Here is a 72,089-nt window from a genome sequence, read left to right on the forward strand (position 1 = left end):
CACTGGGGTACAATTCAGAACCAACACTACAAACCTGGGGTCTGAAACCACAGCACATGGGACAAACTTGGCCCATATTTTCTAAATTTAACTGAATGTAGAGGATGGCCTGATCAGATACAAAAGAATATAATTATCATCTTTTATCTTTGTACCACACCTTGAAAGTAGAAACAGAAATTTCTATTGTCGGACTGGGTTTCAGTTCAACCAAAGAGAAAATCAAACCACTTCTGTGTAAAGGAGACTCAATCAAGACTTTATATACTTTATAAATATCTTGGGTAACCAGTAAACTCTGTGTGTGTGTGTGCGTGGTGGTGGTGGTGGTGGTGGGAAGGGGGAGTGGTATTTAAAATATTCAAGGAGGCATTTATAAAATTTATCTAATATTCCTATTTAGTCTCTGTAGCTGGCTAGTGAGTGACTAAGGAGCCATTTTAGGAAATTATGAAACAGCAGCTTTATTTGTAATAACCCCAAGCTGGAAACCACCCAAATATCCTTCAATAGGCACATGGTTAAGCAAAGTGGTACACAAATACCATGGAGTACAACTTAGCAATAAAAAGGAATAAACTACAGATATGAATCTGACAACTTGGACAGATCTCAAGGGTATTATGATGAGTGTTAGGTCACATACTGTATAATTCAATTTCTACAACATTCTCATAATGACAAAATTACAGAGGTGGAGAACAGATTAGTGGTTGCCAGGGGTTAGAGAAGGTGGGGGTGGCACTTTTATGATTACAAAGGGTTAGTATGAGGGAAATCTTCATGATGATGATAGTTCTGCACCTTGATTGCAGTGATGGTTGCACAAACCTACATGTGAGAAAATGGCACAGAGCTATTCACACATACTGTACCAATGTCAATATCCTGGTTTGGATACTGTACTATAATTAACATAAGAAAAAAAAATTGGGGAAAACTAGTTTTAGCCTACAGGGAACTTCTCTGTACTATTTTTGCAACTATCTGTGAATCTATAATTATTCCAAAATAAAGTTAAAAAAACACACACGTGTATACATACACAAGGAAGTTCACAAAATAATGAAACAGCAAATTTTATTCAAATTCTCCAAATTTTATACTTAATATGTTCATTGTTTTGCAAATGTATGGCACCCTTTATATAATGGTTTTATTATTTCATCTTTCTTTTATAGTTTTTTTCATCTGTTCTTTACAGTTCTTCAGTAGAAGCCAGAGTCTTGAGTTGCCCAATTAGGAGCCTAAAATACAAAGACAGGGTGAAAAGACAGTACTTTCTGAAAAAACAGAAGTGATACTAGCATTTCCTTTTAGCATTACTCCTACCAAACCATTCTCTAAGATTTTAACAACCTCTATAATTACTAAATGCCAGATGTCCCACTTAGAACGAAATAAACACATTAAAATATCATCCAATATAGTTTTTGACCAATTACAAAGTATAACAATGACACTATTACCAATATTATAACAAAAATCAATACAAATGGACCCTAAAGCATACAAAAAACCCATTAGAAGTTATTTTTCAGGCTCAGTTATTCCAGACTTGGTTGGAAAAGGCATTGACAATAATTTCCTAATTCTTCCTTCTCTTTTAAAATTGAAGGACTATTCTAAGGACACAAACCTGTTGCTAAAACTTCAAATAAGGTCCTTGAATATTCCACAACTGCTGTCTAAAACTTTCCTGTCCTCCAGTTACACATAAACATAATGACTAAAAAGCATTAAAGGTAGTTTGGGATTCCAAAATACAGTCATTCAACTTCTTTTAATATTTAATACACAGAATCTCTATCAAAAAGGTTTTTTTTTGTTTTGTTTTTGACTTAGTTATATATGAATATTAGAACACAAATTTCAAGCACTTGAAAAGTCTACACATATATCGTTGGTCAGTATCAAAATGGTATGTTGACAACCATGAGGAAATGAGTTTTATGAAGTCACACAGAAAGAGTAAAAGGAAAAGAAAAACAGGTATAATAAACTAAGAACACTTAATTTTTTTCAGTTCCCTTAACTAATACATACAATACATCTGAGAAAAATTATTTTCTTAAACAAATGTTCATTCCCCCAACGAATACAAAATCAGATACAATCGATATTAACATGTTCTCAAATTAGGTCCATGTAACATTTATGTTACTTTATTGCTAAATCCCATACAGAATAGAAAATGTGTGGTTCTTACCTCTGACCTACTATTCTGATTAAGTTTCTTCTCAATATTCATTGCCAACATCTGACTTCTAAATGAAAGGCTTTTGGTCTTTTCAATCACTTGCTGATAGGGTGAGACTGCATTGTTACCCATAACCACGTGACCCTAAAATGAGACAGAGGGAAATTGATCTTGTAATGTGAATGACTAAGTTTCTCAGGTAAGTCATGAGTATGATATAACACTACATGACTGATGCATGTATTTTTATGCGCAGTAGAAAGATGACAACATTTATCCAGCAACAAAAAAATAGGAGGTTGCTACTGCCTTCAAAGACAAAACAAATTCTTAATAGAATAAAATGATCTAATGAAAACTTTACCCCCAAAGCATAAAATAAACAGTAACTGACCTCTTGTATGTAGGATAACTAACAGAATACTCACTAATTTAGAATCAATCTTGGCATCCAGTCGTGCATTTCTAATCAAATTTACAATCCACCTTTCAGCTTCTTCTGGAGTCATGTTCAGCTTATCTGCCAACATGCTAATGAAAAAAGTAAAAACAACATTAACTGAGTCTAAAAACTTACTTTTGAGTATACAGTCTTTGACCCATACGTTGCAGAGAGACTTTTAGGTTATTTATGGGTCACTTTCTCTTAAATACTGTGAGTCTTAATAGCTTCATAGTCCCATGTTTTGCTATTATACTATTGTCTTATACTACCCCATTTCACCAACCAGACTGTAGAATCCTTAAGGGCAGGACACCATATTCTGCATCTACAGAAATCTTTCTGGCTTCCAGTAAAGTACCTTCTACTTAGCAGGTGCTCAAGTAGTAATGATCTAAGGGAGAAAATATTTTATAATGTGCGATAACTATACAAATTAAACCCAATACAAGGAGCATCAGTAATGAGTATAATATAATTTAAAAACATAACTAAAATTCAGGGCTGCTATATATGTCCATACTGTAAACTCTGAAGGCATTCCCTGAAATTGTACACTATATAACCTAAATGATCACTGAATTTAAGAGAAAAGAGGGGCACGCATACACATACACACACACTGACAGGGAGGGAGGTGACAGACACCAAGATCCTAATCTAAAGTCTCTGATATCAACGAATCTGCATTTTATTTTTCGTTTATGATCAGGTTGAAAAAGAGGCGATGCAAGGCTCAATTTAACAAGACTAAAGGCAAGCACCAGCCTGGGAGGTAGGCAAGTCCATCAATCAGTCAGCTGATGGAAAAGTGTCAATGTTTGAACTATAGATTTTAAGGGCATATATTATAGTACATGGTGTTTATGTTGCTGTTTAAACACATTTTTTCACCTGTCTTCACTGAAGATAACGCGATAATGCACACTTGCCAGGCCTTCCAATATTATCACTGGTTTGAAGAAAAGAACTAGAGTATCGATAACAAAATCAATCTTTAGACTAAACTAAAATTCCTGATCTGACAGCATTCCCAATTTTAAAATATAAATGTTTAAGACACTGGCAATGATATAATTTTTTATGTAATCCCAGAGCTCCCAACCCAATGTAACCATCCTAATTAATAAAAATACCTTTATGGGACTAATATAATCTGTGCTACCCCTATTTTATGTTTATTGCAAAGAGTTAATAAATTTCATTCAAAATGTCAAAATTAAGTTAGGCTATCAATAAAATTATTACAAATGAAATTACAAACTAAATCTATGAAGACACACTCATTTAAAATGTACCCTTGAAATATGCTTGGAGTTAAAAACATCGCAAGTGTAAGCCAACTCAACCAGAAAACTTCCTGGATTTATGTGTCAAAATTTTGTTCTGTGTTTTTATGACTAATTTTGCTGTAATTTTTACATTGTAAAAGAGCATAAAAAACAATTAATTCTTATTAATGACTATTACTTCAAATGGACAGATTTCATTTTATTTTCTTTATCACTGTTCTCTAAACCTCATTTTCTTAAGCTACTAAAAATAGGGAAGCGCATCATTTTCCTTAAATAAGCAGCGTTTTCTGACTAGGAAAAATTCCTACAGCTGTTTCCTGTGGCTTCCGAATAAACTCCTCGTGTCTCCTACTGGTGCATGACTCATTTTAGAGGCATATAAATTTCATTCTCTTCTTCATTGCTCAAGTAAGCCAATGTCTCATACTTTCATCCGAAGCTGCTACTCTAAAGGTAAAGAATAGATTTTCTGAAACATACTCATTATTGTATTATCTCCTATATTAATTCATCATTTGCATGCCTCCTGCATCTCCTAAAATACAACTCTTTAAAGTGAGACCAGGCCATTTTACTCTGAAAAGCACTAATGAAATAATCTGCACTAAATATATCAAAACTCCAATTTTCAAGATCTCTATAGTTTGCTTTTAAAAATCAGAAACATTATTTCCAGTAAGCCACTGATTATGTATAGTTGGTATTATGAAGATTTTTAAAAAATGATTAAGGCTGTTTAAATAACTAAAATTATAATGCAACACTCAGTCTTGAAGCCTAGGTTATCAGATTCCACTTCTTGCTGTCCATATCCAACCGAGAAGTCCTACGAATTATCTCTTTATCCATTGTGTCTTCTCTAATGTCCTTACCAATCTACTCTCATCTTCAAAGACTCTCCTCTTCACCAGCCACACTACACCTGACTGTTCATTAGACATACCGTGTTTTTAACCACGTCAGGGCCTTTGCACATGCGGTACCTTCTGCCTTCCTCTACCTCTGTCTTCACTTAGCTGTTACATAGGTTTCAGCTAAAACAGCACCCTCATAAGCCTTCCAAGACACCTCTCCTAACCGTGACGTATCTGTCTGGTACTTTCATAGTCCTCTATTTCTTTTCATAGCATTCATAACTGCTGTAATTGTTCTGTTGAATATCTGCTTTTATGACAGACTACATATGTAACCCAAAAGCATGCATTATAGCTTCCTTGTCCACTGCTATACATCCAGCAATTAGCACAATGCCCAGTTACTCTTTGGTTCCTACCCTAGTTCAGACTCCATTACTGTTTACTAGTTCTCAAGCTAACCTACCTCAAGTCTCTCCTTAATCTATTTTACATAGCTGCCAGGTTAGCTGAAACCCAACTAACCAGTTTATTCCCAGGTTCCTTTCAAAACTTGAATAGAGCTCTTCTACCAACACAATAAAATTTCAAAATTCTAAGTGTCTCATTCATGGTTTTCTGCAATTTAGCTACAATCAAACTTTTCAACCTCCCGTTATTCTCCCTCCTGAATACCACATGCCAGCCAAACCAAACCAATTCTCTACCTTCCCTGTCATTCATTCGACAAAATATGAACTGTTTTTGATACTGGTGACAAAATAGTCTGTTCCCCACCTTTATAAAGTTTAAGCTGGGGGTTGGAGTAAGGGACAATCACCTAATCCACAAAATATATAAACTATTATGAGTGTCATGATGAAAAACTGGACGGAAATATGTTCACGAGTTCTAGTCTGGAGATTTAGGGACAACTTACCTAAGAAAGCACTTGTGTGAGATTTTAAGATAAAAAGAAAATTCTATTCTATATAACGCCACCTAGAACTCCATCCGTTCTCCTCCTTTACACCCATATTCTAAATCTCATATTCCGACATGGCTGGGGAAATTTGCCAACATGCATCAAGACACATAAACGTCTGCATCCACTTTGGGGATTTAGTGTTTTGCATGTGCTTCTTGATCCTTTACTTATTAAATCAAGTCAAAGAAAAACTTAAAATAAGGTCCAAGAAGTATTAATAAATTATTGATGGCATCTCAGGTTATGGAGGCTACCAATCACTCAGAATGAATTAAAGAATTGGCAACAGTCCAGTTTCTTTTAAGTAACAGAAAAATACACACAGTAAAAGAAATTAAATAATTAATAGAAAAAAATACTCAAGTTCTTTTACATTCTACTGATTTTATGCAAAAAAGTAAAGATTTCAAAACAATGTAATTTTCTATTAAAGCTTAAAATACAAAGTTGCTTTACGTTATTCTATACCACGCTTACCTTGTATTATTTAAAATAATTCTGTTTATCAATAAGATAAGACAAAATGTATTAAAATGTAGAATTTCTGAGAAAAATATTTAATTCAACTTAGATTTTAAACACAAAAAATAATTTCCAGATTATTTAGATAATGTTGAAAATCTCACCCTTGTCTGTAGGCAGTTTAAAGTAGACATTTAAATATTTTGTGTAAATCCCTTATACACATCTTTTAGTTCATAGCTTTTCTGCTCAAGTGACACAACATGATAGTGAATATGTTAAATAAGAAATATATATGGCACCACAAAAGTCCCCAAATAGCCAAAGCAATCTTGAGAAAGATGAAAAAAGCTGGAGACATCACGCTTCCTGCTTTCAAACTATATTAAAAGCTATAGTAATCAAGTATGGTACTGGCATTAAAAACAGACAATAGAGAGAACAGAATTGAGAGCTTCCGCTGCAAAGGAAACCATTAATTTAAAAACTTGATTTAAAAATGGGCAGAGGCTCTGAACAAACATTTTTCCAAAGACATACAGATGGAATAACAGGTACATGAAAAGATGGTCAACATCACTAATCATCAGGGAAATGCAAAGCAAAACTACAATGAGATACCACCTCACACCTGTCAGAATGGCTATTACCAACAAGACAAGTAGTAACAAGTGTTGTAGAGGCTGTGTAGGGAAAAGAACCCTCATACACTGCTGGTGGGAATGTAAATGGTGCAGCCACTATGGAAGGCAGTATGGAGGTTCCTCAAAAAATTAAAAATTGAACTACCATGTGGTCCAGCAATTCTGCTTCTGCATATTTACCTGAAGGAAACAAAACCACTAACTTGAAAAGACATATGCATGCCCATGTTCACTGTAGCATTATTTACAATAGCCAAGACATGGATGCAACCTAAGTGCTCACAGATAAACGAAAGGATAAAGAAAATATTATTTACACTTACACACACACACACATATACACACACATACACACACACAAATATTATTCAGCCATAAAAAAAGAATGGAACCTTTCCATTTGTGACAACATGGATGGATCTTGAGGGCATTATGCTACGTGAAATAAGTCAGACAGAAAAAGAAACAAATACTGTATGATCACTAAAATAAACAAAAATCAAGCTCACATATACACAGAACAGATGGTGGTTGCCAGAGGTGAGGTTTGAGGTTTGGGGGAAAAGGGTGAGAGGTTTTAAAAGGCACAAACTTCCAGTTATAAAATAAATAAGTCATGGGATGTAATGTACAGCATGATGACTATAGTTAAAAATACTGTATTATATATTTGAAAATTGCCAAGAGTGTAACTGGGTGGTGACGCACTTTAGCTACTTACTGTGGTAATTATTTCTTAATACATACAAATATCAAGTCATATTGTACACTTGAAACTAATATAATGTTGCATGTCAATTATATCTCAATAAAAACTAAAACAAAAGTTATTATTAATATCCTCAAAAATTAAAATGATTATGATATTGCATCCATAAAACAGTTGGAAGAAGATGCTGAGAAAATCTGAGTATAGAGCAAAAAAACCAAAGAGATGGAAAATAGGAGAAAAAATAAAAATATATTAGAAGCCTGGTCCAGGATGTCCAATGCCCAAAATAGAAGTTCCAGAAAGAATAAACGGTGAACAGAAAAGAGAAGACCTTTAAAGAAATAATTCAAGAAAACTTCCCAGAACTGGAGAGCGTGAGTTTCCAAACTAAAAGGGTCCAGTATGAAAAATTAAAATAGACTTATACTACAGCATACCACTGTGAAATTTCAAAGCAATGGGACTAAGAAAAAAAATTCTCCAAATTTCTAGAGAGAGGAAAACAAAAGACCCTTATAAAAGATTAGGGGTAAAAATAGCTTCTGACTTCTGTAACAGGAATCAAAAAAGCAACAGAACAATGTCTTCAAAATTCTGGAATAAAGTAGTTTTCAACCCAAAGTACCATGCTTTGCAATACATTATTGAAATATGAGAGTAAAACAGACATTTCTAGATGTGAAAAAGTTTACCTTAAAGCACTCTTTCCTATAAAGTAATTGAAGGATATGCTTTACCAAAATATAATAGCAAACCAAGAAAAAGGAAGACACATTGTCTAGGAAATTGAAGCTTTATAACAAGATACAGGCTAAGTGAATCCCCATGACAAAGGGAGACAAATATGCACCAGGCACAGAGATCAACAAAGTCCAGATTTTTTTCAGGGAGATATAACTGATAAAATAATCTTGAGAAGAGATTTATAAACTGGCAAAGAGTTTGAAGTGGAATTAATAATAGACATTAAAAACAAAAATGGAGAGAAAAAAGTGGCAGTTATCAACTCCAGTGAAAACAATGAATAGTAAAACACATTACAAATCTATTTGAAACAATTTGGTGTCAGTTAAAGAATCAAACGACAATGATAACAGACTAAAGAGTTGAAAAAGGTCCTATATACAAATGATATGGGTGGCATTTCAAAACAGTGGGGTAAAAGAGAGTTTTTCAATAAATCATGTTGCCTAACTATTTAGGGGGAAAAAGGTAGATGTCTTTCTCACTCTCTATTCCTAAATAAAACCTAGAGGGATTTAAATCGAAGAAATAAAACCATAACGGTCCTAGAAGAAAACATAGGTTAAGTAGCATATAAACCTATTGAAAAAATAACTTGTAAATAAAACAAAATTCAGTACAATAAAGGAAAAGATTAATAACTTTGACTACATAAAAATGTAAATCATTCCTTCAGGGGAAAAAAAATATCCAGAATCCTACGTGCTACTTCAAAAGACATGGTAAAAATAATTATTACATTCGCGCAGTTCAATTTCATTAATTAAACATGTTCATACCTCTAGCACAAAACAAGATACTTTTCTTGTTTCTGGGCAGTAATTAAGATCAGTAGTCCCACTTAAGAACATAAGACATGTAAATCTAAATCTAGAGAACCCATTACGGTTAATTTTCTATCAGGTTTCAATGACTAATCTTTTAGACTAAAAATCTTTTCGTCTCCCTTCCACAGCCCCTGCCCAAAGGTATCTTTTAACAAGTAAGGATCTGGGGTCTAGCATTTCATATGCTTATTAATTACACCTTTAAATAACCTGACTTTTCAAATTTTATCTGATAAGCACAATTTTGTATTTCAAATATTACTGACTTTAGCATTAAGCTATGGGAAGTTCTGGCCTACTTTTCACTGAAGACTGTGGCCAACTATTTAGCATGTTAAAAGTCCTCCAATCTTTTATAAGGGTATGCTATGACAACTAATCAAAGAATAAGTGTTAAGTATAAACTATGTTTAACTGTAACATTATGAGGAAATAGGAGAAAACAGAAGAAATGGTAAATGCTGTGTGACAACTTAAAATTCTCACTGAATTTTCCAACATCTTGTTTAGTCAAAAAGGAATGTATTACCTTAGTTAAAAAAGAAATGCAGTGATAATAATGGTTTTTTAAACTATTTTATCTCCATCTGGAAATGCACCTTTCTATTTCTAGTATCAGGAAATATAATTATGAATATACATTGTTATGTGGTAATAAGAACTTTAAGAAAAAATATTATAATCTAAAATGTTTATAAAATAAGCAAAGTATTAATAGAATGTCTTTATAACTTAAAGAAATGCAAGAGCAGTTGGCAAATACCTTCTTTTGTGAAAAGCCAAAACTAACTATAGGAAAATTATATTAATATATGCTCCAACATGTTTATCATATACATTCAAAATATTACTTCCATACTTTGTTTTTATCTACAACTGAAAACTGGTCCAAGAATTATTCTAGAACAGCTTTTCAATTTCAGACACACACCATATCTGATAAACTATTCAGTTATGATAAATTAAATCCCACCACAGTAATCTTTTTTGACAGATGTTGCATACTTTATGGTAAACAGATTCGTAACTTATCCTACAAATCTATAGGGCTGTATATAAACTGATAAAAACATTCTTAATATGCATTTTTATAAAGATATGACTATCACATGTGCTTACAGCTATTTGGTCAAGAAACTTATCAACAGAGAATGTTTCAATCACAAATGGAAACAGTTTTTAATAAACAACCCTGGGTTTTAATACTATTCTATTCAGCATCTGAAATATGTCCACTGGGGGAAAGAAAGGAGTCCAGAGACAAATCCTTCCGGTTCCTCCTCCAAAAGCTGATCGAATATCAAGTAACTCTAATTAGAGGCAGAGATAGACCAGCATAAACTAGTGAAGAGAGTAATTTGTCATAATTAGTATACAGTGGAAATGAGTATTTTGGGGCTTAAAAATAGTCCATTAAATTATCAGGGTTCAATGAACCTTTAATCCAAATTACTTCTCTGGTTTTCCAATATACAAATTACGTCCATGTCATTCTCTCTTATTCTATATTTTTCTTTAAAACATCTACCATAATTTGTAACTTCATCTTTAACATCTGTTTCTTCTTCTGGATTTTAAGCTCTGAGGGTGTGCTCCGTACTTTCTACAGAGTGCCTGGCCAGAAGAGTTGTGCATTCACATTTGTAATATTTTCTTCTTTGAACAACTGTTATACTGCTATTTAGTTATATTGCTATCAACTAATTATATCATAATCATGACATAGTGCATTTATCCTTGAGAAAGTTGAACACTATCTTAAAAAAACGTTTTTGCACAGTCTTAAAAGGACAAAAATTATAAGAATGGAGAACAGATAAGTGGTTGCCAGGGGTTAATGACGGGTGGGGCAGGTGGATGGGGTATGGCTGTGGAGGAGCAACTTCAGAGATCCTTGCAGAGACAGAACTGCTGTGTCCATGAACAGGTGAGTGTCAGTACCAGGTCGTGATACTGGTTTGCAAGATGGAACCACTGGGGAAAGTGAGTAAATAAAGGGTATCTCTCTATTATTTCTTACAAGTGCTTGTGAATCTATAATCATTTCAAAATAAAAAGTATAATAAAAAAAGAAAAAGAGATCCAGCATCAGAATTATTTAGAGGAGCTTTAAAACATACAGATGCCGCGATGTCCCCCAGAGAATTTGGGTTTTTGTTTGAGTTTTTAGGGGTCGGGGTCAATCACCATTATTTTCCCTTATTTCTTTTTAAAGCTTCCCTCTTGGTTCTAATGCACAGTTAGACTACAGATCACTAACTTAGAGCAATTATTCCCCAAGGCTAACTGCAGAAGAATCTCCTGGGAAGGTTTCAATCCACATTCTCAAGCTTTGATCCCAGTGATTCTGAGTCAGGTCGGGGTAAAGCTAGAAAATCTATTCTTTATAAGTTGTTCTTTTTTTAAAGTTTTTCAGATGATTTTGATGTACAGCTAGATTTAAAAACCTCTGGATTAGAGTACGATTTTTCTACATACTGTTTAAAGATAAACATTAGCTCTATTGATCATCATCTTGGAGTCTGCATGGTACTTATAGTACTTATAAAAAGCCCAAATTATATGCTTAGCATTATTTTCAGCCTTATTCCTAACCCACTAAAACAAAGACATCTACCCCTTAGACTGAGTCCTGCTCAATGCTCCCTTCTTGAACCTTATAACCTGAGATCTCATTGCTCTAAGTAGAATATTTATTTTTTTCACATGAAGCTATGCTTTCTTCTCTGTCCCTATACTCTTTCTTTTTTCCCCAAAGGGGAACAGGACTTTATTGGGGAACAGTTTGTACTTCAAGGCCTTTTTTCCAAGTCAAGTTGTTGTCCTTTCAGTCTTCGTTGTGGAGGGCGCAGCTCAGCTCCAGGTCCTGTTGCCGTTGCTAGTTGCAGGGGGCATAGCCCACCATCCTTTGAGGAAATCGAACCGGCAACCTTCAGGTTGAGAAGACGCACCAACCAACTGAGCCATCCGGGAGGCAGCCCAGCTCAAGGTGCCGAGTTCAATCTTAGTTGCATGGGGCGGAGCCCACCATCCGCTGTGGGACTCGAGGAGTTGAACCGGCAAATTTGTGGTTGAGAGCCCACTGGCCCATGTGGGAATCGAACCGGCAGCCTTTGAAGTTAGGAGCACGGAGCTCCAACCACCTGAGCCACTGGGCCGGCCCTGTCCCTATATTCTTAATTCATCATACACTGAAGATATTAAATCACTGATTTTTCACTCCATTAACTCTAGCAGGCTTTAATTATGTGCCTAAAAAATTGGCAGCCTGGTGCAATGGTTCTCAATCCTGGATGTGCTTTGGAACAACCACCCTTAAGATAACAGCATAGTAGCTCTATTACACATCATAGCATAGCATACTCAGAAAATCAGGTCCAGAAAGTTTGGGGTGGCTTCAGGGACTCTGTTTGTATAAAATAAAACAAAACAAAGTTCTACAGAGATTCTGAGACACAGTTAAACACTGACTTATGGTTTCCATTTTTATCCTCTGGCTCAAGTGATACACTAATGCCATATTGGTCTAAATCTGTTATTTCTAAAAATATCAATTATCACAATGAAAACTAAAGCATTTATAGTGAGGTATAATACAATGAATGTCAGAGACCTATTAGCCCAAGCTGGTATTAAACGAGACTTAACCAGCTTAATTTCTGAGCCTAAAGTTTCCGAGTTACAAACAAGAAGCTATAAAATAAAGGAGTTGGACTGAATCAGTGTTTTGTAAAACTGTGTTTCCAGAAGTCTTCGGGTTCCACAGAGGTGCCTTAGCAGCCAGGAGGGAAGCTAAATAAAGGTACAGGCTAAACAGGGTGATGGGGCTTTGATTCAATCAGCTTACCCATATACAGTTGACCCTTAAACAAAGCAGAGTTAGTGGTGCCAACCTGCCTCCCACAATGAAAAATCTGCACATAACTTTTGACTCCCCCCAAACTGAATTACCAATAATCTACTGTTGACCAAAGCCTTATCGGTAGCATAAACAGTTGATTAACACATATTTTATGTTATATGTATCATGTACTGTATACTTACAACAGACAAAATGTTAATAAAATATTACATTTGAAAAAAGTCATACACACACACACACACAACCGATCTAAAAACCATGGTTATGTAACTTGAGAACTAAGCCACTCTTTAAAGTGCACAAAAAGCTACACATGGCTATTGGATACCATACTGAACAATGTAAATATAAAACATTTCCATCACTGCAGAAAGTTCTACTGAAAAATCCTATTGTCAATGATTCAATAACTGTGTCTTGTTGGGTGAGAAGCTCCTTATGATTTCTTTCAGCTCTAAAATTCATCCCCAATATTTGAAGAAAACACATTAACCTACGTATTTGAAATCATCTTAGTTAGTAAACCATTTCACAGATAGCAAAAAATGTTTAAACAATCTAAGTAAAAAGAAAATACTATCACTGGAAGAGAGAAAAGATTTCTGGATTTTAGAAAAGACAATTTACTGAATGAGAGAAGATATGTGTCAATGACACATCCAATAAGGGGTTAATATCCAAAATATATACGGAACTCATACAACTTAACATCAAAAAACCAAAAAATCCATTTAAAAATGGGCAGAGGACCTAAACAGACATTTCTCCAAAGATAACACTTAGATGGCCAACAGACATTTGAAAAAATGCTCAGCATCACTAATCATCAGGGAAGTGAAAATTAAAACCACAATATCACCTCACACCTGTCAGAATGGCTATCATCAATAAATCAACAAACAGTAAGTGCTGTTGAATATGTGGAGAAAAGGGAAACCCCATGCACTGTTGGTGAGATTGTAAACTGATGCAGTCACTACTGAAAACATTATGGAAGCTCTCGAAAAAATTAAAAATAGAACTACCTATGAGCCAGCAATTCCATTTCTGGGTATTTATCTAAAGAAATCCAATTAAAAAAGATATATGCTCCCCTGTGTTCATTGCAGCATTATTTACAAAGCCCAAATATGGAAGCAACCTAAGAGTCCATCGAGAGACGAATGGATAGAGAAGATGTGGTACATATGTACAATGGAATACTACTCAGTCATAAAAAATAAAATCTTACCATCAGTGACATGGATGGACCTAGAGGGTACTGTGCTAAGTGAAATAAGTTAGACAGAAAGTCAAATACTATACGATTTCATTTATATGTGGAATCTAAAGAACAAAGAAGCAAACAAAACAAACTCATTGATAGAACAAACTGGTGGTCATCAGATGGGAGGGGGACAGGAGAATAGGTCAAAAAGATGAAGGGATTCAGAAGCACAAATTGGCAATTATAAAATAGTCACAGGGATGTAAAGTATAGCATAGGGAACATAGTTAGTAATTGTGTAATGGTATGTATGGTCTCAGATCAGTAGTAGACTTGGCAGGGTGATCACTTCATTAGGTATATGAATATCTAATCATTATGTTGTACATCTGAAACTAATATATTATTATATGTCCACTGTAACTAAAAACATAAATTTAAAAAAGAAAAAACCACACTGATATAAGTTAAAGAAAATTCTTAGGTAATGATGTCACGTAGTTTATAAAGCAGTCCCACTACATTGCCTTATTTGAACAGCACATCTCTTGAGTGCACAGGACAAATACTTTATCTATGTTACTGGTAAGGATAGTAAACTGAATTCAAAGAAGCAAAATACTGAATACAAGTTCCCAAAGAGAAAGAGCTAGAACTGGAACAAACCTTACTTATGGTATTTCAGAAGCCAACACCAAAGTGACAAAGCATTATCATGGACAAAATATAAACTCACTAATACAAAGGAAAGAAATTTATTCATTTAACAAATATTTATTGAGCATCTATACTGTACAAAGTTAGTATACTAGGTGCTAAAAATATAAAAAGGAGAATCAGCTTTCAAAAAAACAACACAAAATCAAAAACAAAACCCAAGTGACCAGATTCTAATGAGAAATAGGGAAAATTCCACAAAGGAAACTAAATGTTATCATCTCTCTTTCAAAAGCTCAATTTATAAATCTAAAAAAAAAAAAAAAGGCAATGCTAGAATTCAGTTATCTACTCATTGTCCACCAGAGTCCTGCATATGATACAGCTATATCTTTATTTCACAACCAAAAATATATTAGAAATTCGCGTGTATTCTTTAAGAGAATCAGATTTTTAAAATCATAGGTTTGCTAGCTATAGTAAAGTACTAATAAAACTGAAGTCAAGGCTTCAATTCCCATAGGAAAAGCCCATGATTACACTATACTTCTAGCTCAGAATAACCACTTCAATGACAACCCACTAAAATTAGGCAAGCAAGTATGGATGCCTTAGCAAAAACAAATGGCACTAAAGAAAAACTTTGGTCTACACCCAATTCCTAAGAGGCAAACATTAAAGTAGTAAGATTTAAAATATTTATGGAGGATTTACTGTTTTACTTCATCTATGGTCAAAGGGATTGGTTATTTTTCAAATTCTAATATGTAAAATTAGTTTCTAATAGGTTATGTAAGTTTCACATTTTTCCCCAATATTTTCCTCACACAACAGAGAAAATTTCAACTAAAATTCACCATAATTTTTCCATGTTTCAACATCTTATGATGTTATAGGAGTTTACTATATGAGAATTCAAATATATAATCAAATAAAACAAACTCAATTAACTGAAATGATTACCAAATGTGGTCTTTCAACAGTATTTCCTATTTAGTAAGGGCTAAATCCTTATTTGAACTCCTGTGGAAAACCATTCTAAAACTGGATACTTCTTTTCTTCCTACATAATGGTATAATAGTACTCTTTTAAAAAAGTAACTGACAATCATAATATTGCCTTGAGGTTATCATTTTCAAAAATCATGCTGTACCACACACAAGAAAGCTAAAAAAGATATTTTTGAGTCTATAGCATCCCAAAATTCAAACAAGTCAGGGTTTTTAATAAATCGCTATCAGACCGTTTCCTTTTTCTTCTAAAGCAAAGGGAAATAAAATCCAATTAACTGGAATCCTATTAAGTGTAACTTTACAATAAATGGAAATCTCCAAGAATTTAAAAGTAGAAAATACAAATCAAATTAGGATGGTCTTACTTAATGCTGATACACTGGTGGATGCGGCAAAAAGTCTCAAATATAAAGAGACGGGCATTTTCAATGAAATCCTCAAGACAAGCCACCAAGAAGAAGTCATTCACAAGCACCTATGTGTATAAAATATGAAAGAAAAAAAATTAAATGGCACTACAAGCAATTTGCAAAAATCTGACTCAAAAACTTTTTGTGTCTTACTCATTGTTCCATTCACTAGAATTTTCTCATCTAATATCACAAGTTCTAACATCACAGCATTTTCTAGAATACTATGTTCAAGTCTCTAATAACTTAAGCAAATGAATGCTATAAGAAAAAAGACCTAAGAACTGAAATGTTTCCTTGTTCCACTGATGACATGAGCAACTTTGTGACAAAACAGCTTTGTCCAGTCCATTATCCTACATAAATTTTCTGTAAATAACCTACTGTTTTGAGCTATTTAGAATGATTATGAATGGACTAAAGGTATGCATATTTCTGTGATAGTAAGTAGACCTGTAAATCTACAAAGGAAAAAAATTCAAGTGTCTCCTAATCCACAGACAGTATCATAATTAAAAGAAAGAATTTTAACTTAATAGCAACCAAGTGCCCTCTGCCTTAGCATTTCTTCTTAGCATAACAAATGTACTCCAATATTTAGTAATGCCATATGACATGTTAATAATATTGATAATGAATGATTACATGAACACATATCATCACACTGGATTCTAATTTTTCACTTTGTCCAATGTTTGACAATCATCTCTGAGGATATATTTACGTGGTAATTTTTTCTTAGAGAAGTAAGATCTTGGTCGTTCAACAAACTTGGCCCATTTTTGTGCTAACACTTGGATTTCAAAAATAAAACTGACAACTAATAACTTGTGGATTTGGTAAATGCATTTAGCAGGTAAATTCTAAGGTTAATTTTTTTAAAACTTGAAAACTAACTTATTCAAAAAATCATAAATCTAACTCTTTCAGTTGCTTTGAAGATACTTTAGTTAGTAACAACCAACAGAAGACATTGTAATTATAAAAAATCCCACTCTTACAAAATGTTAAATCATGTGAAAAATTCTAAAAACAGGGCCACTTATAAAACAAATTGAGAAACACAGCTGTGATATGCAATTCCAAACAACCTTGCCCATACGTATGAAATATTTCACGTATTTACTTGTTCAGGATAAGACAGAATTATGGGTGTATGTATGAATTTATAATACTCCCAATGTTTTAACAAACTGTCCTAACAAAAGGGATACACACATGGCAATATTAAAAATGTCTTTACCCTCGCACATTTCTAAACAATATGCCACTTTAAGATTAATATAAATTTCTGATATAATTACTTTAACAAAACACTGCAGTTAACTCTTACCATATACAAAAATTTAAGAACGTTACTAATTTATAAGTAAAAATTCATACTTACAGATTCACATTCCCTCAGCTTTTTCTGAGCTCCATCAAAGTCAAAGTTAACATATAAGCATTCAACAAACTCTGTAATTGGGTCTTTATATGTGTAAGACTCCTGTAAAATTAAGTCAAAGGTCAAGATGGCTCTAATTCAACATTGTTTAGTAGACCGCTCCTAGAATATCCCAATCTTCTTATTTTCTCCCCCCTTAACATTAATTTCTAGCAAATTACCTAGTATTATCCTCTCAAAGCAATTGCCCATATCCTGATTTCAGGACACACCTTAACCTTAATGGCTTCCAGATCAAGTTCTCTAAATTCTCATCCTAGAACCATTCCAAAAGCTTTTGAATTCCTCTCCTGCCCTTAGTTAATAAACAGTGATGAACGTCCCCAAGTATAAGGGTATTCATACCCTATTGAATGAAACTCTTTTAATTTATTCTTCCATTAAATAAGCAGGTTCTTTTCTTAACCCGTAGTTATTGCTGAGACACTCAGTAACCCAGTAGGGCTGCAATGTTTTATACAACGTGGGGACTATTTCCATTGTCTCGTCTGTAAAGGTCATTAGTCTCGAATAATGTAGACAGTGACCTCCCAACAAACAGTTCTAGGCTCCAGATCTCTTCACTCTTTGCAATAAAAGCAACACTAACATCCAATGCATATTAAGTACCCACCTAGCAGAGAGCAATATTCGTTCATACCACATTACTAATATAAGTATATCTGTAACTAAAAAGTTAGTAAATGCCTATTTGGGGCTCTTGGGCTCTTCTCTCTTCATGCATACTTTTTTTCTTTTTTAAAACGTTTTTACTTTAAAAAGAGTAGTACTGTAGAAAAAGAGGTTAAACCTGAAGTTCAGTCATGTTTTAAACATCAATAAATTCCATTCTTTTGCATGTGGTTTTTTATATACATAATAGAATACTATTCTGCCATAAGAAAAGGTGAAATAGTGCCACTTGTGACAACATGGTTGGATCTTGAGATTATTATGCTAAGCGAAATAAGTCAAACAGAAAAAGTCGAGAATGATATGATTTCACTGATATTTACGACATAAAACTGAGGGGGCAAGCCCGGTGTCTCAGGCGTTTGGAGCTCCGTGCTCCTAACACCGAAGGCTGCTGGTTCGATTTCCACATGGGCCAGTGCCAGATGGCTCAGCTGGTTGGAGAACCGGCTCTCAACCACAAGGTTGCCGGTTTGACTCCTCGACTCTCGCAAGGGATGGTGAGCTCCGCCCCCTGCAACTAAGATCAAACATGGCATCTTGAGCTGAGGTGCCGCTGAGCTCCTGGATGGCTCAGTTGGTTGAAGCGCGTCCTCTCAACCAACCACAAGGGTTGCTGGTTCGACTCCTGCAAGGGATGATGGGCTGCGCCCCATGCAACTAGCAACGGCAACCGGACCTGGAGCTGAGCTGCGCCCTCCACAACTAAGACTGAAAGGACAACAACTTGTCTTGGAAAAAGTCCTGGAAGTACACACTGTTCCCCAATAAAGTCCTGTTCCCCCACCCCCCAAAAAACACAAAAAATCTGAAAGCAATAAAGGAACAAGACAAACAAATAAAGAAACAAAAACTCATAGACACAGACAATGGGTTAGTGGTTATCAGAGGGTAAGGGAGGAGGGAGGTGGTAGATGAGGGTAAACGAGATCAAACATATGGTGACGGAAGGAGAACTGACTCTGAGTGGTGAACACACAATGTGATATATATAGATGTATTACAGAATTGTACACCTGAAACCTATGTAACTTTACTAACCATTGTCACCCCAATTAACTTTAATTCAAAAAAAATAAAAAAATAAAATAAAGATTTTAGTTTTTACCTGTTGAATAACTTTGACCAGATCTTTTAGCACCTGCCGGCGTTTTCGAACATCTTTGTTTGTTATAACTGCTGTAGTCAAATAGCGAAGAATATGTGGACACATCGTCTGAATTGCATTAAGGTACCTAAGGCAAAAATTCAAAGGCTATTTAATATTAATAACTTGCCCAGTTTTTCTAGATCTATAATCACATGTAATTTAAAGAAATCACTCAAACTGCTCATTATATTGCAGTGTTTAAGTAACCTAAGATTGCAGACACTGAAGAATGAATATTTTAAGGGCCATCTCCTCCAAGGAAATAAAGAAACTAAATGATAAAAATGTCAGCTGGTATTCCCTAATTTGGAGTGAGGAAGACTCACTTATGAGGTAAATAATCCTATTATCACTGTTGAGTAAAAGGATTTTTGGAAGACCTTGATTCATTACATCAGTCTGTTTCAAAAGACTACTGAACTATGACTTTCAGTCATTCATCTATTAGAACAAACGTGTGAAAACCTTCTGTGTGCAAATCAGTCATAATAAGCAGAAAATCAGGCACTTACATAAATTAAACAATTCAGGAAATGAAAGACTGGAAACTATAGAGAGAAAGAAACTATTAAAGTATTACAGGGCTTTGGTTAAATTGGTAACACTGGGAATTAGAAAAGAAGGACTAGATGTCAGACAAATGTCAACGGGCCTTGGCTGGTAGGTAGCAAATCTTGCCATTCTGATGATCAGCAGCGGGCCACCCTCTGTCATTTTGGTGTTTATCCTGTATTTCTCCCGCTCGTTTCCTTAAATAACTCCCCAATTTTTATACAATAAGTACCTTACAGTGCCAGGAACTATGCCAAGCTTAGAAATATGTGTCAATCAAGTCCATTTCTAGTAGCTGAATATTCAAGCCTGAAAGGACCCATCCACCTCCATGTCCCACCACACCGTCACTGAACCACTTCCTGCTTTCCTCACACTTCACTACAGAATGCTGTTCCAAACAAGCCTCTGAAACCTAAATTCTACCCAACCTTCCCGGCCCAGCTCAGATACCTTATCTTCCAAGTGTTCCCTAACTATGATATTAATAAATCCTTATATTTTGTCATATTGTAGATTCCTCATAAAATGTGATTTGAACTCTTTAGAGGACCCTAGAATCTGACAATAACTTAACACTTACTACCTAATCCCAATTAGCCCCACTTAAATCCCCTTTAAGCAAGGCAGGGTATAAAAATAATCAAAACACACTCAAGAATAAAACAATTTATAGGAAAAGATTAACTAAACAAATCAGCTAAAAGTTTCATTACCTGAAAAATTAAGGCTGAGATTGGGCAGAAAATTTTAAACTGCAATGTTCAGTCAGAACACTTGTTTGCCTCTGTACTCTCTTGCCAGAGATTTCATGTACAACTTCAGGAAAGCATGACTGGTTTCCTTAACATCAGTTTTGAAGTGGCTAATTTTAGTAGGCATTTATGGAACTCATTTGTAAATGTATCCATATAGGATAAAAACTAAGTTTATTGTATGCGATGTTAAACATTCATTTTTACTTATCCTAACTTTATGTCATTGTACCACATATATCTTCTATTTTTCTGGAGGATGACTTCCTTGGGAAATCACCTCTCTATTTCTGTGAATATATGGCAGGGGTTAGCAAAATTTACGTAAAGGACTAAATAATTAACATTTTAGGGTTTGCAGGCCAAGAGGCAAAATTGAAAGTATTATGCAGGTATTTACATGAAGTGAAAACAAATTTCCAAAATATCTTATTGACAAGGCTCAAAAATATAACAGTTGAATAGGAAATTTTGTAATACACGTTTACTAATGTAAAAATGGAGTTTCTTTACTTAATTAGGTTCAAAAGTTAGTAACCTGTATCATTAAAATTTATTGTAAATGTTTATCTGTAATGAGATTTTACATATTTAATCTTTAAAAATTTCACATTGTCCTGCTCCATCCCACTTGGGAGCTGAATCATCCCTTTGCCCAGCAGATCCACATTATGCCTATGCACCTTACCCGCCCATTAGTTACTTAGTAGCCACCTTGGTTATGTATCCACTGTTGTGGTAGCATAGTGCTTGTGTTCAAGTAACAGTTCTTTTACTTAATGGCCCCAAAGCCATTCACATAATTTTATTACATATATTGCTATAACTGTTCTATTTTATTATTATTGTTAATTTATTAATGTACCTAACTTATAAACTAAACTATTATACGTATGTATGTATGTATGTATGTATGTATGTATGTATAGGAAAAAACGTAGTATATATAGGGTTTGATACTATCCATGGTTTCAGGTATTCACTGGGAGTCTTGCAATGTTATCGCCCACAGATAATGGGGGACTGCTGTATGTAAAACAATGAGCATGGCTGTGTTCCGATAAAAATTTATGGACACTGAAACTTTCATGTAATTTTCACATGTCACAAAACATTATTTTCATTTTTTTCCAACCATTTAAAATGTAAAAGTTATTCTTATACCGCGGGCCATCAGAAAAAAGGCAGTGGGCTAGATTTAATAGACCATGATCCATAGTTTGCAGATCTGGTACACAGCATTACCATGACGACTCCTGACTTCCAAACAGAGCAGGGACTCCCTACCATCTAGGGCAGAAGTGATCATTCCCATGTATGTATGTATGTATGTATGTATGCAATCATCTGCATAGATTGATACATAAAGGAGGGGAGTGGGGATTAAGGGTGATTCTTGTGAAGTTATCTTAGTTTACATTCTTAGAGGGATCAATAACTATACATTTAGGTCAAATACAAGCAAGACCACAGATGTGGATTACAGCCTACACATGACCATTGTGTTCTTTTGCTCTACTTCCTTTTTATCACGTACTTTCTTCTCCATCAATTAAAATTTAAAGGCCAGATCAATTTTCATCTTCACTGGACTCTTCTAACTTCTCCAGGCCTCACTGATAGCTGTCACACCTATTTTGGCATGTACAATAAAATACATCTGTACTAAGTTATATATGTTCTACACTACTTCTTGTGTTATTTGTTTGGGTTATAAACTATGTAAGAACAGAGGCTATACCATCCCTATTTTTGAAATCGAACTTTATAATTTCTTTTTTTTAAATAAGAGCCTCAAGTATTTATTGTGTTCTGAATTGTAATTTCATGATAGGTCAGTAAAAATGTTTTAGCTTATTTTTTCTCTAGCACAACCCTGCTCCAGTTGTACAATTTTATGAAGTTTTTCTTCAGTTTTCTAATTGCAAGTCAGACCATTTAGTAATCAAACGTAAGACAAATATGCCCCAAAATAAAAATATTTAAGTATCTATGATGTGCAGGATGTTATAAGAATATAAAGAATAAAAATTCTGCCCTCAAATACACTTATAATCTAGTTGGGGAGATAAGGCAATTGTAAGTTTTTTGTTTAAAGGCGTTACATAATTAAATACCAAATATATGGCAAACACAATATACAGGACTTCATGAAGAAAGTAAACTTGAGTTGGAGCTTGAAGAACAGGCAGACTTTGGATAGGTAAGAAAAGGACAAAATGACATTTCTAGAAAGACAAACTAAAAGAACAAAGAAAAGGGAGAACACTTAGTAGAATTTCAGAGGATGGGTTTTTAGATGGGGACCTTAGAGGTCATCCTGAGCTAGAGCAGGTAAAGTACCTCCATGAGAAAGATCAGGAACAATTAGAAAATACAGAAAAAATAAAGGAAGAAAGGTCACTCAGGATAAATTCTGGACACTATCTAGTTGACTGTTAATAGTAAAACTTGAAATTTCTTAGGAAATTTATGTTATTTTTATTTAGGAAACAAATAAAACACTCTTGTGCGAACTGAACTTTGAATCTATTTTTTTACAACTGGAGAATAACTAGGGCATTGTATTACAAATGCATTCTTTTCCCTAATAATGTCTACATTTGGTGGCAAAGCCCCATCTCTAATAGCCTTCAAACATTGCTCTATCTTATACCTGATACCTTATCTTATATATTATGTTACATTTAAAAGTTCAAAATTTTCAAATGTGTAAATCATCTCCATTTAGATTCAGAACAAATTATGGCAGAAATGACAATATATATGATGTAAGAGACTATCACCTGCACTTGCATCTAAACTTTCACTTCAAGGACAAAAGTATAATTTATCTCCAAAGTACTGTTCTGGTTATTTTTTTTTAAAGCCTGAAATCACAATCTATATAAACTATCAATTTAACATACAGTCTATGAACCACATTAAAATGTATTACTGTGCTATTAGAAATTAAAAACAGGAAGGATATGACATTTTCTTCATTAATTTCTAATATTTATCAAGAGACCACTGAAAAACATGACTGTAGACATATCAATGCAAATGACATGCTATGTAACTATTCTACTTGATATGCAATCCAGGAAAATAAATGAAATAATGATCTGTCAAGCCAACTGGGTGTACTTTCATAAAAAGTTAGAATCAAGCTAAAATGAAAATAAGCCATGAAGACATTACTAATGAGGAAGAAAACAGGATGGTAACCTGACAGTATTTTGGTGGAAATTCAAAATTGTAATACGGCTGAGTTTTCTTTTCCATATTTTGCTAACAGTCTGTTTCTGTTATTTAAAAAAAAAAAGTTTTATAGGCACGAGGGTTCTCATTGGGTGGAAGAAAATGTTCAAAAACTGATATATGATGATAGCGATCACCACTTGGTAAAGTTACTAAAAAAAAAATCACTGAATCATAAACAAAGCCTTCTGATAACCTTAGCATAAATCAGAGTAGTGGCATCATACTATATTAGTAGTCATTATTATTTTTCACCAGTACACTTGCATTTAAAAAAAAAAAAAGCCTGTTTCAACTATATCCTAATAGGCAGTAGAAATTATTAATTTAAAAAAAGTCAACCTTGTAAATTAATCTATTTAATATTCCACATGACTAAATGGAAAATGTGTATAAGGCTCTTCTGCTATATATTTTAGTGTCATGGTTGTCTTAAGGAAAAGCACTTGTATGACTGAGTTGGAAGCTGAACTTGCTGCTTTTCTCATAGAAGTATTTTTACTTGAAAGAATGACAGACAAACCAAAGCTATTTAGACTTTGGCATATGGAAGATATTTTCTAGAAAATGAAGAGCTTATCCTTCAAGAAAAATAAATGATAAAATTAGAGCTTTCAAAAAACAGAATTTTAGAAAATTTGTATATATGTCACTCCTACTTTCCATTATTTAAACCCTTTTAATGGAGTCAGTACTGATGTTAATGAATGTCATTTTTTTGGTATTGTATATGGTCAACATATTTGAAATACTTGTATAACTCACTGAGCCAGTATTTTCCAAGCAACTAATGCATGATGTTATAAACTATGCATGGGTAAAAAGATCCATTTAAAGTACAAGGCCGACCAATATATTTTGGAATACCAGCATAGTTTAGAATCCAAAAAACTGAATGATATGGTTTCAGATTCCACATTACAATAACCTTTAAAAAAACCACTACTTGTAGAGTTTTGGTGTATTATCAAAAAAAATATTCATAATTATCTGAAAAAGCTATTTTAAAAAAACACCTCTCTATGTATGTGTGAGGCTAAGTTTTCTTCGTATCTTTCACAACAGACTGAAAAAAATCAAGTATGAAAGCAGGTATAAAAATCTAGCTGTCAATTAAGCCAGAAATTGAAGGGTCTACAAAAATGTAAAGCAATGCCACTCTTCTCACTAAATTTTTGGTTTTTTAAAAAGTTGTTTTTCGGTGGTGGTGGTGGGGGCAAACACTAAAAAAAAAAAAAAAAAAAAAAAAAAGTTGTTTTTCTTAAAAATAAATGTCCACTATCATCAATTTAGTATTTGCCAATTAGTATACTTTTAATTTCTCAGTTTTAATTTCTAATACACTATGTATCAACAGATTTAGCCAACAAACAAAACTGCACTCAACAAGTCTTAATACTTCATAAAACGATTCCACGACCAAAAAGTTTAAGAACCATTTACCTGTAACAATAATATTCCCAAAGATAATTCTGATGTTTATTTTTTTTTCTTCTAAACATCCAACAGCTTCTCAGTGTGTATATCTAATTTGGGTCTTGAAGGGGGTAAAAGGCTGTCACTGAATGTTCCAATAGGGTCCTATTTGCCTCACAAAGTTAAATGGAGAATTATGTCCCTACATATACACACTTTTTGTAATGCTCCAAAATGACCAATAAATCCATCACAGCTGAATCCTTTTAGTGGAATCGTTAAAAAGCTAAACAAAACAAAAAACATCTCACAATTCCTTCCTCAGTTAACTGATATGATAAGGTTACACTTCTGTCACCTGGGGTATTTCAGGTTTTGGAGGATACCATGCAAGTATACATAGTATTTCCTGATGGTTTTTATTTTTTGTTAAATCATTTGACATAAAGCCATTTTCATTTCTTTAATTTTTTTCCCACTTTTGAAACTGAATTATCAGTTTTAAGATTAATTTCAACATTTTCTAATATATTGCTAATTTTATTTTCATTATCTTTGTTGTGTTTTTCTGTTTTTCTGAATCAAGGTTTTTAAAAGCTGAATTAAGTACTCAAAGCTGTGAATTAATTTCTGAGTGCTGCTTTGGCAGACATTTCATAATTATTAACATTTAACCTCTTCTTTGATTCAGTTATTTATACGACTTTTAATAATTTTTAGTTTCACTGGATTCTGTCCAAAAACTACAATCTATTAAATTTCTGTTTTTTTAAATTTACTGGGAGATTTTAAATGGCATACAGCATTGTCTTTTTTGTATACGAACCATGGAAATATAAATGAAGGCATTAAACCTATTTGTAGACTATAGCTTGATAATTTAATAAATCTTAATTCTAAATTGTTATTTTAACTATATATCTATGAGCATGAACCTTTATCTCACTTTAAAATAAAAAAATCTACTTTTTTGCATTGTTTTCCTTTTGTAAAAGTTTATTACATTAAAACTTCCTGTAATCTCAATGAACTACCTTTCTATTTCTAATATCCATTACAAATGGTTCTACTAGTAAATTAAATATATTCTGTTGTAATTTCATATAAGCCACAAGGTTGTCAGGAGTTACTTTTACAGTGTTTCCCCCTTATTTGTATTATAGAATTTTCACAATGGGTTTGAATATTTTTTTTAGTTTTTCTTGTTTGCATGCTTCCTTTCATTACTTGAAAATATTCAAAAGTCAGCTGCATTTAATGTTCCTTTCTGGATATACACATAACTGCAAAAACCACAGAAGACTGGCTCCACTAATAAGTAAGTAGCATGGAAAGCCCTTTTCTAGTGATTTCTACAGCTGAGTTCAGGAAGGGCTGTTTTATCCTTAACCCATCTACTAGGTGTCAAAAATGGAGCCAGCTGTCACAGACTCCCTTCTGGGGAAGGGGGTCAAATCTGCTCATTAAGGGTAGGCTCAGGATCCTATCTTTGATTTTGGTGATATCAATCAATTCTTTAGACAATCTTGCAGGTTTTACTATATAGGAGGAAGATAAAATACAATGTTAGTGTTGCTTTTAATCTCTTTTCATTTGAATGCTTGGTTGACTAATCTCCATAAATACTGAGAAATATATCTGTAATTCTAGAATTTGAAATTCTCATTAAGATTTTTTTTTTGGGGGGGGGCCGGCCTGGTGGCTCAGGTGGTTGGAGTGCCGTGCTCCTAATGCCGAGGTCGCCGGTTCGATTCCCACATGGGCCAGTGAGCTGTGTCCTCTACAGCTAAGATTGTGAACAACGGCTCTCCCTGGAGCTGGGCTGCCGTGAGCAGCTGGAGGTCGGCGTGAGCGGCCATGGGCTTCTACGAGTTACTGTGTGCTGCCAAGAGCAGCCGGTGGCCAGCGTGAGTGGCCGGCAGCCATCTGAGCGGCGGGCAGCCGGCGAGAGCTGCCCTGAGCTGCCGTTGAGCTGCCGACGGACAACTAGCAACTGACTGCCTCAGCTGGGGGAGCTGCAAGGCTCATACCACCAGCATGGGCCAGGGAGCTGTGTGCCACACCACCAGACTGAAACAATGGCTTGAACTGGAGTGCGGGCGGGGGGAGGCGGAAGAAGGGAAAAAAAAACAAAATAATCAACTAGTTTAAAAAAGATTTTTTTTTTTATAAGGTGCATGGACAGCTTAACATTAAAGAGGGGTATGTAGCTGCTTTACTCACCAATATCCCCAAATTTCTTGCAACGATTTACCAATCATTTTTCTGGATATTCCAGATTCACCCAGTATTGGTTAATCTCTACTACTGCATGAGATTGTATTGTCAGTATCAAAAATAAAAAATCCTCTTCTAAAACATAACGGTTGCACAAGGGTACAGGAAAAAGATACTTCTCAAGAATGAGGGCACAAGGGAAATTAGACTGCCCTCAGAGGATTAAATACACAATGCACTAGAGCAGAGAGATTAGTTAATTCAGTAAGAGAAAGCTACCATGTTTCCCCAAAAATACCTGGCTGGGCCATCAGCTCTAATGCGTCTTTTGGAGCAAAAATTAATATAAGACCGGGTCTTATTTTAATATAAAATAGGGTCTTTATAATATAATACAATACAATATAATATAATATAATGTAATACTGGGTCTGATATTAATTTTTGCTCCAAAAGACGCATTAGAGCTGATGGTCTGGCTAGGTCTTATTTTCGAGGAAAAACGGTACCATATCAGGAAAACTTGAAAAGCTATTAACGTATTCCAATCAATATGGGGTAGTTAGAGGAAGAAAGACAGAAGTACAGTGAGAGGTATTGATCTGAAATGGAACTCATGAAAAGAGAAGTAAAAAGCAAATCTTGAAAACGCCATTTAAATGCTTAGGGTGATATACATGCCGTAAAATGTTCATGATCTGGCCTTAGTGGCAAGAATATCCTTATTGTGAAAATGGACATATTAGGACAGCTTAACCTGATGGTGCCATTAAACATTCCAGTCACATAAATTTTCTATTCTGATTCCAAGGACTCATTAGGAAACCTTCTGTTTATCATATGGCTTCCTATGTACTAAACCTACAGCCTCAGAACAATCTGACCAAATGTTTCATGTACTTAGTCCTCTTAGCACGTATACTTCTCAGTATAAATTACTGTTGGCCTTCTGGTTTTATACATCAGTATTTTGGAGGCTGGTCCAGCTTTGTGCTTCACCAATCTACCCCTAGGATACTACCAAATAACGCTGTGAGCTCACAGTGCCACAGGCCAGGACAAAGGTAATACCACCATTGCAGGATCTTATTTTAGTGGACAATGGCTGTTTTAACCCCTCCCATGAGTTTTTTACTTAATTCAACATATGGACTATGATTTATATCTTTCCAGGTTATAACTAACCTATCATAGCATCCAGCAAGCAGTAAAGTATACATATAATTTTAAAAATTTTATTTATACAATTTTAATATTGAGTTTCCCACAAGTAGGATTTGAGGCACAGAGCAGACAGAATGAGGCAGTTATGTACACATTAGTGAATAATGTGAATCTTCAAAGAATAGTTGAATGCTATAAAGTATCTCTAATAAAAAAGAAATAAACCTAATGCTGTGCAAATTAGAAAACTTCATCTTCTGTCATTAACATTGAAAAGTTAATGCTGGAACACAGGCAAAGACCACACACTGTCTTCCACCACACTCAATGCCATGTAGTTTTTGTTTTCACTTTTTTCAAGGAAAGAAAAACATAATTTCCTATTAAAAACTCCTTTGCCCATGCTCAGTTTTATCATACTGGATCAGTATGTCATGTTAATACTGACTAAATACATTAATACTGAATTTAAGTTGTAATGTTAATATGAAAAACAAACCAGCCATATGTCTGTTAAAAGTGCTTCTATTTACTTTCTATTTGCTTTTATTTAGATTCAGGGAACACTTAGCATTTAATGCAGAAAACACAATATACACCATTTAAAAATGGCTCTCTGTTTCTACGCACAAAAAAATCACTGGCACTTGTTGGATGGCCAAATAGTTTTTTATCTGTTATTACCACTAATTGCTTAAATTTCTCTTAAATTCAAAGTCCTGTTGGTTATGATAACAACTTAACTGCAGAGGTCAAATATTTTAGTCTTTAAAATCTTACTAAAATGAGCATTTAAAGACCATGTTTATTAATGTGACTAAGTTTAGATTATCTCTCACCAACTTATGCAAAAATATTGCCAGAGTAGTAATTTATTTTTAAGACTTTGAAAATTACAAAAGAAATTTAAAAACAAAGATGTTCAGTCTTCATTGATGTTTTATATCAGAAGGGTATGACACCATCAATTCCTAAGCTTACTTTTATAAATAAATACGCATTTTGGAAAAAAAGATAAAATGTTAATTTAACAATCAATAATGTGACAGACATCAAGTGAAATGTAATAGAATTATGTCTTCATTTGGGTTAACAAATAACAGAAATAAAGCTCCTAGTGTTTATGTGAAATTTAGCCAATAATACCGTCAATATTAGCCAAACCATGAAGCAACTGCTAAAGTACGTTATTATAATCTTCGGCTCTATTAATATAAGCATGTGTACTGGTCACAGAAGCTAATGTTGCCACTGTAGTCCATAGAGCTTAGATCTACCCTGTTTCCCCAAAAATAAGACCTAGCCGGACAATCAGCTCTAATGCATCTTTTGGAGCAGAAATTAATATAAGACCCTGTATTATATTATATTTATTATATTATACTTATTATACTATACTATACTATATCATACTATACTAAACCCGGTCATATTATAGTAAAAGAAGACCGAGTCTTATATTAATTTTTGCTCCATTAGACACATTAGAGCTGATTGTCCGGCTAGGTCTTATTTTCGGGGAAACACAGTAACAATCCTAGAATATAAAATTTCAATTTTAAGATCATTATGGATAAATTGGTGATAATCTAAGGAAAACAACCAAAATACTAAACAATCAGAAAAACTGTTACTTGATAAAACCAGGTATTTAGCCTGAAGGAAAGAGAGACAAAGAAAAATTATCCTCAAAAATCTGAAAAGTTTTCTAAAGCAGTCTTGCTTTCTGTTGTTTCAATCAAATATGAAATAATGGGCAGAATATTCAAAGGCACTGATCTTAACTGGAAAAATAAATTTTTAAAAATGATTTCTAGCTAACAACAAAGCAGTGAATTTCTTATCACTAAAACTGGATGATCAAGTAATGATACAAAAGGGATTTTCCTGGAATACATGTATTCCTTCTAAACAATATAGCCCAGTGCCTTAATTCTAAAGCTTTAATATATAGATGGATTTCCTGGGATCTTGTGAAAATGCTGATTCTGCTTTTGTTCCTCTAGGGTAAGGCCTGAGAAACTGCATGATACTTACGTTGTTGGCCCAGGGACCACACTGAAATAGCACTTTAAAGGGCTCAGAATACACGTTTATCAAATGATGTACTTAAGAGTTACTTACACACAAGCTTTTTAAATTAACAAGCATACCAGTATATACCACACGAAGAGGGGAAAACATGGCTGACAACGAATTCAAATGTCAGAGTGAAATACATTTTTAAATTAAAAAATATATATATATACTTTCATATAGTCAAAGCCAAAATTATATAGTAAAATAACTCACTGTGGCTGGTAAAGGAAGAGATCAATAATGTTATCGCGCCCTTTGGGGTGGTTGAAGAAAACAAACAGAGACCAGTGAATAAGCCACGTTCGCTGCTGAAGAGACTGGAGTGGAGAACTCACAGACTAAAGGGTTAAAAAAATGTACACATAAGAAATATTAATAAACGAGAAAGAGGCAACGGACCTCAGAGGCACTGCTGACCTCAGAATTTTAGTGAAAAACGAGAACCTTCTAAGGCATGCACTAGGTCATTACCATCCGAGTCCAACCTCCTGGACCCTCTACTCTGCACGATCCTCAATATTCAAAATGTCTCTGTTCTCAGAGACAGATTTAATAATGTCCACTAAACCATTTTTACAGAGGCTGTAAATTATATTCATTTTAGAAAACATCTTAAAAGCAAGAAATGAACTAAACACTCCATAAGTAATAGTTTTATTAGACGATTGTAGATGAAAACTGTCATCTTCTACACTTTCAATAATAAATAGCACTAACAGTGTTGTGTCATTTTCACTGATTAAAAAAACAGTAGGTTGTAAAAAAAATTAAAACTGAGTTCCTTTCTCTAAGAGCCAAAAAAAATCTGACAGCTTCCTTCAAGCGGATTCAGTGAAACCAACCAACCCACTAACCCACTGAGTTTTATGTAAGGTCAACAAAAGCTAATCTGAACATTTTAATTTGGTTTCTTTTTCTTCTTTCTTTCTTTTCCTTTTTAAAAGTATACAGTGTTTCCCTTATCAGACAGTATGAAAAACACATAGACATTTCAGAGAATCACCCTAAAAAAGTTTAACTCACGTTATTATCTATGGTCTCTTTTAACCGTGTAAGGTCTTCCATGGCTGCATCCCAATTCTGCATTAAAATTTCAGAGGCTAGTTTTCCCCAGAGTGAACTCAAAGCATTTCTATCTGTTGCTGGAACCTGTTTAAGATATCATAATTAATTATATTTGAAATACTCCAGAAAAGAAAGATAATGTGTATTTTATACCCCACATATCCATCTAGCCTACTAAAAGACTAGCTTTCTACCCAATACTCCAGTTATTAAGTCCTATTGGATCACACTGGTTAAACTAATTCAAACAGACTTCACTTAATTATACTAAAAACACTCAGATCTTTAATATTCAGCCTACATCAGAAAATAAAGAGTAACTTAAAACAAGGATACCGCACTAGTATTTTTGTGTAACCCATTTCAGATAATTTATACACAGCTAATCAAATTTTAGGCACCTAAAACTTTGGAAACAATTAGATTCAGAGGTAATTTGTAGCGAAAAGCACGGGAGTGAAGATGTGGGAAATCAAGACTTGTGGGTCTCATTGACAATTTAGAGAAATTATTACCAGCACAAAAAAGTTCCAAACTGTGATATAAACAGAAGGGACTATGGAGACAGAGAAAAAGGTCTGCTGGTTAATAACAATTAATTATTACCAAAGAAATATGTACTGAACAATAAAAGTTCACTTTCTCATATAATCTTCATAAAAATTATAGAAGGTAAATAGTAATTTTTATCCTCATTTTAAAGAGGGGAAATTGATGCATGGAGAATGTAATTTGCCCCAAATTATACTTCAAATCATGAATGCAAATCATGAATCACTGCAGTCTTAACCTACAAAAGGACTGAGGGCCACCTTACCTCTTGTCGCCACACCTATAAAGACTATGCTAATAAAAACTACTATAGTAAAGTAGGACACTCAAAGAAAAGCAAGAGAATTGGATAGTAAGACTCTGAACGGATCAGGTGTGCTAAAGAGCAGAAGCAAGTGAGGGCATTGGAGGTAGAATGCGTTTCTGCACTCCAAATTAAAATTTTGAATTTAATTTTTCATTGAAGCGTTTACATGACAGTATAAATGTAAAATATGAGTTCTATAAGTACATGTTATATTTTCAAGTTAAATAAAATTGCACGGGCAGAACTGGAAATCCAACCACCAATAATTCTGGCTCTACCACTTACTATAAACAGCTGAACTATGTGTACTTTAGCTTCCTCATCTATAAAATGGGGATTGTAATATAACCTACCTCAGCTGTTATACAATTTAAATGACATAGCAGATGTGAAGAGATTATAGTATCATCTGATAAATAAAAGCTCAGGAAATGTGATTATCAAATGACAATGAGAAGAGAAATGATGATATCAGAGTAGTATAGGTTGTCTAAACTATGACGACCATAGTAATATCTAATTCAGACTCTGCCTATACTGAAATTATTTCTTTGATGGCAGTAATTAACTCAAATGTACAAAATAACATTCAGCAAACTCTAAGAACAAGCAAATAATATCCACTAAAAAATCTTGTAAATGAATATTCATGACAACTCTATTTGTAGTAGACAAAAACAAAGTAATCCAAATGTTCCCAACAGCTGAATACATAAACAAGTTGTAGTACATTCATATATTCATAGAATGGAATACTATTCAGCAATCAAAAACATCAAACTTCTGATACACACAGTAACAGAAGAGTCTCAAACATTTGCTCATCAAAATAAGCCAGGCACAAGGTTATGTATCACTCCACTTATACGAAATTCTAGAACAGGCAAAACTAATCTAGAAGAATAAAGAACAGATCAATGGATAAATCAGGATAAGTTATGACTGCAAAGGGGCACAAAGGGTCTTTCTGGAATAACAGAAATATTCTTTATTTTGATTTGGTGGTAGTTGCATAGTATGAGCATTTGTCAAAACTCACTGAAATTAAAAGATTGATTTATAAAACCACTTTTAAAATTATAAAGGATAAAATGTTTGATCCTTGCAAAGAAATGAGTATTAAAATATTTCTTTGAATCTAAGATGCCATCAATTTTAAAATAACACTACTATTTTATGTTTCTAAAACCAAAACCACAATCAATTCAAGACACATCCCAATTTCAGATGTTAAAATGTGATAAACTGTGTATCTGAGAATCAATATGAAATAGATATCTTTTATAATGACATTATCAACTTGGATAAATCAGATCTAAAATTTTGGTCAATATCCTAAGGTTCCAAAATTCATCATTATGCAAGCTTTCTTGAGTCAAGGAAGAGTATCTTTAAGTCAAATGGTAGGTACTTAACAGTAGATAAATTTTAAATTCTGAGCAGGAAAAAAACCTACAGAAAGGTGATTATAAACAGTCCTAGTATCTTAAAATCACTTTTATTTCAAACAGCTGGTGGGCGCAGGGAAGGGTTATATTTTGGAGTCAGACCAAAGGCCACAGCAAGGGTAGATTTTAACAAAATATAATTCAAATGCAGTGTTAAAAACTTTAAAACAAAAATGTTTAAAAATTTCGACCAAATCTGCTTCACCAATGTCATTTCAAATTAATGTATTTCTTACAGTATAAATCAAGAAGTTTCACATCCAAATAGGGTGCACCTAAACACTCCCTGCTGTATTCTAAAAGCCACCAAGTCTTTTTAAAATAAAGGTAGATTCTAGGGTCACACAGCTTTAATTTATACAACACTGACCTACAATAGGTCACTTGGAGAGTCAAGTTCTAATCTCAGATCATAGTTACAATGGTTCTTTCATAGCTTATGTTTCCCTAACCATAGATTTAAAAGAATAACCAATCACCAGAAAAGAATTTAGAAATGAAAAACGGCTATTACAAAAAAATAAAATTAAATAATAAGTAAAACTTTGACAGTATTCCTCCTAATTCCAAAACACTATTTTTATCTTTGCTATTAACAAAATCTGAAACAAACACATAGATTTTATAGTATTGCCTACCTCAACAAAAAAAAAGTAAAATAATGTATTTTTTAAAGAAAACAGCTTTGTTAGTCTCTATCAATATGTCAACAGGAAATAACCAATTCCTACCTCCTTCAAATGTTTTGAGGCACAAGATGGGGTAAAACTTTAAAACTAAATTGCACATAATTTCTAAGCACTATCCAATGACTATAGGTTGACTGCTCTTAAATGTAAAATAATTAATTTTGTGTTCTGATCTTTTATTGGTATTGAATCACTTAACCAAATGTCATCTGAGATCCAGCACAAGATTTTTTAGGCAATGTAAAAGCTTAAAACTAACCCAGAATTTTTTAAGATTGGGAACTAACTTGGATCTTCATATCTTAAAATGTAAACATAAAAACTCCCCAAACTTTTAAGTATGTACCTATCACTTGTAGAAATTTTCAGACTTAATTATAAAACCATACTACATAAACATAATGATACTATTAAAACCAGAATACGTTATATGTGTTAGGATAAAAGCTTTTTGTAGCAGCACAGCAGGTTTTTTAATCCCCAAAAGGTTCATGCGTACTGCTCTGGCTCACGTCCATGTCATTACAGTTGGCTCTTCATACTAACCTGCTTTCAAGGGTGGATATGCTAGAAGAGTTTCAATATCTGGATTTCCAGCAGTTACCTTAAGTTTCCATGTCTTAGCAAAATGGCACATTCACTCACTGACCAGCAACAATAAATTTACTGTGCTAGAACTCTAACATGACACTAAATCTTCATTCTCAAAATTCACTCCCAGCATTAACAAATGATATGAATAACCAGCTCTTTTCATGTACCTGTAATCATATCAGGCTTCTGATTTTACAATCCTGGTTTAAGCTGTTTACATTTCCAAAGTAATCAACTTTTCCTCTCCTAAATCCTTCATAATATTCAAAGTAAAACTGATGGAATTTTCTGATAAGTCACTACAAGTTTAGCATCACTGATTACCTTCAATGCACTTGCAAGCTAACCACAGTTAATCTGTAAATTAAGAATTTGCTTACAAATGGGAGCAAGAGAAAAATATTAATTTTCCAAATCTTGGAAATGAACTGAAAATCTTTATTTCTTTGAAGAATGGTAGTTTTAAAAAGGAAAGTTGTCTAAGTACTTTTTATAAGTGTAGGAATTACCTGAATTAATAACACCAATTCCTCACCACCAGCATTAAAAGAAAAAAAGAAGAATATTTAATTTCCAAGAGAACAATCAAAATAGCAGCCATAAGTCTTTTCTTTGTGGCATGTGGGACTGAAAGAAAAAAGGCACCAGAAAATAAGACAAAAGAAACAACTCTTCCAAGGTTGGAAGACACAAAGTTCCTGTCTCAAGAGGTCATTTCCCAACTTCTAGGATTAACTAGAGAAATCAGAGACTTAGGTAGTTGCTTACTAACTCAAAGTGAGTAACAAATTAATTAGAATTTAAAACCAGAGCATTTTGCTAACTCTACAGGCATTTATTATTAATACAATGACCTGAACAGAAGGCAGAGTGAGAAAGAAATCTGTCAATATGAAGGCCTGATTTTTTCTTCAGCTTCACACAAATTCTCCTTCTTTCCTAATAAAAGCACTGAATCTAGGAACTTGTCAGACATATGACGATAACAAACAGGGCACATAATGATTAGGAATTTGCTCTAATAGTACCATTTAAACCCATCTACCCTCTACTTAATGAAAAACCACTGAACTTTGTATTCTAATAGCTGAAGGTAGAAATGGAAAAAAGTTACTATTGAGGCATAAAATCTTTTCAAATATCATTTCCACAGTTGTTCAGAACAAGTTAAAGAAATATGCAAAGCATTAAAAATTGAATTTTGGATTCATTATCCAGGAACAATGGATCTGTTCAATAAATATTAAGCACTCACAATGTGCCACTCACTATGCTGTACGGTAATATTGTAACAAATTCATTACATAATAGATTTCTGCCAATGCTAAAATCATACAATTATATATAATACAACAAATTAGCGGTTCCCACTTTTGAGGATTTCAAGGTCAAGTTCAATTTCACTTCAAATTTTGAGGCGCTGATATAAAGTTTCCTGTACCTATTTGTTTTTTCTTGGGGAAAATTTTTTCCCTCTCTCTTTTTACCAATGACTGGTGAAAACAATAGACAGACCCAAATCTATAGACATGTTTTGAGAATCCAAGAGAATCCTACAAAAGAGATGACAAAGAAAAAAATTACTTACCAACACTCTAAAGAAGTAAAGATATTCTGCTGCTCCAGAGTAATTCCCACATTCATATTGGAATTTTGCATATCTGTAGAGTGTATCTAAATATTCTTGCCTAAACTAAAAATAAATAAGAAGGCTAAAGTTCTACTTTTTAATTTTGAGTTTTAAAATACAACCCATTTACTTGTTTAAATGCCCTCAGAAGTCAGTTCTTCAAAGTATCCCAAAAGTTGCCACCAAAAATAAACACGATGATCAGAGAACCACATAACCCTTAAAACATACATTAGGAATTGGTGGATTTAACATTCACAGTTCTGGGCTCTAAGAGTTATGAATTATAATGACACCTACTTTGTTACGATACAAACTTGAATAGCTACTGAAGGTCTGATATGTGAGACCCTTAGCTGGTGACTGAGCTTAGTCAACTAGCAAACATAGCATCCCTATAGGTTTGGTGATTCTGTACGAATAATATGTACAGTAAACTGTTCTCTCTGAACACAGGCCCCAAAATCACGCCAACTCTCAGAGCTGACATAAGCAAAGTCAAAGTGAAGAAACCTAAGAGAAAGGCTCCGAACTAGATCATTAACAAATTCACCAGACATTTTACATGGAAACCAGAAAAAGTAATTTGCACAGTGGTCAGCAAGCCACTTGTTACAATAATTGTTAAATGAGAGATAAAACTTGAATGCAAGCTAAAAGAGGTAACTGTATATAAAGTCTCACAATCTGAGTTAACACAAACGACAGGAGATTGGGAGATGGCTAGAAAAGCCTGTAACATTTCTTTATTTGTGAATTTGGGGATTTATGAAGGCCCTGATAACATCCAGGGCTACAGTATTCTACAAGGCAGCCAAAATATTAATTCTATTGCTCAAGGCATTTCTCATTCAAATTTAGTTCTGTCTTTACTTACTTGTTAATCCATCAGACATATAAAATGCTAACTATTATATGATGATTCTGGAAAAAATAAATCAAAAGTTTTAAGACTTTCTGTTATCTAGTAAGTACTATAAGCACATTATTTTCCTATCAGCACCAATTTTTAAAAACTAAAGTTTCAAAAACATACCAGGCATTAAGATTAATAAATTAATCTGTAAATTATATTCTCGTCAAGCCAGGAACCTATCCATACTGCACTATTCTTTAATTACCCTTATAACATGACAACTAAAAAAATTTTAAAGATACCACTTACACCATGCTTGTCCGCCAGGTAGTCAAATAGCATCCGGCCATCCCTTAATCATAAACATACAAAAGTTACTATCTTATAGTCCACAGAAAACAAAATAAACATACCCTCCTAGCTTCTTACCCACATAAAGCCATATCTTATTACCTAAACACTAGAAGTAAAAATAAGATTTTTAGAATAAAATAAACAGAACATTACATGTTTTGAACAAGGAATAGGAACTCAAGAATTCCAAACTTTAAAATTCACTTTCAAATTTCTTTGGTCCTAATTGAAAATTACGTGTTCTATTTCACATCATCTAAGATAAGGTCTTTAGAAGTTTTTTAGGTAATAAAACCTGAACATGTTGACTGTTGTTGTAGTGAGGTCAACAACCTACTTAGGTAGCAACTTACTGAAAATGGTACAGATGGTCCCAGACTTAAGATGGTTTGACTTACGAATTTTTGACTTTGCGATAGTGTGAAAATGAAATGCTCTCCAAATTTTGAATTTTGCTGTTTTCCTGGGCTAGCGTTATGTGGTGTGACACCTCTCATGATGCTGGGGAGCAGCAGAGAGCCACAGCTCCCAGCCAGCCACGTGATCACAAGGGTAAACTACTGATACTCTACAGTATATTCTGCGCGTTAGATGATTTGCCCCAACTGCAGGCTAACAAAAGCATTCTGAGCACGATTAAGGTAGACTAGGCTACGCTATGATGTTTGGTATGTTAGGTGCATTCTCAACTTAGGATATTTTCAACTTAATGACAGGTTTATCAGGACTTAACCCCATCGTAAGGTGAAGAGTATCTGTATTTGCTCTCTGGATGGTACATTTCCAATAGATAACATATTCTTATGGAATAGAGATTGGAATAAATGTACTGTACAAACTAGCAGGAATTAGCCCTATATACAAATTTTGTCTCCCTCCCAAATTTGTTAGTACTACTCACAGGATGGTGATTTAGCCAATTTACAAGATTAATAAATCATGCCTAACTTACATGATATCTACACTACACATCCTATACAATTATTACCGATACCAAAGTGTCAACTCTATTTAACTTTTTTTTTTTTTAGCTTTGCATAACTTGAGATGTTGGCAGGGTGGCAAAAGACAATTTGGTGACAAAGAAACCAAAGAATAAGTGATATATGGGTACAGTTGCCCACATTGTGGGCATTTTCAAAAATGAAAATATTATCTTATGTTTCTTATAAGAAGGAATGCTACAGCATGTCTTTCAGCAGCATAATTTTACTTACATAATGAGGACTAGATATGTTATCACTAAAATTAACATGAACATATTATAACACTAAATATGAAATATGCATGAAATTTTAACATAAAAAGATTTCAAAACAACTGAACACTTTCTGTGGATCAACTTTGTGTTACATTCCTCACACCCCTCAGGTATATAATCACTGTCCTCTGGCTGATGGGGTATTTCTGGGAAAGTGTGAGAAGGACAACACTATATGTTCAATGAAATTTTAAAAAAGGGAATCGGCAGGATGAGGTTATTACTTTGAAAATAAGTAATCAGTTTAGAAGTTTAATTAAATTACAAGCTTTAAACCCATAATTCTATCATTTATCTCCAATTTCGTGCCTATTAAGCTACAAGGAATCCTCTTTCTAATATTTGGTGAACAATTTTCATATTCATCTTATTCATATCTTAATCCCATTAACTCTGTGTTTAAGTGACTAAATTTAGAATTTCAATCCTAAACTTTCTGTTGTACCCTAACTTCTAGATTATTTCAGCTGTTCGTCTGTGGACACTAACATATGACTTGAAGTTCTATAATTACTTATTGTAAGTATATACAGGCAGCTTAGTATTGTATATATATATACACACACACACACAGAGATAGCTATATATAAAAATATATATTGTATATATTGTATGAAAGCTTTATAAGATATAGCTATTTCTGTTATGCGTATATATAGTGTCTGTATTTATAGTATAATATGGTGTAGTACAGTATGATACATTATAATATGGTATGAGCAGTAGTGTAGCGTTTACTGCTTTTCGGAAAAATATCTGGTAACACTTTCCCAAATCACAAATAATTCAGAGCCAACCTCTCCAAAAATTTGGTTTGATTATATAAGACCTAAAGGTAAATGTGGCAAAATCTTCAGCAATTCCTCAAGTGAATATATTGGTGGCTACAATTTACCACAATAGAAATATTCGATTTCAGTAGATTTTTATTTTTAAACATTTTTAATAACCTAAAGGGCTTCAGTTAGTGATATATATTAAGTCAGAGTAAGACAACATGGTTTCTTTGGAAACCAAACAATAAGTCTATTTCTAGTTAAGGGGAAGTTAGGAATAAAATAACCTTATCAGTTCTACTCTACCCTCCTTGGCCTGGGCATCAAGGTTGGAAGGATATGAGAGAACGTAGCAAACTGATAAAATGAGCTCAGGTTTTCCTTACAGCCAGAACCCCTGGGCTCTAGGTGCTGCCCAGAGACAGTGTTTCTCAACCTCAGTAACACTAACATTTGGGCTGGATCACTCTTTTCTGGGGGGTAAGGTACTGTCCGATGTGTTATATGTAGGATGTTTAGTAGCCTTCCTGGCCTCTCCTTAGTAGGTGCCAGTGTCACTTCTGTTGTGACAACCAAAAATATCTGCAGACATTGCCAAACGTCCACTGGGAAGGTGGGAAAGAGGCAGAACTGATGTAGTAGAATCAGATTGGGGTAAATGGTAAATAAACTCTAAAAAGAATTTAGTATTAATGTTTATTATTAAGGACTTTCTGGCCCCTACACAATAAGGATAAATGAAAATAAACAAATAGATAAAGGGATCCTTTAAAGTTTGAATTAACATTTGTATTAATCCAGGAAAGAGAATTTTTAGAATACAAATTAAGAAGAGGTTACCTGGTTGACTGCATTTGCCGTGTAGTTTCTGGATCTTCAAACATCTTCACAATTGGTTCTGTTTCTGCCTGAAGCTGTTTCAGTTGTGCAACAACTGTGGTTCTTTTTTCTCTCAAAGCTAATTAAAAATGCAAAGGAGTGCTATAACATTAAACCATACTGCTCCCCATCAGGATGTCCCTGAAAATTTTTCATTTTATTTAAATTGTGCACCTTATGTATTTATCCCTAAGATATTCATATGCCAGTAACCATCCACTCAAGAAACTCCCCCAGGTCAAATTTCTCCTTTCTAGCACTGCAAAGGCACACGAAGGAAGAGAGAATCCTCTTCTTACTCTTAAGAGAAACTGGGGAATAGACAAATACAGTCTGGGGCAAGGAAGCGAGGCCTGTCAAGGAAACAATTATCATCTAATTCTACATTAGAGAGATCTCATTCCCAGTGGTTTTATATTTGTTCTCACTACATTCTCTCAGCTGAATAAAGGTATTACCCCAGAGTTTCTCATCTGCGATTCAGAGGAATTTACATATCATTACTACAGGTTTTCAACTAGGTTGAATAGAATTTAAACCCAATCAATAATCTCTTTTTCACTATAAATGTAGTTCTATAATCTCTCAAACCCAATTCTATAGTTTCTTTTTACTGTATCACAAAGAGAGAAAAATCACACATAACTTACTCTGCTAGCATGTTTTAAAGTTTCAATAATAATTTACTTTTTCATCATAAACTAAAATTTAAAGAGCTAATTTTACTGCAGGAAACTGTAATATAAGTCACAGTGATTAGGTTTAATATAATTCTGCATTATATATCACAAAATATACACTAGAACAGCATATCTCAAACACAGAAGGGGCTCTGTGATCAAATTTTGAGACATGTCAATTTAAACAAAGTAAATTGTACTTCTCTACTGAAAGAGTTCCTAGAATCTTTAAAAATGCTATGCGCATAGAAGAAAGGATATAGTAGTTTAGTATTTTGCAAACTTATAGGACGATTTTGTGTGTTGTTTTTTTTTTAAAGAAACATCTATTACCACAGGAAACAAGGATTTGGAAAACACTATACTGTTATCAGTCTTCTCCAATTTGAGTGCTGGGCCTCAGCCAACAGTTTCTGATTACATAGATCTGGGGTATGGCCTGAGAATTTGCATTTCTAACAAGCTCTCCCTGGTGAACTGATGTGATGATGCTGGTCCTGGGGACCACATTTTTTGAAGACCATGGCTATATACCCAGATATTTCAAGATGAAAAATAAATCTCTAAGGCACATAAGAGACTAACTGAAAAAGTTAGTAAACAACAACAACAAAAAACAAACCTGCAGTATTCTCAGATAATTCCAAGGTAACAACCTGATTCACAAGTACATCTTTGATGATCTATACTATGAACTGAAAGCACTTGATGACCATGTTTTAAAGTAGTTTCACATCTTTTATGGTAAGCAAATAATATGCTTTAGAAAACTTATAACCTTAATATTACCTTTCATCTAGAGGACTTTTAAATCATTCAAATACTTACTAAGACTTTTGGCTAAAGCTCTTCTATAAATCACCCAACTTGAATACACACATCCTCATTTCACAAAACAAGCTTCAGTTCTAATAACAAAACTTACCATGAGGAATATCATCAGAATAAAGGTTCTTGTACACATCCATAGCAAAGTCTACCATGTTGGTATCACTAAGAAGGTCCAATTTTCCTTGTAGTAATTCTTTTTCATTATATATCTGCAAGAAAAAATTACTTTCTGATAAATACATTGAAGTTCCCCCAAATAAACTGATTAATACTAAGACTAGTTTACCTGGAAATATACTTCCTGAAATACTATTTTTTAAATAGAATACTATATACTATTAATTCACCCTCTTGTAAGAAGGCAATCAATCTACAGACGTAAGAATATTTTGTTTTATCTAAAAATTTAAAAATGAAGGCAATTACACAATGCAAAGCCTTTCTCACCTATTTCTGATTTATTATCTTATGTATGTGTCCCGACAAGCCATCTCTTTTACCCTTTCTAGAACAAGACTGTGCATAAAGAACCACACCAACTCCACTGATAAACACATATAGCTGTCTCCTCTCCACATCCAGGTAATTAGACATCAACTCAATTTTTTTTTTCCTGTTTTAGTATCTGCATCCACATCTCCCTTTGAGGTAGCTTTTCCTTTACCCCCATATGTTTCTTCACTAAACAGTCACAGTCCTTTATAATGGCTCCCCACCCACACCACTGAAACATAACTAGTACCCATTCTCTAAGTCAACCACGTCCTATCAGGTTTTTGCTTTGCAAGGAGTTCAAGAAACATAATTTAACCCATAGTACAAGGACCAAATAAGTACACTCACATAAATGTGAAGTGTAGTGAGCAATATTCAAGGAGTCTATACAATAGTATTGAGAGAGAGCAATCGAAATTTTAAAATGTAATCAAATAGTCATCAACGAAAGGCTTCAGCAACAGAAAAGGGTTTTGTACTAAATTTAATTTCACCAAGGGAAAAAATATGCCGGAAAATTCCACAACCTTTCACTGTCCATTAAAAGAAAACCTGAAAATGGTCAGATGGTGTACAGTCATTAGATCAAAACTGAATCTTCCAAACTACATAAACAACTCCTACAAAATAGTGTGAGACAATCCAATTGAAAATGACTAAAACTTTAACAGGCACTTCAGAACAGTTTAACCAAATGACCAAGACCGGAAAACGTTCTCAACTTTATTAATCATAAAGGAAATGCAAATTAAAACCACACTAAAAACTAAAAAAACTGACAATGCCAGAGTAACTTTATCTCCTAAAGTTAAACATAGATTTTGACCAGGCAATTCTGCTCCTAGGTACCCAAGAGAAATGGGTGCATATATTCAAAGGACATCTCCAATAATGTTCATAGCAGCGCTGTTTGTAATAGCCGAGTCTATCAAAGTTAGAATGGATAAACTGTGATATTCTCACAATATGTGTTAACAAGCAGCACTGAAAATCAACAAACTCCTAACAACTTGGATGATCTTTCACAATGTTGAATGAAAGAAATCATACAAAGCAAGTACAGGGTGGTGAATGCTTAATTCTATTTATATAAAATCAAACACAGGCAAAACATTCTAGCATCAGATCAGATCAGGTGTGAGTAATGATTAAGAAGGGTCAGAAGGAAGGTTTTTAGGATGTTTGTTAATGTTTTACTTACTGATCTGGATGGTGGTCACATCAGTGTGTTCACTTTGGGGAAAAAAGCACTTATATTTGTGCATTTCTTTTTTTGTATGAGTGTTACGCACGATAAAAAAGTTTACTTAAAAAAACTGAAGCTCCCTTTCAATCTGCCCTGCAGAAACCCTAGATGAAAACACCCTTTTCATAGTAATATGCCACCTCTCCTTGATACCCCATTAACAGCTTTTACTTTGTATTGTCTCTCCAACTGTAGGTTCAAAGCACTACTCCTCTGCCATCAGACCTTACTGGCCTCTTCAAAAGTCTACATCTACTTATATCACCTTCTCTAAAATTTGCCTCATAGACACACTTGTTCTGTAAAGGGCAGATAGTAAATATTTTAGAATTTGTGAGCCAAGAAGCAAAAACCAAGAATACTATGCTTAAGTACTATAAGAAACAAATTTCCACAATTTCTTTTCCTTTTTGAAATAATAATAATGGAGTAAATTTTTTTGTAATGTAGATCTATTAAAGAGAAGAATGTAATTCTTTTTGGGGCAGAAACTATTTCACTCAATTGGGGTATAACATTACAGTGTTCTGTACTGAAAATGTTTGTGAACGTTCATTTGTTAAAACTTACTTTTAGTTTACAGATCATACAAAACAGGTAGAAAAGGCTGCATTCAGTTCACAGGCTCGTTTCCCCATCCCTGGTCTATAAACCCTTGAAAACAGCTATCTTTAACAAATGAAAAATATTCTGACATCTCTTCCTGCTATCTCCCACAAATCTTACATCCATACTGATGATTCTCCAAAAAAAAACTCAAGCCGTAAAATTCCTTTATCCCGCAAATTACAACTTTCCATCTAGTATCTCATCTGTAAGACTTCCAACTTGAACTCATCACCTCTTTCAGCATTACCATCAACATGCTTCACCATCTCACCAGGCCCTCTGCTTTTCCTAATTTTTATATCACCTTTTTTGGCTGTAACTTTCTATATAAGTTTAGCTATCATTTCTAACTATTTCAAATATTCTCTCTTTAGCTGTATCATTGGATTCCATCCATTTTCTCCAACCAAGCACAATTCAATGTCAATCTCTAGCTCTGGGGAAAAAAGTCATCTAATTCTTTGTTTTGGTGAAGAATGACTATAAAATGTTTCAAAACTAGGCAATATATATTCAATCACATTTGTGCTTTTCTCTGTTGATCAGCAATCCATTTCATTTCTAAATGATATTTACAAGTCTACCTCCAAATATCCACTACTTCAAAAATCCTCCACTGCTCCTCTCACTCTGAGAATAACCATCATTCTCTATAAATGCATAATTTCCAGTCTCAGCTGGGCCCTCCAAACTTACCAATCCTTGTTACTTGTCTTTGGTTGGTTTCCTCAGTCACTCCTTAAACCCCCAGTTGGTTGTCTCACTCCCCTCTCAGACAGGATGGCCTAGCCTCCCGATAGGAAACATTCAGGAGTATTTACTCTGTCCCAGTAGGCTAAGTGCTTTACATGCATTCTCTCATGTAATTCTTCTAACTCCATGAGATTCGTGGTAGTACCAACATTTTATGCATGAGAAAAGGCTTAGTTAAGATGAGAAAGAAACTGCTCTTAAGTGCACAGAGGTGTTACACAAATGACAGAGCCAGGATCCTAATCCAAGCAGAAATCCAGCGCCCAGGCTGCTAAACACTGCCTGGTCGTATACTTCACCTGAGAATAAAGAAGAGCAGATACAAATATGTATTCATTTACTCATTTATTACGTAATCATTAAAATCCTTTATGCCAGACTCTACTTCCTGTGCTGAGAACACAGCAAAGTATAAAACAAAAAACTTGCTCTCGTGGAGCTTATATTTTCCAACACACTACAAATATGCCAAATTGTTGCCGTCGTGTATCACAATCGCTGACTCTCCCAACCATATAACCATCACAACTCAAAGCCTCTCTTCCTCAAAAGTCCTTCTGCCCACTTTTATAAATAAAAGTGTTGTTATGTTATAAATAAAATAAAAATAAATAAATAAAAAAAGTGTTATAAATAAAGCCTCAGTGTTGATAGCATACTCTTCCAGTAGTTCTCTGACATTTCCTAATTTTTGCCTTATAATTTATACCTTTATCTCCTCTAAAGTATAGGTGATTTTTAGCGGTGAGCTGTCTGGGCTTTACGTTGGATTTATCATACTTCCATGGCAGCCCTCTACTTAGTAATCACTAAATATGCCAGCATGTGTCTGTCTTCCTACGAACATCTTACCAATATTCTCTCCACGGAAGAGGGTACTGGGCGCAGTATCTTCCATTGATTCTCAGCTACCAATCGTAGTTTTGGTCTTGCCCTATGAAATACTAATTTACACTTACACATTGCTCCCTTTCATCTGTCTTGAAAAATGAAAGTGTAAGGAACACATTAAAAAAATATGAAGTTTGGTTAGTTTAGAAGCATTTCTAGAAGTAGCTGGTAAAGGATTTCAAAATGTGGTATTGCTCTATTCCCTGATTTGTGGTGAATTATCCTTACTTATCCAGGAAAAAAAACAAAAACAGAAGGCAGACTAGATTATTATATTCAAGCTCTAAAATACAGGCGTTAAGTATATCCCAGGTGAAGAAAAACCAAGGCAAAAACATATCCTTTCAAGATAGGCTACACTTGAACATTTATTGAAAATGAAATGTGTTGTTCCCTAACATCAACAACTTGAAAGTTATCTATATGTTTAGAAAAAGATATACGAATTTATGTAATAAACCATAAATACCAGGAACCCTTGAAAAGTTATCAGAACAATTTAATATTTGTTGGGCTTTTTTGTTCTATTGTTGTTGGGACACATAAAAGCTATTCTCCAAATCTAACGTTCCTTAAGTAGACCTATGTTGTAATCTGCTTCCAGAAGTAGAATTCATTTATTTTTCTGGCCAATATTCTAATCCCTTCATCACAGTAATACTGCTTTATTATAATTATTAAAATGCATCAATTTCCCAATAAACACAAAGTATAACTAAGTTCAACATTTTAAAACTTTTAGGACTCATGAATTTTTTTAAAACGAGGTACCAGAACCACATAGCTATTCAAGATATTCTAGAACTCTTGAATAGTTAAATGAATGTTACCGACCAATTCAAATCACACGAAATCTATCTATCAATAACTGGAAAACAACTTGTAGGGTAAAATCTTGCCGGGTTATTTTGCTTTTTGTTTCGTAGAGTGGGGGTCCCCTTCCTCCCCCGACAAAATATGCTACGCCTGTAGGAAGTAGCTACTTATGGAAAGACCAGGACTACTCCATGCAAAGAACTCACAACTTTCTGGCAACCAAAGTGCTAGATATTTCATTTAAGTGTAAGAGTACCATTCCAAACGATCCGGCAAGCCCAGCACACCCTTGCCACAGTTCCTGAAAAAAAAAAAACACACACACCAAAATCTCTAACCCTCCCATTTGTTTTTAGAAGTCGGCCTGAAGGAAAGCTCGGGCGTTATCACAGTGAAGTCGGCAGCGAGTCGTCCACTTCCGAAAGGACCCGACGCGGAAGTCCCTTGGACACTGGCACCTCGAGGACCGAGGCTAACCCCTCGTTCTCCCCTGGGGGTCACAGTGCTACCTCTCTCCAGCTCACCGCCCGATGCCGCGGTACCAGTCCACTCCGACACAGGACCAAACCGGCGGCCGCCTCACACGTGTGTCAGGCCTAGGGCTCCCGCCACTGCCTCTCGGCCTCGCCCCGCGTCGCACGCGCTCCCACGACTTCCTCACCCTCCAAGCCCCGCTCACCTCCTTTACGGAGAGAAACTCAAGCAACGGAAAGACCAAATGCCGATCCAAAAAGTGCGCGATGCGGGTAGTCAAGTCGTACTCCGCCATCTTGTCAAGGAAAAGGAGAGTCTCTCCTCACTAAAACTTTATTGATAGCGCCGACAGAGGAACAGACAGGTCCCCCAGCGCGCATGCGCAGTGGTTAAACTCGCCCCGGGGAAGGGGCGGGGTTCAGGCCGTGGCGCTGGGAGAACAAGGTCCCGGGCGCAGGCCCTCCTGGGCTCTGGGCTATTCCGGGACTGGGCGGAGCGTTGGGCACATTTTCTTTTTCTTTCAAGTTTGTCGGTGTACTGCGATCCGTTCCGTTCTTAAAACTGAAAACTCAGAATTGATTGCTGAGGCAATGTCGATTGCATTGGGATGCGGCAGAGGACAAGCTCAAGAGGCCCCTGCTCTCCAGGAAGTGACATGCAAGGAGGAATAGGAGCTTTTATTTGTCATAGTAATCATTTTGTAAACCGTTGGTTAAATTGTTTCAGACAGAAAACAAGTAAAATAATTTCAGATTATAGTAACAGCCATAACGTAATGATTCTGTGGGGGTGGTCAGGTTGTGCTTTTTTTTTTAAGATCTAATTGAGTTTATTAAGTGATTCATAAATCCGGCAGCATCCCATCTAGCAACTAGAAGGGTGCTCCCAGGAGTTGTACAAAATGAAAGGTTTTTATAGGAATAACTTTGGAGCAAGGGAGGTATTAACAAAAGAAAAGAAAGGATTAATTTTGGGCCAGGATATCTTTTGGGGGGGAAGAGAATGGGGAAGCATTTGTAATCATGTAGATTGCCTCAATAATTTCAAAGTATAGTAAGAGCCCCAACGCAGTGGAGGTGGTCGGGTTGGATCTTTTAAATTAGGTTAGCTAGAGAAAACTCAGATGGGAATTAGGGTGGTTAGAGAGGACTCAGGGTAACAGTTTAGCTGAGAGTTGTAGTAAGAGATGGAGGTGACCAAAATTAGTCTGGGTGAAAACATACCTGGTGGAACCCACAGCAAAAACAAAGGCCATGACACAGGAAAGGACTTGGTGTGTTTCAAAAACAGAATACCTTGTGAGTATCCTGTGTTACTGAAGAGTGAGGTTCAAGACTTTGAGAAGGGCCAGGTCATGATTAAGATAAGAAATGTGGATTTTATCCTAAGTGCTCTGACGTCTCCTTTGCTAATTATGTCTCATCTTTCAGGTCTCTTCATTGTGTAGTGCCTTGGGGTCTTTTACCTCTTCTCTGTCTAGGCCATTGCCCTAAGTGATATTGTTCAACCTAAGGGCTTTAAATGAAATCTACGCATTGACAACTCCCAAAGTATAACCCTAACCAGACTAGTAGTTAACCGCAGACTCACATATATTCAACTGCCTACCCAACACCTCCATGTTATCATGTCTAAAACCATACTCCCCCATGTAGTTCATCAAAAGCTGCAACTTTGACACTCTTCTCCAGCTCAGTGAATGCCAACTCCATCCGTCCAGTTGCTCAGACCCCAAACCTGGGAGTCATCCTTGACTTTTTCTTACACTCTATTTTGAATTCACCAACAAATTCTTAGGTTCTAACCTTCAAAGCATATCCATATCCAAGCAGTTTAAACCACCTCCAAAGTTAATCCCTAATTCAACCATCTTTATCTCTTGCTTTGATTTTTGGAATAGCCTCTTTACTGATCACCTTGCTTCCCCTCTTTTCTTCCTGTAATTTATTCTCCATACAGCAGCCAGAGTGACTTTTAAAAGTCAATTTATGCTCAAAAACCTCCAAGCCTTGTTATCTCACTCAGAGTAAAAGATAAGTCATAAAATGTCATAAAAAGCCCTAGATCATCTGGACCCATTACCTCTCTGACTTGTCCTTCTCTTCCTCTTGCTTACTCTCCCCCAACTCTAAGTAACCACTAGTCTTTCTGTCTTGTAGATTTCCCTATTCATAACTTTCATGTGAATGGAATTATATAATATGTGGTCTTTTGTCTGACTTTTTCACTTACCGTTTTCAAGGTTCATCCAAGTTGTAGAAGAACAAGTATTTAATTCCTTTTTATGACCAAATAGTATTCCATTTCACGAATATACCACATATTGTTTACCTATTCATCCGTTGATGAGCATTTGAGTTGTTTCTATGTTTTGGCTGCTATGAATAATGCTGCTATAAACATTCGTGTACACATTTTTATGTGGACATATGTTTTCCATTATCTTGGGTATATACCCAGAGGTGGAATTGCTGGGTTATATAGTAACTCTATGTTTAATTGCTCAAGAAACTGCGAGACAGTACTCTGATTTTGCAAGATGTTACCACTGGGGGAAACTAGGTGAAAGGTACACAGAATAGCCCTGTATTGTTTCTTACACCTGCATGTGAATCCATAATCTCAGAATAAAAGCTCAATTTAAAAAAATGATTCCTAGATTTTGGACTTAGAAATTGGATACCTACTGGTGACTAGAATATGGGGATTGTGGGGGAGAATGGCAAAGGAATATGTATGGGTGCTAAAATTAAGAATTCTATTTGAGACAGAATAAGATCTCTGTTAGATATGTAAGAGGTGATATCTAGAATGCAAGTGGAGACACTATTTTGGATCAGTTAATCACTTACCATGCATGTAACCTTACAAAAGATATTTTCAAAGATTTGGGAGTATGATATGGTCTGGCCATTATACCATTTATAGTATTGTGGGGAAGGCAAGGCAGAATTCCCATGAAGCAGAGAATACATAATAGTATAGGCTGCTAAATTGTGGGGAATAGTCCTTGTAATCTCTAACAGCTGAGAAATAATAATCTGAAGCTTCCGGAAGCCCAGACACTAAAGTTATAATAGAATATAGGAAAAGAGGAAGTTAGAGAAATAGCAAGAACTGAGGCTTCCAGCAAAAGTGAGCTTTGATAGATGAAGGAAAGAAGCAGGTAGCAGTATGGAAACTTGCCAAAAAGGAACAGAGAGCATCATTAAGAAGCAGAGAGAAATAAGATGCAATTTAATTTGGCAAACATTTTAAACTTTTATCATATGAAAAGTACTAAGCTAGGTGTTAATGGGAATATATAATCAGAGCTAGTTACTGGCCACAGAAGCTTTTTGTCTAATAGGTGACAATTATCCATTCATTTGTTCAATATAAATTGAATACCGACAATGTGCTAGGCTCTGTTCTAGGTTCTGGGAATTCAGTGGTAAAGAAAACAAACCACCTTCTCTATAGAAGCTTATATTCAGGTGGAAGGAGACAAATAAAAACATAAAAATATATACTTTTTTAGTTGGTAATAAGTGCTATGCAGAAAAATATGCAAGGTAAAAGAGAATGATCGGGAAAGGTTGCTGATTTATATAAAGTGGTCAGGGAAGGCCTGTCTGATAAGGCAGAATTTGAAAAGAGACATGAAGCAAGTGAGGGAGCCTGTGGCTCACTAGAGGAGGAAAATTCCAGGTGAAGGAACATTAAGTATAAAAGTGCTGAAGCAAAAGTGTGCTTGATGCTTGATATCCTTGAGGAAAAGCAAGGAGTCTAGAAATTCAAGAGCTGATTAGCAAGAGGAAGTGTGGTCTAGAAGATGAGTTCAGAGGGCGTGGCGGGCCAGATGATGTAATGCTTTGTAGGCCACGGTAAGGACTTGGGTTGTATTCTGAATGAGGTGGGACGCTATTGGAGGGTTTTGAGCAGAGAAGTCACAAAATCAGAGTTATGCTTTAAAAAAGATCACTTTGAGGGATTGAGGGAAAGGAGACAAGCATTAACAAAGAGACCAGTTGATGAATAGCCTATTGAAATAATTCAAGGAAGAGATGATGGGGGCTTAGAACAGAGTAGTAGCAGTGAAAGAGTTGTGAACAGAAGTGAAATTCTAAATGTATTTTGAATGCAGAGCTAGCAAAATTTGCTAATGATTAGATGACAGAAGGGTCAAAGGTCTAAAAGAACTGAGAGACGATTTCCTAAGACAAGGAAGGGTGTGATAGATACATGTTTTAGAGAGGCGAGAAACCAAAGTTTAGTTTTGGACCTATTATGGTTGGTATGCCTGTTGGATATCTAAGTGGAGATATTGATTAGGCAGTGGTACATATGAGTCTGGAATTGAAGAGAAAGGTAAGAGCTGGAGAAAGAAATTAGATCTTGTCAATATGTTGAAGAAATTTAGACCCATGGGACTAAATGAGATCAGAGAATGAGTGTGTTGGGAAGAGATGAGCAGGGCTAAATCTTAGGCACTTCAGCTTGCGGAGGTTAGGACAGTTCAGATCAAGCAAGGAAGCTGGACTGGAGGAGTGGCCAGTAGGTGGAGGAGAGAAGAGGAGGAGCAAGAGAAATTGGTGTTTCAGGCACCAAAGGAGGAGAGTGGTCCAAGCATCACGGAGCAATGGACTATGTCAAATGATGCTGTTAGTTCAAGATGACAACTGAGTTTTGCCTGTCAGCTTTGAAAATGTGAAGGTGATTGATGACCTGGAGAAGAGCAGTTTCAGTCAGTAGCGGATGAAAAAGTCTGTTTGGAGAGAGCTCAAAAGACGGGAAGAAGGAAGTGAAACAACATATGCAAACAGATCTTTTGAGGAATTTACAAGAAAGGGAAGCAGTGAAATACAATGAAAGATATGGCATCTAGGGAGGGTGTTTTAAAACATGTGTGTCTGCTGATAGACATGATATAATACTTACGTAAATAACTATAATGGAAAGATAGAGTATTAGGAGAAGCTGCAAGGAACATGGGAAGATAATGAGGCCCCCGTCAGAGTGTGCTCAGAGATTGATTCTCAATGAGTGTAGAAAACAGGCAGGAAGCTTGACAGATTGTATGTCTTTTGTATTGGGTCTGCTGACTTACACAACACATATGGAAGACAGTATTGCATGTGGTTCATGAACAATTTGACACTGTAGAGACATAAAAACAGGAAGTATAAGAAGTATTTAAGAAAGACAACTTGGGAAGTTAGCTGAAGATTGAATACTATCAGGGAGGCTATACTAGAAAAGAAAGACCGGAGCCAAATAGTAGAAAGCTTATGTGAGGAATTTGGAATTTATCTGAGGTTAGGAAGAGCCTTAAAGTATTTTTTGAGTATGAGAGTGAATAATCTTATCTGTGTTTCAGGAAGGTAACCCTGACAATTGCGTTGGACTGTGATTGTATAGATGAAATGCAGCCAGACTGTGGAAGGTCTTCCAAACCATGCTGGGAAACTTGGATTTGATTAGATAGACAATGGGAGCCACTCATTAAGTTCTTAAAAAGAAAAAGACATGAAGACAGTGGTGTTTTGTCCTTTAAAATTAAACTGGAAATGATTTACAAGATGGATTAAAGTGGTGACAGATTGGAAACTCTGCTGATTTGCCTGGCTTTTCTTCTGGAATTTTCCTTGCTGGTTTGTGAAAATATCTTGTTTCTTTTTATAAGAGAGATTTAGCCCCAAATATGGAAAATCTGACTTTTTTGCTTTAGTCTCTTTCTAGTGTTTTCGTTAAAAAGAGATATTACAGAAGAAGGACAGATAAAGGCTCACCTGCTAGTATGTAGGTGGTGTCAGATGAAGACTGATTCTCACACATGCATCAAGTATTATTGAATGCTTGCCATTCGCTGATCACCAGTTCAGGCTCTGGGGAAACAAAGAAAGCAAACTAATCCCAGGCACAAGGAGTGTGCAGTTTAATGCGGGCAGCAAGCATGTAAAAAGTAAAATAATTGTAGCACAATATGGGAGACTCTATGCACAGAGAGCAGCTGGGCGTCCAGGGGAGGAAGTGACTTGCTGCCAGAGAAAGCTGGAGCTTTATGGAGAAGGCAACCTTTGACTACCTCTACCTGAATAGATCTTCAGCTGCCTAAGAAAAGGTGAAAGGATGTTTCAGGCAGAGGGAAGGAAGCGCAAGCACACAGGCTTAGCCTTGCGAAAAAGCACAGTGTCATTGGTGACTTTGAGAAGGTCTCTGTGCCTAGAGAGTAGCATGTGTGATGTCGAGTGGCAGGACATGTAAAGGTCAGTTGTCAAGGGTGCTGTGGACTATGCTGAGAAGTTTGAATTCTGTCCTGCAGGCCAGTTTTTCTCGTGACTCTTTTCCATACATCCTTCTCTGTCTTTCTAGTTCAAGCTATGATGATCTCTCACTCAGACTACTGCGATGGTCTTCCAAAGGGTCTCCCTACCCGTGGTCCTGCACCTGTCTACCTGTCCGCCACCCTGTTGTCTGGGTGACCTACAAGGTCTGACAATGAAGTTCGCAAACTTGTTGCAACAATGTTGCCAACCTATTTTGATATCAGAGGGATTATTCATTATGAATTTGTACCAACTGGACAAACAGTTAACCAAGTTTACTATTTGGAAGCGCTGAAAAGGCTGTGTGAAAAAGTTAGACGACCTGAACTTTTCACCAACAATTCATGACTCTTGCATCACGACAAATGCACCAGCTCACATGGCATGTCTGTGAGGGAGCTTTTAGCCAGTAAACAAATAATTATATTGGAACACCCTCCCTGCTCACCTGATCTGGCCCCCAATGACTTCTTTCTTTACCTGAAAAATAAAGGAAATACTGATAGGAAAACATTTTGATGACATTCAGGACATCAAGGGTAATACGATGACAGCTCTGATGGCCATTCCAGAAAAAGAGTTCCAAAATTGCTTTGAAGGGTTGACTAGGCACTGGCACCGGTGCATAGTTTCTCAAAGGGAGTACTTCGAAGGTGACCGTAGTGATATTCAGCGATGAGGGATGTAGCACTTTTTCTAGGATGAGTTCGCGAACTTAATTGTCCGACCTCGTAAATGAACATCTGTGCTGTTATGAGTTGAATTGTGCCATTCAAATTCATCTGTTGAAGTCCTTAACCCCCAGTACCTTCGACTGTAACTGTATTTGGAAATAAGATCTTTAAAGAGGTAAGTAAGTTAAAATGAGGTCATTCGATGGTCCCTAATCCAATGTGACTGGTAGCATCATAAGAAGAGATTAGGACACAAACATGTACAGAGGAAAGACCATGTGAAGACACAAGAAGATGACAGCTGGATCCATAAGCCAAGGAGAGACCTTAGAAGAAACAACCCTGCCAGCACCTTGATCTTGGACTTCTAGCCTCCAGAACTGTGAGAAAATAAATTTCTGTTGACCACTTCTTCCCTTTTTGAGACCCAGATGAAGCGTCATCTTCCGTATTTTGTGTTTCCCATCAGCAGAGCATATGTGAACTAATCACTCCCTCCTGCCTCTCTCTGCTGGTAGCAAACTTTCATCTCAGAGCCTGTAATATTTGAGCCCATTTTTTAAAACGTGTTTCCCCCTACTAGACTTTAAACATATTGAGTAAAGGACTATGAATATTTATCTTTATGCTCCCAATTCCTACCTTAGTTCCTGGCATATAACAAGTACCCTAGAAATGCTCTAGAAATGCATAGAGCCTGGATATCCAGATCTACATGTTCTTGAAAGAAATTCATCCATATTTTGCAATAGTCTACTGTCAGTTTTTAGAATGCTCATGTCTGCTAATTAGCTCTCTTAGATATTTCTAAATACCGCTAAATAACATTATTCTTAATCTAATCACCCTTTTAATATACTGGATGCAGACGTCTATTGCATTTTTTTTATAAAGATTTTATTGGGGAAGGGAAACAGGACTTTATTGGGGAACAGAGTGTACTTCTAGGACTTTTTGCCAAGTCAAGTTGTTGTCCTTTCGATCTTAGTTGTGCAGGGTGCCGTTCAGCTTCAAGTTGTTGTCCTTTCAGTCGTAGTTGTGGAGGGCGCAGCTCAGCTCCGGGTCCAGTTGCTGTTGCTAGTTGTGGGGTGCGCAGCCCACCATCCCTTGCGGAAGTCAAGCCGGCAACCTTGTGGTTGAGAGCCCACTGGCCCATGTGGGAATCGAACTGGCAGCCTTTGGAGTTAGGAGCATGGAGCTCTAACCGCCTGAGCCACCGGGCCGGCCCCTATTGCATTTTAATATGTCTGCTTTCTTTAGTTATATTTCCAGTTCATTTATTTAACACATTTATTTGGTCCCTACTCCGTGCCAGACACAGTGCTGGGTTCTGAGAGTAAAAAAACAACTAAAATGCTGTTCCTGCATAAAAGAACTCATGGTTAGGTGGAAGAGACAGATACATAAACCAATTAAGCTGCAGTGTGGTAAGTACAATGATAGAGGTATGTATTCGGTATTAATGATTTAATTAGATGGAAAGCACAGACATGTCTTACATCTAGGTGTTTGCTAAGTTCTTTTTTGTTTGTTTGTTTACTTTTATAAAATGATTATTGCTTCTTGGAGTATGCATCTTTAGCAGGTGACTTTTTCCTGACCTTACGGCCTTGCTCTGGAGGGACCTTATTGGAACTCCTTACGTACTGATTACACCTAATGCCTGTGTGACATTTTCCAGAAGCCTCAGTCCTGCTGTCATCCTCATTAAAGAATCACACAGAGAGAAGGCGCCTTCAGAGGACTTAAATTCCCTTCTTTCTTCACTTACCACCTCATATAAAGCTAGGATTGACAGGTAATTCTACTCTATTCTGGGACCTTGTAATATGTGAAGTGAAGGCTATTGGGCAGAGGGAACCATCACTGCTCTTTCTCATCTGTCCCCAGCGCTAGGCCCTGGAATGTGGCTACCCCATTCTTTAGGGGAAAGGAGCAATTCCCAATAGTTGGGAGTATCTGAAAGAATTGTGACAAATCTGAGTTGACAAGCTAATGTAAACCACGAGCCACTTCAGAAGATAAAATACCCATATAAATATTCAAATACTTCTAATTCTCTGTGCCTTTAATACAATAGTCTGTGTCTGTATTATCTGTCTTTAAAAATTCCTGCAGTCCAAGTAAACACTCTGCCTGATTACCAGACCAACATGGTTGGTTAACTTACTTACTGATAGAAATTCAGTGATACTGACACGCAGTACAGACTTCTAATAATGACAATTACCACTTGAACACATTCTCTTGTGTGATAACAAATAGCTTCAATGATCTGGCTTAAAATCGTATTTAGCATTTATTCGAAGATTTTGATGTGAAAAATATGGGCTCTTTAAGAAAGGAATTTGAAAATAAATGTTCCATGTTACTTTATGTTATGCATCTCAAGCCAATGCTAGGATTTACTGGCTATGAGGGAATTAAGCTAGTATTGTATGCAAGTCAAGTTTCTTCTGATCTAGCCAAAAAATAAAAAGTAAATATTGAGATGATGTAGGGAGCCAAGCAGAATTTTAGCCTGGAACTCAAGTAGGAAAACAGGGTGTTCCAGGGACTCCAGAGGCTCAAAGCAGAACAGTAAACTAGGAAGAAGAGTAACGCTGTTCATACCTGTAGTATATCCTCTGTCATGTTGTGTTTACGTATCTATTTACACGTCTGTCTCTTCCACTAAACTACGAGCTCTATAAGGTCAGGGATGAGTTGTATTTATATCTATACCCATGCACCTTTTGGAGGAAATAAAGAAAAGGGAAAGAAGACCTGTAGGGAGCCCCAAAGAGGAATAACAACTGGGATTCATGGGAAGGCACTTGAAAATTTTAATATGATCAAACTAACCAGATGATAAGAGACTATGGATATGGTTAGAGAAGTCTCGCATGACTTTGCTATCTAGCCAGCTAGCTTCCCCCAACATTTCATCACCTGTTTATTTTCCTCCTAGTGCTTATCCCAATCTATAATGGCTTTATTTATTTGTTTACTGGTTTATACCTTTCTCACCTCAAGGTAATTCTGTGAAGGTGGGAACCTAATCTGAGGTTTTGTTCATTACTACCCAATAACTGTTTGTTGCACAATAACTCTTTGCTTTGAATGAATTCATATATGTGATTTAGGTCAAATGAATACATCTGTGTCCTGAAAATGTCTTACATGATAAAAAAAACTTACTTAAATACCAGGATACAGTGGGCACATGGGGAAGTAGAACCATTGACAAAAGAAAGCACATGAAAAATGCTTTGCTCCCTGGTATTTGATCTCTGAAAGGGAGAGCTCTCCTTTTTATTCTCCTAAGTGACAATGGAAAATTAACTCAATGTCAGTGAAAGAAGAGATCTGGTATTCTTATCTTTGAAGGCTTCTTGGAGTCCCAAAGATAGGAGATGAGGGAGTTGTCAAACACCACTTATTTAACAATAGTATTCTGTGCCTGCCACTTGACAAGAACTGAGTGCAGCCACAAGATACAAAGATGCCAAAGAGAAAGACTGTAAAGCAGCAACAGGTAAAAAGCAGAGCATCTTTTCTGTAGTAGCCGGAAAAAATCAGTGTAGTAGCTGTGCTCCCTCATTTTTCATTTCCTTTTTTGATTTTTAAAATACTTTCTTTTAAAAAATTTTTAAAAATTCCTCTTTTTCACTTACTATTTTTCTTAAGGCATTGTCTGTCGTATTTATTTGCTCTTCTATTTCTATGGGTTCATCTTTGTGAAATGACTTTTTTTTCTTTTATTTGTATTTCTTATCTGAGTTCTGTCACCTCAATGCCGAGCTTTTCTAAGTCTGATTTACGATGTTTTTCATACCTTGATTCATTTTCTTCATGTCTTTTAGGCTTGTTCTTCAATAGTAGGTTACAGTTTGTAGGGATGTTAGATTGCTCCGTATTCTTCTTTCTTATAATAATTTTGTTTTGGATTTTTCCCTACATGCTGTCCTTGTGCTCCTTTCTCTGGGAAATTCGTGGGTTTTTCTTTTTTTCTTTTCCTGAACTTTTACAGTGAGGTGGATGGAGATAGGCTTTTCTGACTTCAGCATGCTCCCTCTTCTGTTGTTTTCGTGCAGTAGTCAAGACCTTGGTGGCTCGCTGTCTTGGATTCCCTGGCCCAGTTTCCCATCCCCTGGACCTTTTCTTCACTTTGTCCCACTCGTCCAGGTGCTGCTGAGATTTTATTCCACTCGCAGCAAATTCTCCTCCTTATTGTGGGGTCAAGGTCCAGTTCTCAGCACCGGCGAGTCACAGAGGTGTTCTGCTGCTTTGGCCCCTGCCGTCCTGTCGGCTGGAGCGTCGCCCCAGGCAGGCTGCGGATTGCTGAGCCCGGAGCGGCCCGCGTGATCCCGGCGGCGAGCGCACCTGCCTGCACCTGCTGCCTGCCACATCTGAGCTCACCTGCCCGCGCCTATCGCCGCGCGTGGGCTACGTGGCTGCGGCCCGCTGGCTTCCTTCTTGCGCACAGACTCTGAGAATCTGTGACTGGTGGGGGTTTGGCCCCACCCACTTGTATTTTGGAGTTCCTTAGCTTCGTTGTAAATTTTACCCAGGCGTTTTGGCTGCGCCGCAGAGTTGCTCTGTTTTTGTCTTTGTTTGCTTGTTTTTGTTTTGTAGGAATTCAAAATTTAAAACTTGAGCTCTGCCATCTCTTTCGAATCTTAGTCAACTGCACATAAAGCTGGAAGAAAACCTTGGGCTAAGCAAATATGTCCTTCCACTCAGGCTCTTTGAATTAAAGATCGGTCCTAAATATTTATAAATGTACTGCTCCAATTTATCCCCATCACTACTCCCCATACATGTACGTAGCAGCTTGTTTCTTTTCTAACTAGTTCTGTTCAGTGCAGCTTTGCCCTCACTCTCCATGATTGATTTATATAATCTCCCTAACATGCAAATATGACTGTGGGGACAGAGCCCCAAAAAGCAGTTTCCAGGCTCTCGGCCTCACATAGAAAGGTGCTGGCTCAGGTAGTAAATGGCCATCGACTGTGATCAAATGGCCAGCAGCTGTGGCTAGTTGGCCGTCAGCTGTAACCAGTGAGCCATTAGCCATGAATATAACTGCCGTGGCTATGCTAGCAGAAAAAAAGGGGGAGCTAGCAAGAAGATGGTGGCTGAGTCTGCAAGTGGCACAGTGAGAGTTGAGAATTGTGTTGCTCCTGGTTCCTGTGTCTCCAACCCAGCCGCCAGTGAGAGTATAGTGGTATGACTCCCCGACCTATGGCTCCGTGGGTGTTCCTTTTTGGCCTCACCATATCCTGCGTTCTTATGTGGGGAGTGGGACCAGAGACCCAGCAGGCTGCCCCGCACGACAATGACCATGTCCCTCCCCTGTTCCTAAGGAATAAATCCTGAACTCTTTGGCAGGGCACGCAAGACCCACCAAAACCGGGGCCTTTCTCTTTTGTCTGACCTCCTGTACATTCATACTACTGGACTGCTTGTGATCACACACATATATGACATCGTTTCAAGACAGTGCTTTTGTGCATCTTAGTGCTTTTGCCTGGAATGCCTTCCCAGTTTTCTTCTGGCTAATTCTTATGGAACGTTTCAAACTTAACTGACTTCCTCTGGGATCTGACAGCATCTTGTACTTCCTGTCATTTACCAGGTAAGATATATATGATCTGCTGAAGTGTCTGTCTCCTCCACTTGACAATAAAACCATATCTTTTTCACCTTTGTGCCCCTGCATCATGTACAGTGCCTTGCACATAAATAATAGAACATTTTTTTACTGCTTCTTACTTCTACCTGTTTTTTTCCTGAGTCATTTTACCTGCTCATTTTTAAAAAATTTACTTCCATGGTATATTAAAAGAAAGAAATTATCAAATTTCTCTCCCCGGTTCAGGTACCGCGCTCCAGATTATCTATTCAACTGTTTGGGTAACATCTGCACTTCCATGTCTCCCAGGAATCCAAAATCAAGATCCGGCTCTCCACGAGTGTTCCCTTTCTCCATCAAGAGCACCTTGTTGATCATGCTGGAAAACTGAAGTCACACCAACTCATTCTGTTTTGTAAACTCCCCAAACATCAAAGCCTTATTGATTCCACCAAACCTATCTCAGATCCATCCTTTTCTCTCATTATCCACTATCATTGCACCGGTGGAAGCCGTATCATCTCTCACCTGAAGCCATTTAAAATAGATTCCTAATTATATTCCTGTATCCATGCTTGACTTTCTTTAATCTGCTTTACATACAACAGACAACATTGCCCTTTGAAAATGAAAACCCGATCATACTGTCTGTCCTCTGCTTAAAACTAATCAATGGCATTTCATTGTTCTTAGCACGAAGTTTGAAAATCCTTAAATTGGCCTCTAAGTTCCTGTTTACCCTTTTGCTCACTGGCTTCAAATTTCTCAAATTCAGCCAATTCCTTCATATCACCCAGTTACACTCTTTCCTCTGCCTCTTCCCTCCATCCTCTTTCACCCTTACCAGGACAAATTCATACCTTAATTTAATATGGTACATATTTTTCTGTTCTTCTTTATAGTTATATTACTTACAGGTGCAACACTAAACAACATAGTTTAGTTTTGCTTATTTTTGAACTTTACCTAAATGAAATCACATTGTATGCATCCTTTTGCAACTTATATTTTATATTCAGCATTATGTTTAAAAAATTCATCCACATTGATGAGTGTATAGTTTGTATCCTTTCATTGCTCTATAATATGCCACATTTTCTTAAAATCCGTTCTGGGGTCAATGAACTTTAGGATTGTTTCCACTTTGGGGCTGTAATGAACTATGAATGATGCTGCTTTGAATCTTCTTATATATTTATCCTGCTTTGCCTGTGCACCCATTTCTTCAAAGCATGTACCTGCGAACTTTGCTAGGTAACACCAAACAGTTTTCTAAAATGGGCATTCAAGATTACATGCCTATCAGGAGCGTATGAGAGTTATTGTTGCTACACATCTTTGCTGACCCTTTTTAATTCATGCCAAACTGATAGAAATATGTTTTGCACGCACTTTTTTATTATAACTTGATGCTTTAAAAAATAACAACATAGCAATAGATGGTCAATTGTTTCCAAAGATGGCCACAACAATATCTCCTACCCACATGCCCTTCTGTAATGTGATTTTGTAACTCCTCCATTAAAAAGTCTGGCGGCTTCTGCTTTCACTCTCTTGGGATCCAGCTGCTGCACAAAGAGGCTCAGTCTAGACTACAGAAAGATGAGAGACTATGTAGAAAGGGCAAGCCAGTTATTACACCTACTGCAGTGAAGGTACCGGACATAAGTGAAGCCATCTTTGACATTCCAGCCTCAGTCAAACTGTCAGCTGAATACAGTTGCATGAGTGAATACTATGTACAGAAATAATAAATGGCTGTTATTGTAAGCCACTAAGTTGTAGAGATTTTGTTATAAAGCTATAGATAACTGAATCAATATACCGGGGGTGCCAAAAAATGTATATATATGATTTGTATTCATCTTTTGTTATCGGTATATATTGAGTGTTACAAGTTTAACACAGTTTTTTTTCCTTTCTTAAAATGTGTATACATTTTTTTGGCACCCTCTATATATCAAAAGCCTTAAAAGAGCAAATACCCTCCATATAAATTTCTTTCTTTTAAAAAAAAGAGTTTCTTTCTTTTAACCATTTATATTAAAGAAATATTTTTAAATGAAGTTTCTAAATGTGTACAAAAATATTCATTGTAGTGTTAACCTGTATGTTTAAAATTTTAAATATGGAGTAATAAAATAAATTATCATGCTTTCATATGGGAGAACATTCTACAGACAAAACCACATTGAAAGAATTTTAAGTGATGTTGGAAAATGCTGAAGAAAAATATCAGGTGGTAAAGACAGGATATATATATATATATATATATATATATATATATATATATGTATGTATGTATTTATGTATATATATATAACATATGTATATATATATTCTTGTTAAAAATTATACATAGAAAAGCACTGGAAAAAATAAATCAATATATTAACAATGGTTTCGTGCTTTTGTTTTCCCATTCTTTGAAAGTTTTCTACAGAGAGGTATGTTACATAAGGAGAGAAACGATGCCAGTGTCATTTTTTTGGAGCAGTAGAAAATTTTCAGTCAAACTTGCCATGCTCTGGCAGAGCAAATACCTCTAGTTTTTAAATTGTACAGGTTGTCGCAGTCTGCTTCACTGATGGCGATCAGTTCAAATTTCAGGAGATTGGAAGCCTCAGTAGCACAGATTTTTGAAATCTGGAGAACAATGGAGAGTTTCTAAGTCCTTATTTTTCTTAAAAAAAAGAAAAAGAAAGAAAAAACAGCTACTAATTTACTAGTTTAGCGTTGGGATTATTTCATAAAAGAAAGGGCAGTTCACAGACCTGATAGTAGGAAGAGCATAATCTCAAAGTAGAGGATAATTCTTAAATACATTTAACTTTATGAAAAGCTCACTAAGCACTTCTTAATTTTCATTTTGCCATGGACTGGTTAGAAACATCGTTTAGGAGACTAGCTCAAAGAAGGAAAAAAATAACAGTAATACTTAAAATTACACAGGGACAGAAAATGTCATATATATTCTTCCTCAGTAGAAAACTACCTAGATTTCTCAATGAAATTATCTTAAAAGTTGGGAGGAATGGAACGTCTAGAGTTCTGAGTCAAGTTAGGCTTCCTTCACGGGCAGAGTTTCTCCAGATGGAGGTGCTTATTTAATTTCAGTCTCAGGGGCCATATCCCAGCTTTATTGATATGAATACTGGGAGCCTGGCCTGCGAATCAACTTTATAAGCAGTATCCTCAGGGAAGACTTATATACCTAAAATTGAAGAAACATTGTCTCTTAAAAGTTCTCTGATGTGGTGGGTGGGTCATAGGTATAACATAAAAATTCTTCAGGATGTATACTTAACTTGTATATTTTATGTAAATTGCACTGCAGTAGTAAAAAGTAAGAAGAAACAAAAAATACTAGGAATTATACATTGCTTTAGCAAAATAAATACACCTATTATTTAGTACATGTTAGTTAACACTTGTCATAATTTATGTTTCTGTTTTTCTGAAGCAGATTACTTTGCATTTTCATGAGCAAATTTAGGCACTGGTCATTTTAGAAACACTATTTTGGTTTGCAATATGCTAGTTTGTAGTCAAATTTATTTGTTTGAAAAAGAAGCCATCATTTTGTTTTGTTTGATAGAGGTAAAATTATTATTTTAGATTTTAATAATTTTGTATTTCTTCAGGAATTTGAAGTTTCAAGTAGATGGTACTTTTAAAATGCTGTATCTTTGCTTTGTGAATATGGAAAAATGAAAATTTCTGTGCAAAGGAAGGAATGAAGGGAGAAAGGGAGGAAAAAAGGAGGGAGGGAAGAAGAAATGGAAGGGAAGAAGAAAAGAAAATGGAAGAAGCCAGTGCCCTAAGGACAAAATATTCTTGCCCATTCTCTCAAAATAAATCCTCTCAAATGGCGTAAGGTATTTTTCATGTTTTGACTGTTAGTTATATCTCTAGTTATTTATTCTCTGATTCCCATCTAGAACAACCTTCTTAATTGCATAATAGCTTACTGTAACACTTTACATTTGAAAATATTTTGTTGTTTGTACTAGTGTATATTTATAAGCTTTATTATTAATGTCATTATTGTACTTTAAAACACATGATTTGCTGTGTTGGAAAGAGAGGAGCAGGGACTCACGGTAGGGGCAGAGCAGCACCTTTAAGAATTTGTGGCCTCTCATTTTGATGCCTGATTTATCACACACCTTCACAGTTTTACTAGTGTCAGAAGGAGGCCTGTTTTCTCTTGGAATGCTACATTCTTTGGGGATGAAGTGTTCAGAGTCTTAACACTGTATTGGAGTGTCTCGTGAGTATTTAGCATCTGGACACAGCCGTCATCACAGTAATGAGAGATAGAACAGGCCAGAACCGACTCTGTCCGGGGGAAAAGCAGGATCAACACCAAATCTACTATGGCTTTTTCCAGTGTTGCAAAAATAATGGGTCAACAAGGCACCTATATGGAATACTTCTGCAGCCTTGCATTTAATTTGTGTTATTGTCACCCAACCTACATACAGTTAGGAAATTACTCTAATAATTAATGATATGACTATAAAAATTTAGGGGATTATGAACCTTAATTTTCACAGTAACAGTTTCAGACTGTTATTGTAAACTCTGTTTTTCTCATACACCTATAATAGTATCTTTTTAAAATAATAGTGCCAAAAATATTAAAAGGATTTCTCAAATATGATAAATAACCCACGTTTGCTTACAATGATTTCTTTGGTATTATCAAGAGAGACAAACTTCTAAACTAGACAGGCCATATAACTATTTTGTATTCATAAAAAAAACAAAAAACCTTTTTATTGTTTTCATTATATAAATCACACATATAAAAATTATATGTAATAAAAAGATTGAAAAGTTCAGATAGGCTTAGAATAAATAATTAAAATCTCTGGTAGGACCACCACTTAAAAATAACCTTCGTTAACATTTGTATGTAGAGCTACATCAAGAGTGAGATTGCTAGGTCACTGCATTTATTTAGCACACACAACGTACTAGACCTTGCTTTATAACTATGAGCTCACCTAATTCAAAGAACAATTCTATAATGTGATGCTATTATAAACTCTATTTTACAGAAAAGAAAGCTGAGAAACAGAGTTTTTAAACAATTTGCCCAAGTCACACCACAAGTAGGTGGCCAAGCTGGAATTTGAGGACATGCAGTCTGACTTTGGAGTCTGTATTCGTAGTCACTTGCTAAAATTTACACCTACCAATATATTTTTGAAATAGCTTTAAGGAGATATAACTGACATATAATAAACCACATGTATTTAAAATATATATTTTGATAAGGTTTTTTTAACCATCTTAACTATTTTTAAGTGTGCAATTCAGTAGTGTTCCATATATTTACCCTGATGTGCAACAGCTCTCCAGAACTTTTCCCCTTGCAAAACTGAAACCCTATATCCGTTAGACTACACCTCCTCATTTGCTCCTCCCTGCAGCCTGTGGCAACGGCTATTCTACTTTGTTTCTGTGAATCTGACTACTTTAGGTACCTCATATAGATGAAATAATATAGTATTTGCCCTTTTGTGATGGGCTGATTTCACTTAGCATAATGTCCTCAAGGTTCATCCATGTTGTAACATATAATAAGATTTGCTTCCTTTTTAAGGCTGAATAATACTTCAGTGTATATATAGATCACATATGGTTTATGCAGTCATCTGTCAATTATATATTGGTTACTTCCATTTCTTGACTATTTTGAATAATGCTGCTATAAACACGAAAGTACAAATATTTGCTTGAGATCTTGCTTTCAATTTTTTTGGATATATACCCAGAAGTGGGATTGCTGGATCACATGGAAATTCTATTTTAACTTTTTGAGGAACTGCCATAGTGTTTTCCATGGTAGTTGTACCATTTTACATTCCCAACAGTGCACAAAGATTCCATTTTCTCTACATTCTTGCCAACACTTATTTTCTGTTTGTTTGTTTTTTCTTATAGACATTCTAATGGGTATAAGGTGATAGCTCATTATAGTTTTGATTTGCATTTGATTAGTGATGTTGAGCATCTTTTCGTGGTTCTTGGTCACTTGTGTGTTATCTTTGGAGAAATGTCTAGTGAAGTCCTTTGTCCACTTTTTAATTGAGTTAATTGTATTTTTGTTGTTGAGTTGTAGGAGTTTTTTAAATATATTCTGGATATTAACCCCCAATATATTTTTTAATAAACATGGAATAATAGTTTTCAAACTGTTTTGCAAGGTTTTAATATATTTTGAATATATTAAATATTACTTTGCTAAAAGATCTACATTCTGTCACACAATAATTTTTTAAGGGTGGAGGAAAGAGACTTTTCACTTTATACTCTTTTGTGCTTTTAGAATTTTGTGTCTTATAAATATATCAATAATTTAATTAAAATTAAAGATATGTATACTCCTTGGTATATTCCCAAGAGAAATGAATGCATATGTCCACCAAAAAAACATGTACAAGAATATTCATAGCTTTCCTGTTAATAAACAAAAACTTAAAACAACCCAAATGTCCATCGACAAGAGAATGGTTATATAAACGGAAGTATATTTGTTTAATGGAATACCACATAGCATTAAAAAAAAACACAAAACAAAACTATGATATAACCCATCAGGGACATAGTGTTCAGCTAAAGGATTTAACACAGAAGGATAAATACTGGGTAGTTCTATTTATTTCAAGCTCAGAAACAGGCAACATGAATCAATGGTGACAGAAGTCAGAATAATGACTATCTCAAGCAAGGGTGAGGCAGGAAGGGCTAGGAAATTGGAATGAGTGTTCTGTATCTAGAGGTGGGTGGGGTGGTTAAATGAGTATATACCATGTAAAATATACACATGCAATGGACATATACATATGCAAAATTAATTGAGCTGTATACTATAGATTAGTGTATTTTACTGTCTACATGTTGATATATTTTCAAGTATTTAAAAAGCATGACAGGGCGGCCAGATGGCTCAGTTGGTTAGAGCACGAGCTCTGAACAACAGGGTTGCCAGTTCAATTCCCACATAGGCCAGTGAGCTGCACCCTCTACAACTAGATTGAAGACAACGAGCTGCTGCAGAGCTTCCGGAGGGGCAACAGGGTGGCTCAACTGCTTGGAGCGTGAGCTCTCAACAAGGTTGCCGGTTCCATTCCTGCATGGCATGGTGGGCTGTGCCCCCTGCAACTAAAGATTGAAAACCGCAACTAGACTTGGAGCTGAGCTGTGCCCTCCACAACTAGATTGAAGGACAATGACTTAGAGCTGATGGGACCTGGAGAAACACACTGTCCTCTAATATTCCCCAATAAAAAAATTTTTTAAAAAAAGCATGACAAGTACATATTGCCAATTTGAAAAAAGGAAATGATTTTTACAAATCTCATCCAAATGTCAAATGATTTCTACCTTTACATGGATATAAGCCACTGCAACTCCACACTAAGAGTCAATAAGGAAAACAAGCAATAGGGAAAATACTAAGAATTTCTTTAAACTAAAGAAAAAGTTTGAAGAAACTATCGATTGTAAGAATAAAATTCTGATTAAACCAATTATAAAACCAAAACAAAACCAGAATTTTCTATCATGAACTTAACACGTTAAAGACTATAATTTAATGTTTTAGCCCACAAGAGGCAAAAAGGTTCTTTCACAAATTTATTAAACATCTTTTAGAAATGTAAATGAATAAGATGGAACTTAGATTGACATTTTATCAGAGGACACATGGTAACCAGGAGAATTCAGTTTGTGGAAAAGTGGCAGCTAGAAATGGAAGTGACATGGGCAATATTAAGTAAATAAGATCTATCTGACCCACAGAGATGCAGAACAGTGATACTTGTAGGTAAAAGGATAGAAGAACCAGGTAATCAAGAGAAAAAGAGGCAAAGAAGAGACAAGGTTCTAGGCATCCAGAATATTTACAAGTGAATTTAAAAAGGCATCTAATAGTCTAATTTTTAATGATCCCTCTATTGTAGATGCCTTATGCTATTAAGATTTTAACTTTTTGCTATTATAAATTAAACTACTGATCATATCTATTGATTTCATAAGAGTTTCGGTATTAGTTTCCTGAGTCAGCTGTAACAAATCACCACAAACTTGGTGGGTAAAAATAACAAATTTATCCTCTCATAGTTCTAGAGGCTAAAAATCTGAAACATGGCTGGGACACACCAGTCCTAGAACTGTAAGGGAGATAATTTTCCTTGCATTTTGTGGCTATGGAATGGCTGTTGGCATTCCATAACTGTGACTGCACCATTCCAACGTCTGCCTCTGTTCTGTGGGCACATTGCCTCCTCATCTTCTGTGTGATCTCCCTTTGCCTTAACCTTACAAGGACACTTATCATTGGATTTAGGGCCCACCCAGATAATAAGAATAATCTTATCATCTCAACATTCTTAACTAGATCACATTAGCAAAGACCCCTTTTCCTTATAAAGTCACATGCAGAAGTTCTGGGGGATTAGGACATGGACATAGCTTTTGGTGGGCCACCATTCAACCCACTACAGTTTCATTAAGATAAGTTCCTAAAATCAATTTTTAGCTCAGGCTATGTAAAATTTAAATTTTTTAAATAAATATTTATCTAAAAAATTTTTATCTAAATATTTATCTAAAAACATTTAGATAAATATTTCCAAATTGTAATTTAGAATGACTTTGAAATGTGCTTTAACATTCTTAAACATATGTGCATTATGTGTGTGTTTGAATACATACCATGCAAAAACATACGTGTATTCCATACAAATAAGAAAAGAGAAAATTGGAGGTTGGGGAGAAAATACAAACAGAATAGGGGGGGCTGTCAGAGTTGTCCTCCCTGACAATTTAAGTTCTATCCATGGTGATTTTAATAAAACATACTCCACTGGTTTAGTCCTGGAGATGTAGCCAAACTTGTGTGGTTTTGATTTATTTATTTGATTATCTCAGTCTTGTTTCTGTCTGGAAACATGTTTTTTTCCAAATCTTTCCATTTTTGTGTAAAATAATTGATCTTTGATTATGAGATACTATTTTCCATTAACAAGAAACATTTTTTTCTGTTTTCTTCAATTGTCACATAATCTTTAAAATGTAGAGCATAATCTTTTGAACTTTTAAAGTCACTTGATGAATAAGCTAATAAAAGCTTTATACGAGAATGCATGTATGTATGTGTGTATGTATCCTGTTGGGAGGTAGAATACCATTAGGATTGGGTATTTCTTTTCTTAAATACAATTGAAAAGTTCACCAAAAAGGAACTGTGTCAGGATAAAAGTCATTTTCAAGAGTATTTGGGTAATAAATCATCGAATTGCATTTTTAAAACTTCAAATAACAATAAAGTTTCTTGACAGAGGGTCAATTTGCAGAACTAACACATCCAGTTCAGTGTGACTCCTTTAAAGCTGGAGGCTTATTTCAGGGATGTGACTGTTGCTCAAAGTCGGGATTTGAACATCTCTCTTAAAACGGCTTTTAACTTGTAAAATTGACAAAAATAAATCAGAGTCATTTATTTGATAAGCTCCTTATATTTTGTCCAAAATTTTAATTTATTTTTAAGTTGGATTATCTGTTGGACATGGTTCTGAAAAACATTTGTCTGGTTCCAAACATCAAATCCACTTTCATGGAAAAAAAAATTTGCCACCAGAGAGAATAACCAGTATGTTGCTACATTTTCCAAAAATTATTAGGCAATATCATTAGAATAAGTATATGGCCTCCTGAGAAGCTTGCTTTAAAAGAGAGAGAGAGCGAGAGAGAGAGAGAGAGACAGAGACAGAGACAGAGAGACAGAGAGAATAGTCAGAAGTGTTATTTGTGGTAGGTTTTCATAAATATCCTGACACATTGCTACAAAAGTAACACAACAGTGTTATGGGATACTAGTTTTTATGAGGAAGAAGCCACTCTCAAAATTTTTCTAGTCGAACCTTCTAACTTTACACAGGAAAGGTGAAATTCAAGAAACTTAAATAAGTTGCAGGAGGTAAGCTACATCCTTAGTTGTTGATGAAATTATGGAGGTTCGAGTTTTTAAATTTGATTTTAGGGAAATTTTTTAAAAACTGTAATATGGTGTAGCTGCAGTTGCAAATTGGCAAGTGGCTAGTGAAGTTCAATCTGTAGATGTGTTTGCATTGGGTAGAAAATTTTAAATACCTTTCTGTGGGGCAATAATTCTTGACTTCAGATTAGTAACAGGTTTTAGTCATGAATGAAACACATAGCCTTTGGATAAGGTGGCCAGACTTAACAAATAAAAATTTGCATTTCAGATTAAATAATGCTTAAGTTTTTACTATAGGTATGTCTCAAACATTGCATGGGATATACTCATGCTTAAAATATTCATTTATTTGGAATTCAAATTTAACTGGGTGTCCTATGTTTTATCTGGCAAACTTAGCTTTGGAGCATATAGTTATACATATCACCATTTTGATTCTGGCCTAACAGCCAGTTGTAGCAGAAATATTTACTATTCACTAAATAGCCTTATGTTCTCCCATATTTTGCAGCTTCCTTGAAGTTAGGCAGAGCCATATGACTAGTTTTGGGCAATGTGTTATGGTTAGAAGTGATGTGTGTCAGTTGATATATATATATAGATAGATATGATATATATATATATATAGAGAGAGAGAGAGAGATAGATAGATAGATAGATAGATAGATAGATAGATAGATAGATAGATAGATAGATAGATTCATGGGATGTGGGGTGCAGGATAGGGAATAGAGTTAATTTAATTGTAAGAGCTATATATGATATCAGAGGGGTAGTAGATTGCAGGAAGGGGGTTATCACTTTTTGAGGGGTGTAAATATCTAACTGTTACATTGTTTTGTATACCTGAAACTAATAAAAAAAAATGTACAGGCCAGGAAAAGTAAGAAAAGCTAAAAAAAAAAAAAGGCAATGGACAGTTACATAGGAGGAAAAAACAGTGTACGATGCCTCTTAAGCCAAAACAAATTTTTTCAAGAAATAGGTTTGATCAATTATTGTCAAATGTTGCTCTGGGAAAGGTACAATAAGCTGAAGACTAAGTATAGACCACTGGATTTAGCAAGAATTAGTGACCTTGAAGATTGTATTTTCAGTGGAGTTGAGAAACAAAAGCCTGGGTACAGGGGGTTAAAAATAGGAATAGGAGGAAAGACAGTGAGGATGGTCAGTATAGATGCTTTCAAAATGTTTTTCTATAAAAGGGAAGAAGAGGAAAAGAAGGTAACTTACAGGAAAAGGCACAAAGCATTTCTTTAAGGAGGCAGACATTATAG

At 35.3% G+C, this 72,089-nt stretch overlaps 1 protein-coding gene across 1 annotated transcript; it reads right to left on the bottom strand.

Annotated features, from left to right (window-relative positions):
• Positions 1 to 1,063: 1,063 nt before the first annotated feature.
• EIF3E (eukaryotic translation initiation factor 3 subunit E) lies at positions 1,064 to 48,594 on the bottom strand. Its single transcript, XM_033126622.1, has 13 exons — positions 48,404 to 48,594; positions 43,009 to 43,123; positions 41,365 to 41,482; positions 38,443 to 38,485; positions 37,236 to 37,340; positions 32,016 to 32,141; positions 31,206 to 31,330; positions 19,525 to 19,651; positions 17,685 to 17,786; positions 16,253 to 16,362; positions 2,629 to 2,731; positions 2,210 to 2,344; positions 1,064 to 1,247 (listed from the first exon to the last, which is right to left on the bottom strand). Exons 1-13 carry the CDS (start codon positions 48,491 to 48,493, stop codon positions 1,209 to 1,211), a joined length of 1,338 nt encoding a protein of 445 aa, XP_032982513.1. The 5' UTR covers positions 48,494 to 48,594; the 3' UTR covers positions 1,064 to 1,208.
• Between the last annotated feature and the right edge of the window lie 23,495 nt (positions 48,595 to 72,089).

This window comes from Rhinolophus ferrumequinum, chromosome 14, assembly GCF_004115265.2.
Source record: "Rhinolophus ferrumequinum isolate MPI-CBG mRhiFer1 chromosome 14, mRhiFer1_v1.p, whole genome shotgun sequence".
Classification (NCBI taxonomy): domain Eukaryota; kingdom Metazoa; phylum Chordata; class Mammalia; order Chiroptera; family Rhinolophidae; genus Rhinolophus; species Rhinolophus ferrumequinum.

Excerpts from the sequence above, each read along its gene's own strand:
- EIF3E (XM_033126622.1), bottom strand. The coding sequence starts at position 48,493 with ATGGCGGAGTACGACTTGACTACCCGCATCGCGCACTTTTTGGATCGG. Across the intron at positions 41,483-43,008 it reads TTCTGATGATATTCCTCATG|CTTTGAGAGAAAAAAGAACC; the intron begins GTAAGTTTTGTT and ends ATTTTTAATTAG. Across the intron at positions 31,331-32,015 it reads AAGAGACCATAGATAATAAC|TCTGTGAGTTCTCCACTCCA; the intron begins GTGAGTTAAACT and ends TTAACCCTTTAG.